Source organism: Miscanthus floridulus, chromosome 13, assembly GCF_019320115.1.
Source record: "Miscanthus floridulus cultivar M001 chromosome 13, ASM1932011v1, whole genome shotgun sequence".
NCBI classification, from domain to species: Eukaryota; Viridiplantae; Streptophyta; class Magnoliopsida; order Poales; family Poaceae; genus Miscanthus; species Miscanthus floridulus.
In genome coordinates, this window is record NC_089592.1 from 77,035,717 (window position 1) to 77,107,641 (window position 71,925).

At 47.3% G+C, this 71,925-nt stretch overlaps 4 protein-coding genes and 2 pseudogenes across 4 annotated transcripts; 3 read left to right on the forward strand and 3 right to left on the reverse strand.

Annotated features, from left to right (window-relative positions):
• Window positions 1-18,744: 18,744 nt before the first annotated feature.
• Window positions 18,745-21,532, reverse strand: LOC136501065 (uncharacterized). Its single transcript, XM_066496558.1, has 6 exons — window positions 20,975-21,532; window positions 20,800-20,859; window positions 20,649-20,706; window positions 20,369-20,512; window positions 19,680-19,847; window positions 18,745-19,008 (listed from the first exon to the last, which is right to left on the reverse strand). The coding sequence occupies exons 1-6, from the start codon at window positions 21,031-21,033 to the stop codon at window positions 18,961-18,963; spliced, it is 537 nt and encodes a 178-aa protein (XP_066352655.1). The 5' UTR covers window positions 21,034-21,532; the 3' UTR covers window positions 18,745-18,960.
• A 1,895-nt stretch (window positions 21,533-23,427) lies between these two features.
• On the forward strand, window positions 23,428-24,952 carry LOC136499231 (transcription factor PCF2-like). Its single transcript, XM_066494941.1, has one exon. It carries the CDS (start codon window positions 23,573-23,575, stop codon window positions 24,668-24,670), a length of 1,098 nt encoding a protein of 365 aa, XP_066351038.1. The 5' UTR covers window positions 23,428-23,572; the 3' UTR covers window positions 24,671-24,952.
• An 8,438-nt stretch (window positions 24,953-33,390) lies between these two features.
• Window positions 33,391-34,812, reverse strand: LOC136500080 (leucine-rich repeat extensin-like protein 2; annotated as a pseudogene).
• Window positions 34,813-39,913: 5,101 nt separating this feature from the next.
• On the reverse strand, window positions 39,914-41,218 carry LOC136500081 (ABC transporter G family member 45-like; annotated as a pseudogene).
• Window positions 41,219-68,898: 27,680 nt separating this feature from the next.
• Window positions 68,899-69,402, forward strand: LOC136500082 (uncharacterized). The gene has a single exon (XM_066495500.1). It carries the CDS (start codon window positions 68,899-68,901, stop codon window positions 69,400-69,402), a length of 504 nt encoding a protein of 167 aa, XP_066351597.1.
• A 1,424-nt stretch (window positions 69,403-70,826) lies between these two features.
• On the forward strand, window positions 70,827-71,792 carry LOC136500083 (uncharacterized mitochondrial protein AtMg00810-like). The gene has a single exon (XM_066495501.1). It carries the CDS (start codon window positions 70,827-70,829, stop codon window positions 71,790-71,792), a length of 966 nt encoding a protein of 321 aa, XP_066351598.1.
• Window positions 71,793-71,925: the final 133 nt, after the last annotated feature.

The following is a 71,925-nucleotide window of genomic DNA, read 5'->3' on the forward strand; positions in this document are numbered from 1 at the left end:
CCGCCGCACCGTCAGCGACTTCATCCACTCCTATGCCACTTGTCAGCGGAACAAAACATTGGTGCTGCACCCAGCCGGCCTTCTCTAGCCACTGCCGGTACCGTCCTGTGTCTAGGTGGACATTGCGATGGACTTCGTGGAGGCACTGCCCAAGGTACACGGCAAGAGCGTCATTCTAACCGTGGCTAATAGGTTCTCGAAGTATGCCCATTTCATCTCGCTCGGCCAGCCCTACACGACATCATCGATCGCACGCACATTCTTCCATGACATTGTGCGTCTGCACGGGTTCCCCGAGTCCATTGTCAGCGACCGGGATCCGGTGTTCACCGATCATGTTTGGCGTGATCTCTTCAGGCGGGCCGGCATCCAGTTACGGATGAGCTCCTGCCTTCCACCCTGAAAGGATCAAGATGCCCAAGAGGGGGGGGGGGTGAATTGGGCTAATTCTAAATTTTCTTGCAATAATCAAATCCTACGGATAGCCCAATTAACCCCTTGTGCCTAGAAAAATGTTTCTATCAAACTAACAGCACAATAGACTTGCAACCTATGTTCTAAACTTACTCTAGCATGGCAATTCTATGAATGTAAAGACAAGTATTGAATTGCTCAAAGTAAATACTCAAAGTAAATGCTCAAAGTAAATGGAGAGAGAGAAATGTGGCGATGTTTTGCCGAGGTATCGGAGAGTCACCACTCCCCACTAGTCCTCGTTGGAGCACCCGCGCAAGGGTGTACCTCCCCCTTGATCCACGTAAGGATCAAGTGCTCTCTACGGGTTGATTCTTCGACACTCCATCATGGCGAATCACCCAAAACCGCTCACAACTTGAGTTGGGTCACCCACAAGCTCCGCTGGGTGATCACCAAGCTCCCAACCACCACCAAGCCATCTAGGTGATAGCGATCACCAAGAGTAACAAGCACGAACTCTCACTTGACCACTCGAAGCCTAATGAGAAGATGGATGCACACTTTGCTACTCTTGATTCACTAATGAGGCTACTCTCTTGGATTCTCAAATCTCAATCACCTCACTAGGACCTTGCTCTTCTTGGCACTCACAAACATGTTTCTCAGCTATTGGAATGAGCAAAAGTGACTACACACACGAGTGGACCTTCTATTTATTAGGCAGCCTAAAAAATAAACCATTATGAGCTTCTACGGGGTGATCGGACGCTCCGATCGTACTGACCAGGACTGCTCCAGTCAGTTCAACCCACGAACCAGTGAAAATGTGTTGACCGAACGCTGGCAGGGTCCGGTCACCACTGACCGGACACGTCCGGTCACATTAAACCCTTACTAGAACCATACTGTACTCGACCGGACGCTGAACCCCCATGGTCCAGTCAGTACTGACCGGACAGCGTCCGATCGTAGGTTCCCTTCTCTAGAACCTTACTGGAGTCAATCGGACTGCTGCCTCTCAGCGTCCGGTCACTTGACCTCTCCAGCGTCCGGTCGCACCGAACACAGACAGTTGATCAAATAAACTGATCGGACCCTACGGCTAGCGTCCGGTCAGCACCGGAGCCAGCGTCCGGTCAGCATTTGACCCTCCATTCACTTCCAACTCTCAATCATATGTGAATGAAGTTTGCTCCAAAGGATCTTAGACATTCGTAGGAGCTACCTAGAGCTAGTTTTAACAAGTGTGCACCACACCTAACTCATTAGACTCACCTAGGTCAAGCTACCCATCCATACCCCCCTTAATAGTATGGCCAAAGGAAAAATAAAGTCCTAAACTACTCTAAGTGTCTCTCCAACTCCAATCGACACTTAGAACTAGTCATCCTTAACCTTGTCGTCCATCCTTTGAAAATCGAAATGATTTCCATCGTAGGGGCATGACCACCTCGATTGCCCAATCGATCTCCATTACCATGACCTAACTTAATTGCTTCTGCAAAACACATGTTAGTCATAGTAATCTTGCATTGTCATTAATCACCGAAACCCAACTAGTTGCCTAGATGCTTTCAGTCTCCCCCTTTTTGGTGATTGATGATAATACCACCTCAAGTATGTGAAAGAGTGAGGTTTTTGACGGGCTTGGTTCATATAAGCTTTTGTCGATAAGAACAAAAGTGTTAGTCAAGCTTATATGACCCAAGCCAACACAATGCACTCAAAGGATATGAATTAAGCATGAGTATGAGTAACAAAGCTCATTTGCAATGGAGTATAAACGCGGAAGCAAAGGCAAATGAGCATAACACAAGTAATATGACATGTAAATAATGTAAAGTAGAGAGCACACATGTCATATATCACAATCACGTAGATATCACTATCACATAGATATAATAGTATGCATGAAAGTAACACACGAATGCATAATAGTAATAGTATATCACACAAATAAAACTCCAAATGTATATAATAAGCTAATACTAGATAACTAGCTCCCCCTAAATGTCGCTCCCCCTGAGTCTACATACTCGAACCTTCTCCCCCTTTGGCGTCAAACACCAAAACCTAAGGGTCGGTCAGCGGGGCTGCAGCGGACGAGCCGGGCGCTGAAGTACGTGGAGCAAGATGAAACTGAGTGCCATCATCATCTAACCCTGAGCTCTATACATACTAACCCTCTATAGCAGGAAGTGTCACTGAAGCGGTCTGGGTCTAAGCTGGGGCAGGTGCTGCCTGTGAAGCTGCTAGAATATCTGTCATAGGATCTGAAGAGACGACAGACGAAGGGAGCCTTTGAGTAGTCACGGCGACAGGGGCTGCTGTAGAAGGACCGGCGGTATGCATATGAGGCGGTGTAGGCATGCTGGTCAACTCATTGAAGGATGCTCTAAGACTCTTGGAGACTAACGTGTTAGGCACAAAAAGCGAGCAAGACTGATCCGGTGAGAAGCCCGTATGATATGGAGTGAACTGCGGGGCTACCACTGGTGAGGACAACCACTGGGACACCTGAACTGTGGGTGAAGCAAAAGGAGCTAGAGGCTATCCCTGACTCTAAAGCCCACTAAGCTATACTACTGGAGTCATTGTGGTGATGGCAGGCTGAGCAAGCTAGGGCCAAGGCTGTGGCTATGGGGCCCCAAGAGCTATTACTACATGCTGCATAAATCCCATGAGCTGCTACTGCATATGTATCTACTGCTGATGCATCTGCTGCTGCTACTGAAGGAGCTACTGCTGCTGCTAGAACTCGTCCTGACGAGCCTGAAACTGTGCAAAGTTGGCAGCAGGCTCCTGAGCCTATCGTGCCTGATCCTGCTGCATCAGCTCAAGAATAGCAATTAGAGCGGGGTCTATCTATAGTGCAGGTGGAGCTGAGCTAGAACTGTCGGCCTCTGCATCATGTCTGCGTGGAGGCATATGAGGAATCGGCTGATAGTCATCATCTGAACTGTCACTAGACTTGGTCATCTCCTGCTGTGCCTCAAGCTCCTCCTCCTCAGTAGCGGCTATGCCTCTGATGATCTTGTCCTACTAAGCTGCTGACTCTGGAACATCTAGACGATGGCTAGGCTAAGCGGATGCCTATGGTGTGCTGTGTCTGATCCTCTGTGCCATGTTATAAGCTGGAAACTCAGGGGTGGCACCCTTATACTCTACAACCATCTCAGGGGTCCTGACCTGCATAGACTTGAGCATCAAGAATGTGATCCAATGTGCATAAGGAAGCTGCCTGCGACCCTTGAAGCCCTCAACAATAGTATCCTCCATCTCTGATAGAAGAAGGTCCCAAATGTCGAACACGGTCTGCTGCATCAGGGCATTAAGGAGCCAGAGCTGTAGGCGAGTCAGACCCTCTCTGTATCCCAACCTAGGAAGTAGTGTCCTCCTGATAATGGCCTCTAGCACACGAGCTATAGGAGTCAGGTCACTGGGGTTCCTCCTCGACCCCTCACCAAAGGGCTCCTTAAAGCAATATCGCACAAGATCAGTAGGGGGCACTAAACCTCCATGAGGACACCTGGGAGGCTCCTGCTGTCCATAACATACCTCATGCAACTTGACAGGCTGATCCTGTAGCCTCAGTATCTCCCAGGCCCTAAAACTCATCACCCTATAGTCTCTGTCATTGAATGCAAAGTGTATGAAGTTATGCTGCGGGTCAACATAGAGCGAAGCATAAAACTACTGAACCCAAGATGACACATACAGTCTAGTCTGGCCAATCAGATCTGACAACCCCGGCAAATATGACAAGTAGGGGTGGATATGCTCTCCGGCTGCTGCCACAATAGACTCTATATTGCATACCTGCTAAGATCTGAACACTGCCCCACTGTTGAGATAAGCGTTGTAGAAATCCTCCTACAGTGACGTGTAGAAACCCTCAACTGCTCTCTCATCCCTCCTCGGAGGGAACCACACCTCAAACTCAACAAACCTCAGCTGGCGAACCTGTCTGGCTATGGCGGCCCTCAAGTCAAGATGTACTACTAGAGGTAGACCCTATGGTCTAGGCGGTGGGCATGAACCCCTACGCTGTGTAGCTAGCCTCGGTGGACTGTAGCACTGGTATGACCAGAGCGGCGTAGCTGGGGTGCTGGCTCAGTCTCCTCGACCTACTGACCCTCCTGAGTCTCCTGAGCTAGCTGAGGCTCTGCTGGTGGGGGCTGCTGCTGTGGCTCCTGCTGAGACTCCCCTTAACGCTGAGGCTCCTCAATAGCTAGATGACGTCCTGCCATCATGATAGTCCTAGGTGGACTACCATAAAGTCACTCAATCTCCCTCAGTCTACCCTACGCGTCTGGTGCCAGCTGATCTGCTATGACAACTCCACTGCGGGCACCTCCTCTCTCGACACGCTCTACGACCTCAGCGACTGCGCTGCTCTTGCTGTCTCTGTGTCGGGGTACTTTTGCTTCTTGGATGCCACCTGCTTCGTTGCCTTGCCTTTTGATCCTATAGGCTGGCAAGGCGAGGGCCTCTGATCATTATCTCCTGGACCACCACCAACGTTCTTGGTGCGAGCCATCTGAACTAACAAGAAGATGAACTACCACTGACGAAGATCAACTGTCAAACTAACACTCCCGAGGCTTGGCCTCGATCCGTACTCACAAGCTTGGCTCCGAGTTGTCTGACAACTGCCACAAGAACCTCAACGGCACCGACTCACTGTACGATAGAATCGATGGATATACGAATAAATACAATATATCTAATAGATGCGAAAGACCTAGGAAGCAAGCAATGTAGGTGCGAAATTAAGACGACGGGCATGCTACCTGACGATCAGCGATCTGGGAAAAGAAGAGACATCGCGCGGGGAAACATAGAACCGGCTAGGGTTAGGATTCATGAAGCTCTACGAAGAATTGGCCAGGGATCAACAACAATGATGAAGTTAGGGTTACTGCACTGACACAAGGTAATCTGATGAGTCGGTAGAAGGGCCTTACCAGCATAGAGGTAGGGCTAGGGCACGGTAGATTGGCGCGGTGGAGTTGCTCGCTGGCTGGAGGCGCCGGACGCACTGGCTCGGCTCCGGCGACACTGGATCGCGAGAGGCGCGCGGGAGCAGAGGACGGCGATGGTGACTCGCGGTGGCTTGAGCATGCAAGGAGGCTCGGTGGCATGCGCGGCTAGCGAGGACATGGAGCAGGGGCGGACGGTGGTGGCACGCGGCTGTAGTGGATGGCAGCGCATGGAACTAGACAGCGACGTTGGCATGAGAGGCGCGTGGCGAGCTGGCGAGGCGTGCTGTGGCGGCGTCGGCAGCGCAGGCTAGGGCTCAGCAAAACTGCGGCGGCGTACGGGTTGGGTCAAAATCCACGCGACGGCTGCGGTTAAATGAGGACCCCAATGCGACAGAATAGGAAACAGAAGAAGAGTCCTGATGCCGCACGAGATCCACTGACCGAACGCTCCGATGGTAGCGACCAGACGCTACCACCTAGTGCCCGGTCGATTCCAGAGAGGTCCAATTCCTCTGGAATCATGACCGGACGCGTCCAGTGGTCCATGACTAGACGTAGGCAGGGCCCGGTCAGTACAGCCTGTTCCTTCTTCAAATGATCGGACGCTAGATCCCTTCCTGATCGGACGCACAAATGCAGTGTCCGGTCACTCCTTCAGCAGCAGTTCACCTCCTGTGAACTGATCGGACGCTGGACAACAGCGTCCGATGTAGCGTCCGGTGGTCCATTTCCAGCAAATCTTTAACGTTCCTTCGCGTTGTCTGTTCCCAATCAAGTTCCAACTTGAATAAGATCTAAATAAACACCAATTGGGACTGATGTGAGTGACTTCTCTCAAACCCTCATATTTTTCAAAATATTTTACCTTAGGCTATAATTCTTTTTAAGAAAATAGGCAATAAGAAGGCAAATGGAACAAAACGACAAAACAACATTCATACATATGAAATACTTGTAAGTAAATCTAGTTGCTTGTCAAGTTTGATCCAAGGTTAAGCTTCTTCACATGCTTTTCGGTGGTTATCTTAACCATGTTAGACAAGCCCTATATGCATTGCCAAAAATTAAACATGTTGTATATTACAATGAATGCAAAGGACAACACAAGCTCAATTTTTAGTGAAGTTGCTAAAGTCAAGTACATTGAGCTCATTCCGTAATCTACAAAATGTGGCCTCATCTAGCGGTTTAGTGAAGATATCCTCTAATTGATCTTTGGTTCTTACACCTTCTAGTGATATTTCATTTTTAGCAACATGATCTCTTAGAAAGTGATGGCGGATATTTATATGCTTGGTGCGAGAGTGTTGAACCAGATTATTTGCAAGTTTTACCGCACTTTCATTGTCGCACAAAAGATGTACCTTTTCTAGAACTACACCATAGTCTAGCAACGTTTGTTTCATGTATAAAATTTGTGCACAACAAGCACCCACGACAATGTATTACGCTTCGGCGGTGGACAAAGCCACACTATTTTGTTTCTTGGAGGACCAAGACACAAGTGATCTACCAAGCAAATAGCACCCTCCGAATGTGCTCTTTCTATCAACTTTGCAACCGGCATAATCTGAATCGGAATAGCCAACTAATTCAAATATAGCTCCTTTGGGATACCAAAGGCTAATGCTTGGTGTGTGCTTGAGATACCTAAGGATTCTTTTTATGGCAATTAAATATGTTTCCTTAGGATTAGCTTGAAATCTAGCACACATACACACACTAAACATGATGTTGGGCCTAGATACGGTTAAATATAACAAGCTATCAATCATAGAACGGTAGAGAGTTTGATCAACCGGGTTACCTCCCTCATCTAGGTCGAGATGTCCATTGGTAGGCATTGGTGTCTTGATTGGCTTACATTCATTCATCTTAAATCTCTTGAGAAGATCTTTTGTGTATTTCTCTTGAGAGATGAAGATGCCTTCTTTCATTTGCTTGACTTGAAAACCAAGAAAGAATATAAGCTCACCAATCATGGACATCTCGAACTCCTTCGACATCAATTCACCAAATTCTTTGCATGAGTCTTCATTTGATGATCCAAAGATGATATCATCAATATATACTTGACAAATGAAGATGTGCCCATCAAGCTTCTTGGTGAATAGTGTGGTATCGACCTTCCCAATGGTGAAGCCCTTCTTAATGAGGAAGTCCCGAAGGCGCTCATACCAAACTCTCGGGGCTTGCTTAAGCCCATATAACGCCTTGGACAACTTATAAACATGATTAGGATATCTAGGGTCTTCAAACCTGGGAGGTTGATCAACATAGACTAGTTTATTAATAAAGCCATTTAAAAATGCACTTTTCACATTCATTTGATATAGTTTTATTTCATGATGTGATGCATATGCAAGTAGGATACGGATGGCTTCTAATCTTGCAACCAGTGTAAAGGTCTTCCCAAAATCCAAACCTTCAACTTGGGAGAATCCCTTTGCAACTAGTCTTGCCTTGTTCCTCACAACAACACCTTGATCATCTTGCTTATTATGGAACACCCACTTTGTTCCAATGACTCTTGCACCTTTTGGTCGCTCTTTAAGAGTCCAAACTTTATTGCAAGTGAAGTTGTTCAACTCTTCATGCATGGCATTGATCCAATCTGGATCTTTGAGAGCTTCTTCTACCTTGGTAGGCTCATAGCAAGAGACAAAAGAGTGATAAGCAATAAATGAAGCAAGTTTTTGAGATCGAGTCATTACACCCTTTGATGGACTCCCTATGATGAGATCTTGTGGATGATTTTGTAGGAGAGGTGTATTTCTTCTATTGACCACTTGAGGAGGAGGTTGTGGAGCATCAACATCTTGTGCTTGTACCACCATTTGCTCATGAGAGATATGAGTATCTTCATTTTCTACTCTCCCATCTTTTTCACCATCTTGTGGCACACTTGATGAAGAAGGTTGATCAATGACTTGTACATCATCTTCATCATCTTTTGGTTTGATGTCTCCAACCAGAATGTTCTTTATAGCCTCCCTCAATGGTTCATCACCTACATCATCAAGATTCTCATGTGCTCCTTGGGAGCCGTTAGATTCATTAAATTCCACATCATATGTTTCTTTAACTAAACCGGTGGCATAATTAAATACTCTATATGCTTTGGACTTTGATGAGTAACCAATAAGAAAACCAATATCACAACATCTTTGAAACTCTCCTAGGTGTTGCCGCTTCTTGTAGATGTAGCATTTGCAACCAAACACCCTAAAGAAGGAGACGTCCGACTTCTTCCCATTGAGCAACTCATAAGGAGTCTTGCCAAGGAACTTTTGAAGGAATAGGCGGTTTGATGCATAACATGCGGTGTTGATTGCTTCCACCCATAGAGCTTCGTGGGTGTTGTACTCATCTAGCATTGTCCTTACAAGAGTGATCAAAGTCCGGTTCTTCCTCTCAACTACACCATTTTGTTGAGGAGTATAAGTTGTAGAGACTTCATGCTTGATCCCAACTTCATCACAATAAGCTTCAATGTTTATGTTGTCAAATTCTTTTTCGTTGTCACTTCTTATCTTCTTGAGCTTCACTTCAAATTTATTTTGAGCTCTCTTGGCAAACTTCTTGAAGCAAGATGCAACTTCGGATTTGTCATGAAGGAAGAATACCCATATATACCTTGAATAGTCATCAACAATCACAAGACAATAGAGATTCCCTCCCAAACTCTTATAAGTTGTTGGTCCAAATAAATCCATGTGTAGGAGTTCTAGCACTCTTGTGGTTGATATGAAAGCTTTGGTTGTATGAGTATTTGCAACTTGCTTGCCGGCTTGACATGCACTACAAAGCTTGTCCTTTTCAAACTTCACATCCTTCAACCCTCTCACCAAATCATTCTTCATAAGCTTCTTGAGTGAGCTCATCCCAACATGAGCAAGTCTTCTATGCCATAGCCACCCAAGTGTTGTTTTACTGAATAGACAAGTCTTCAAGTTTGCATCTTCGGAGGTGAAGTCCACTAGATATAGGTTGTTGTATCTAAAACCATTGAATATCACTTGATTATCATCTACCTTGGATACAACAACCTCCTTCTCGGTGAACAAGCATTGGAAGCCAAGATCACACAATTGCCCAACGGATAGCAAGTTGAAGCTCAATGAAGCAACATAGAGCACATTGGAGATGGAATGATCATTTGATATTGCCACTTTGCCCAATCCTTTAACCTTGCCCTTTGAGTTATCTCTAAATGTTATTTTCTCTTATCCATCTACCTCTTCATCTAGTGAGGTGAACATACAAGGATCACCGGTCATATGTTGAGTGCAACCACTATCAATAACCTAATGACTTCCACCGGTCTTGTAGTTCACCTACACACAAGAGATTCAAGCTTTAGGAATCCAAACTTGTTGAGGGCCCTTCACCTTCTCAACAAGTGACTTAGCCACCCAAATCTTCTTAGGCCTATTCTTGTTAGGGGGACCTAAGAACATGACTTTCATCTTTCCACTAGAGTCCTTTCTAAGCATGTAGTGAGCATTGAAGGCAAAGGGTCTAGCATGTTTGGGCAAGGGTTGTGGCGGTGGAGTTTGACACTCATGAGCAAAGTGGCCTTCTTGTCCACACTCAAAACATCTCTTTGGCTTTGGCTTTGGCTTTGATTGTTGTTATTGAACTTAAGCCTTCTTCTTCTCTATACTTGCCACATATCCAATGCCATTTCTATCCATCTTCATGATGGTGTTCATGAGTAGCTTACTTTGGAGATGCTTGCCTCTATCAAACTTGCTCAATCCAATCTTGAGATGCTCTCTCTCCAACTTGAGCTTCTTATTTTCTTCCTTTAGAGCATCATCTTTCTTCTCTTCCTTGAGCTTCTTGTTTTCTTCTTTGAGCTTCTCATTGTCAAGAATCAACTCTTTGTCATGATCAAGAGTTTCTACCACAATAGTGTTGTGGCTTTTCATTTCTTCAAGATCTTTCATGAGCTTCTCATTTGTGTTCTTGAGCTTGGCATATTCATCATAGTCATTGCACTCAACCACTTGCTTGCCTTTGCCACTAGATCCTTGCTCAATGCTCTCATTAATCAAATTATCACATGATGTAGCTATATCAATCTTAACAACATGGTTAGTAGCATCATGTGGCTCATTTGGTAGGAATTCTTGAGCAATGATAAGAGTATCATGATTGATCTTAAGAGTTGTATACTCATCTTTTAGCTTGTTGTGACTAGTGATGAGCTCATTGTGCACCCACTCAAGTTTATCATGTTTATCTTTAAGCTCTTTCTTAGAAGATTTAAGCTCCTTGAGTTTGGATGATATAGCATCATTAGTTTCTCTAAGCTCATCATTAGCCTTTTCTAATATATCGCACTTAGCTAAGAGTGAATCATTTTTAGCATCAAGCTTTTCATTTGTAGCTCTACTCTTTCTAATGATCTTAGTGTATTTTCTTAGTATTTTGACAAGATCATCATATGTAGGTGAATCATCATCATCACTATCGCTATCATCATCACTAGCTTGCTCATCATCACTACTATCATCATTTTTAGTTACCTTGCGTTCACCCTTGGCCATAAGGCATATGTGTGTAGAGGATGATGGTGATGGTGGCAGTGAAGATGCAAGATCAATAGCAATGGCGGCCACCTTCTCATTGTCACTATCATCATTAGATGATCCACTTGATGAATCAATGTCCGTGAGCCAATCACTGACAATGTAGGCCTTTCCACTCTTCTTCTTCTTGTAGAAGTCCCTCTTTTTGCCATCTCTTTTCTTGTATGGCTTGTTCTTTTTCTTCTCATCTTCATCCTCATTGCTTGAGTCATCTTTCTTGCCCTTGTTCTTGTTCTTGAACTTATCTTTCTTGGGCTTTGTGCATTGATGAGCTAGATGGCCAAGTTCGCCACAATTGTAGCAATCCATCTCGAAGATTGGCTTTCTTCTTGAGCTAGTGAAGAACTTTTTCTTCTTGCCATCAAACTTGATGCCACTCTTGTTTAGCTTCTTTAGCATCTTGGCAGTCTTCTTCACCATGAGAGCAAGACTTTCTTCATCATCTTCTTCATCACTTGAGCTCTCATACTCAAGTCTTGCTTTGCCCTTATCTTGGCTAGCTTTGAATGCTAAGTCCTTCTCTTTCTTCTTTGTAGAGGATGAGCCATCTTGTGGTGTGATGTGCATGTACATATCATGAGCATTGATCTTTCCCAAGATTTGTGTCGGTGTAGCGGCGGAAAGATCACCTTGATGTAGCATGGTCACAATGTGCCCATATTTGTCAATGGGGAGGACACTCAAGATCTTTCTCACAACGTCGGATGGTGACATTTGAGTAAGTCCAAGCCCATTGACTTCCTCTACAAGAACATTTAAATGAGAATACATCTCATTAGCACTTTCTTTGGGAAGCATTTCAAATGAATTTAGCTTTTTAATCACAAGATGATAGTGTTCCTCATGCTCACTCTTGGTTCCCTCACAGAGCGCACAAACGTCCGACCATAGTGCATGGGCGTCTTTGTGGTTCCTTATACGATTGAACACATCTTTGCAAAGGCCTCTAAAGATGGTGTTGCGAGCCTTTGCATTCCATTTTTTCATAATTAACCTCATCACCTTGTAGGTTAGTAGCATCCCGAGGTTTTGGGAAGCCTTATGAGGCAGCTCTAAGAATACCAACATCTAGAGCTTCTAAGTACGCCTCCATTCAAATTTTTCAATATGGAAAGTCATCTCCCTCAAAGATAGGAGGAGGTCCATCCCTGTGAGACATCTTGCTCTAAGCGGTTAAGCTTAAAAACGTGAGCACGAGACTCTGATACCAATTGAAAGGATCAAGATGCCCAAGAGGGGGGGTGAATTGGGCTAATTCTAAATTTTCTTGCAATAATCAAATCCTACGGATAGACCAATTAACCCATTGTGCCTAGAAAACTATTTCTATCAAACTAACGCACAATGGACTTGCAACCTATATTCCAAACTTACTCTAGCATGGCAATTCTATGAATGTAAAGATAAGTATTGAATTGCTCAAAGTAAATACTCAAAGTAAATGCTCAAAGTAAATGGAGAGAGAGGAACGCGGTGATGTTTTGCCGAGGTATCGGAGAGTCGCCACTCCCCACTAGTCCTCGTTGGAGCACCCGCGCAAGGGTGTAGCTCCCCCTTGATCCGCGCAAGGATCAAGTGCTCTCTACGGGTTGATTCTTCGACACTTCGTCACGGCGAATCACCCAAAGCCGCTCACAACTTGAGTTGGGTCACCCATAAGCTCCGCCAGGTGATCACCAAGCTCCTAATCACCACCAAGCCATCTAGGTGATGGCGATCACCAAGAGTAACAAGCATGAACTCTCACTTGACCACTCGAAGCCTAATAAGAAGATGGATGCACACTTTGCTACTCTTGATTCACTAATGAGGCTACTCTCTTGGATTCTCAAATCTCAATCACCTCACTAGGACCTTGCTCTTCTTGGCACTCACAAATGTGTTTCTCAGCTGTTGGAATGAGCAAAAGTGACTCGACATACGAGTGGAGTATCTATTTATAAGGCAGCCTAAAAAATGAACCGTTATGAGCTTCTACGAGGTGACCAGATGCTCCGGTCGTACTGACCGAATGCTCCGGTCAGTTCAACCCGCAAACCAGTGAAAATGTGTTGACCAAACGCTGGCAGGGTCTGGTCACCACTGACCGGACGTGTCCGGTCGCATTAAACCCTTACTAGAACCTTACTGTACTCGACCGGACGCTGAACCCCTAGGGTCCGGTCAGTACTGACCAGACGCGTCCGGTCATAGATTCCCTTCTCTGGAACCTTACTAAAGTCGACCGGATGCTGCCTCTCAGTGTCTGGTCACTTGACCTCTCTAGCGTCTGGTCACATCGAACGTAGACAGTTGATCAAATGAACTGACCGGACCCTACGGCCAGCGTTTGGTCGCACCGGAGCCAGCGTTCGGTCAGCATTTGACCCTCCATTCACTTCCAACTCTCGATCATATGTGAATGAAGTTTGCTCCAAAGGATCTTATGCATTCGTAGGAGCTACCTAGAGCTAGTTTTAACAAGTGTGCACCACACCTAACTCACTAGACTCACCTAGGTCAAGCTACCCATCCATACCCCCCCTTAATAGTATAGCCAAAGGAAAAACAGAGTCCTAAACTACTCTAAGTGTCTCTCCAACTCTAATCGACACTTAGAACTAGTCATCATTAACCTTGTCGTCCATCCTTTGAAAACCGAAATGATTTCCATCGTAGGGGCATGACCACCTCGATTGCCCAATTGATCTCCATTACCATGACCTAACTTAATTGCCTCTGTAAAACACACGTTAGTCATAATAATCTTGCATTGTCATTAATCACCGAAACCCAACTAGGGGCCTAGATGCTTTCACACCCGCAGACAGACGGCTAGTCCGAGGCCATGAACAAAACCATCGCCATGTACCTTCGCTGCATCATCGGGGACCGGCCTCGGGACTGGCTCGACTGGCTTCCGTGGGTGGAGTACTGCTACAACATGGCGTTCCACTCAGGCACTCCACACAACGCTGTTCACGATGGTCTATGGTCGGCCTCCTCCGACGCTGCTGCCCTATGCGCTGGGCTCTGCGCGCACGGACACCGTCGATGCCCTCTTGTCCAGCCGCGACGAATTCCTTCAGGAGGTACGCGCTCGCTTGCTCCAGGCACAGGAGTACGCCCGCCATCACTACGACGCTCACCATCGGCCACTAGAGTTCACCGTGGGTGACTGGGTGTGGCTTCGGATGCTGCATCGCCATACCCAGTCACTTGTTCCTGGCAGCCGCAGCAAGCTTGGGCCCAAGTATGCTGGGCCCTATCGAGTGTTGGAGCGCATCGGCGCAGGTGGCATATCGGCTCCAGTTGCCGGAGGCTGCCCGTATACATGATGTGTTCCATGTGGGCGTCCTGAAGCCGTTCCGTGGAGATCCTCCGACGTCCACACCACCTCTGCCACCTCTTCAGCACGGTCGCCTTTTGCAGCAGCCAGAACACGTCTTGCGCTCCAGCCTCCGACGTGGGGCTTGGCACATTCTAGTCCAGTGGGCGAACCTGCCGGCCTCCAAAGCTACTTGGGAATTAGTGGACGATTTCCACACCGCGCACCCCTCCTTCCAGCTCGAGGACGAGCGGTTTCCCGAGGGGGGAGAGATGTTATGGTAGGCAACGTCTATACAAGGAAGAAGAGGGATAGTGGCTGAGCTGGGGACCAGGCCAAGGGCGGGCCAAGGCATCGAGCCAGGCCAGGGCACGGTCACCAGCCCGGTCAGTTGCTAGATCCTAAAGATTAGGAGATTTTTTTGGCTTTGAGTCATTTAGTTGTTTTCCCTTTGTATTAGCTGAAAGTTGTTAGGATTGGAGTATAAGTATGGAACTATTGTGTGCTTAATAAAGTTAGCCAGAGAATTGAGATTACCTCTCTCTCGCTCTTTGGCATTGCCCTATTCGGAGCACTGTTCATCGTCCGGCAATCCAGGCGCCGAGCACGGCGCCACCGATCCGTCGCCGGGACTCTAGGCCTCAGCTTCCCCCTTCGCACCCCTATGCCCTGAGGTCCCGAGGCTGTAACATATGGTCTGTCAGGTAATATATTGTCAGGAATTTCTGCAAGTACATCTTCTGTCAGTTCAACCATTTGTTTTTGAAAGTTATCTGAAAGCACCCTTTTTTCCTATATCACATGACACATGAGAGTTCATGATTAGTGTTGACTGCAGCCATGCTACTTTATCTGCACATAGATAGGTCTTTTTTGGCTACCTAACTTCAGTTGTATAATAACTTAAGTGCATGATAAATCTGTAGCTGCCATCGTCAACTAGAGACTGCATGGATTAATAGGCTGTGTGGAAATATCGGTGCAAACACTAGCGGTCCTCAAATTTGTATGTGCCACTGCATAACTCCTTTACTTGATTAGTAAGCATACGACTAGTATTATTTTCTGTGTTATACTGAATTCGTTATTCAGTGTTTTTTTTGGTACGGTAGTCCATAGACTCATTGATGCCTTTTAAAATGTTCAGCATGCTTGTTCTCTAGATTCCAAAATAGCAACCTATTTATTCAGTTTTATTACTTTGATGCTAAGTATTAAATAAGATAGATATTTTGTTTTTTTCTTAGGTTTACCTTAGTGTGCTTCCTCAAATAACTCAAGGTTTCTTATCAATCTGGATCCAAAATTTGGATTCTCGCTTGATACTTACTATGCCGTTATATAAGTTGTAGTAGCGGTGCAGTGCTTCATGGTGTCACTTTTCGCTGTTGAAGATCCACGGTGGCACTTCTTGCTGTTGACGCGGGTGATCAGTGCAGTTATCTAAATTTCTGCTCATTCTCTCAGTTTCTACAGGCCATCAGGTTGGTCTTTCCCAGGTCCTTCTCTTGACTGTTGCACGTATTCATGTTTTTGTACTCCAACTCTTTGCAGTTCTTGTCGTTTTAGTGGGTCTTGGATTGACGAGGGGACTCTAATTCGGATGCTCCACATTCTGGATTGCTCGGTGTGACATCTTACTCTTGGTGCACCAATTTCTCCATGTTTGCTTATTGGGAAAAGCACCTATTGTCTGGCTAATAATAATATGAGGATGCCGGTTACTGTCTCAGTACTACACTACATCTTAAATTAATCCACTCTGGGTCATAATGGATATGGATATGTATTAGTTGCTGCTGTGGCAATTCCTTGTCCTAATAGTTTGGAAAAAAAAGAAGTGCACAGATCTATGCTTCTATAGCAGCAAACTAAAGCATTATCTACTCCATGATGGCATAAGAGTATGATTCAATCTCCTTCGATTAAAAAAGAACTAAATCAAGAGTTCCTAATTCCTACCTCCTTATGCCCTTGTGGTGTGGCTGTCGTGCTTCGCTGTTGTCGTGCTACTTGAGTTCATGGGCATCTGAAGTGTGCTCATGCCAGAGATCATAATATGCTGAAACTCTATTTTCGACTTCCCATGCCATGTTGGATAGTTTTATACATGGTACGAGTTTGATTAAAAAATTAACAGCACATGTAATTCTGTAGTTCCTGCTACTTTAGAGCCTACTATCTGTTTCTGATATTGAAGTAATCTCAGCCTGTCAAGCTGTAATTATCCTACCGAAGTAGGTGGCTTATAATTCATAAGCCATAACTTACACAATATAGTTTATATCCATTTACCAGCATGATCAATATACTTTTTTGCATGGTTTGGTGAACTTTGTTTTCTGTGTGTGCTTCAGTTGTAGGTAAACCCAGATTTGGAGATGGACCTAAAACTGCAAACACGGTCTATTGTCTACATAGTTTTTTTATGCTTCTTCCAAGGGATGGGGAATGTGCCCAGGCTAAGCTCCGCGACCACCACTGCAGTGCCCTCTGCATCCATGCATAGTCAAGTTCGGATTTGTTAGCAATATGAAAAAAAAAAGATTCACAGATATATGCTTTGTAAATAGGTTCATACTATCTTTCTAAACCCACGTGCTGCTGCAGATACTTATGCCACTTGCTAAGTTCTAATAAAAAAATGGCCTATAACTGATGATCAATCCCATGAATTTTTTTCCTATGCCCGTAGACGCGCGCGAGGGCGCGCGCCTTGTACCTAGTACCTATACCACAATTGATCCCGTTCGGCTTGCTGAATCTTGGCTGAAACTGGCTGAAAACACTACTCTGGCTGAATTGTTGTGAGAGAAAAACTATTGTTCCAGCTGAAAAAACAAGCCGAACAGGACGAAAATGGAGCAAGCCGAACGGGGCCAATAAGTCAAGATGTAATTTTTCATGATTGCCCTAAATTAAAACCATATACATATAAAGTGTGCATATTTCCATTGTTCTTTTTAAATGACGTAGTATAGGCCATGTAAACGTTACAAGTGTGTGGCTATGTTCATCCAAACAACTAAACAATGCTTTTGTACAGTAATTAATTTGTCACAGTAATTTGCAAAAACGATGGGTGGTCTAATGTCAAGCATCCAGTGTGGGGTCAAGACCGCATATGTTATGGAATAAACCGGGATAAGACGACTAACCATCTATGAGTAATAATTTACCTTATTTTAAGGGTGATAATTACATGAAGATTGCCTTTTTGTAAGGTTGTCCTTTTATTGTTATGCAAGCGACGGTCAGGAGTTCGACCCCGGCCTCGCATGAGCAAGAACTGCGCATCGTAAAAAAAAATCCCCTCAAATATCCCGAGTAAAAGTATAGGTCCAAGGATTGGCCTAGGTCTCACATGAAGTCTCACGTGAACAACGGTATTGTTGCATAGCTTTTCGGGGCTGTCATATCCCCGCGCATCGAGTTTTTTTTATTGCTCGCAACGCTACTTTTGTATGACTTATTTCACTAATACTAAGGCAAATGTTTTAATTGTCGAGGGACTTATGCGTAGACCTCACAAAGGAATCATCGTATTTGTGTATTACAGGCTCCATGTACTGTGTCTCTTTCCTACATTAAAATTTCAATTCATACTTCCAGCAATTAGATGTTGCCATACTGGTAGCTTGTACCGCGCCAATGCCTTTCCTAAAACATTAAGAGCATGTCGATGACACCGTTTTTAAAAACTAAGGTAGTATCTCAAAACTGTGGTTTTAAAAACCGAACAAACATAAAGCTGTGGTTTTAAAAAAGATCACGAGAGAAGTTTTTAAAACTGAGAAGACTACAATTTTGACAAAAACATGTTTTTAGAAACTACAATGTCTATCCAAACATCCAACAACTTTTGAAAACCATACTTGTATCCAAATAGGGTCTAAGTGACACTATACCAGGAGCATTAGCAATTGTTGCTTGTTTTATATAGGAATAATGTTGCACAGAAGAAATATATTAATATTTTGGGCTCTTGCGTTTGTACCCTTGTTTTGTATCGATATTGTGATTTTGCCCCTGTTTTTTTGACTTTGTGAATTTACCCCTACTGTGCCATTCACGAAGCACCAGTTTACCCCTGCTCCGTCATCCATCTCTAACGGTGTTAAACTTTGTACAAAAGGACATGAATGCCCATACGATTTTGCCCCTGTTTGTTATGCCTAATTGTGATTTTACCCTGATTTAGAATTATACTTTTTTATTGTATGCTAACAATTGATTAAATTTGATCAAACATATTTGGCACAACTTGCAATTATTTGAACTCAGATTTAATATTGATAAATATTCAAAATTTTGGGACCAAAAGGTTCATAATGATGACAGATGTAACGCCATAAGAAATATTTCGATATAATCTTTTGTGTGACCAAAAATCTTCAATGTATAAGAATGCATGTAGAACATCGGTTAACAAACTGTATAAGTAGATGCATGCACTGATAACCTTAGTGCCTTACCACATAGGAATGTCATACAGTACATGTTTTTTCAGCAAAAGTAACCGCCATACAAGTTGGTTCATGTAACACTACAAACCATAAAACTACACCATATATTTACTAACCAAATTGGAAAAGAGAATGACATGAATAAAAAGACAGTTGTGAATCATCATGATCGACCATAGCAGCATTTACTACAGAAACGCGACGGCTCCGGGTTGTAGGCAGCACCAGCACGACCGCTGAAAAATATACAGTATCTATTAGTGTAAGTGAAACCCTAGGACTAGAGATATCCAGGTAATGAACTAGAGCAATAATCTGACGGAAGCGTTGCAAATTTCTGGACACTTGCCAAGGAAAATTCAGAGAGTCAAGCTCATCAACTACTTCATATCAGAATGCTATCTTCCTGAGTCATCCACAACATATCATTGTGCTAAACTAATCAACAATCACGTGCCATGATTTACCTTCAAAAAGAATCATCATGCCATGACAACATCACTAATCTGAAGAGCAAGACAAGAGTCTGAATATACTGTAAATGAGTTAGCATATAGAATCACACTAGTTCAGATCCCTTGCGCTTCCACCTCAATGCTATCCTGTATTGATATAAGGAACACATAGCAGTAGAAAACGCATGTTCAAACCGGATTGAACAAACAAGCAAATCGAATTCCATGCCAGTCTACAGTCTGTTATCAATTTAGTCATACTAAACTGCTTAAACGACAACCATTGTTTGCTCTGCATTTCGTAAAAAAACAAAGACAACACAGCAGACAGAAATCAGAGAACACAGCAGACTGAATCGAATACAAGCTAAGCTGTCGAGTCACGAGAGCAAGAAGATACTTTCTAGACAGAAAAGTTTATCAGAATCCATGAGAAAAGAAAGCAAGTTCACCTTTACTCCAATGGCAAGCGCTGTTCTGACATTCACCACATGACCTAACCTTAGTGAGCCTCCCTTCTTGTCCTTCACGCACAACACTGGTACCTGCCTTGTAGATGCTAGTGTTGGTATGTGTTTTGTTAACCATTTGGGGTTGCAGTCAGCAGCTACAAGGACAGCCTGCAATGTTGCATTAATAAGATAAGAAATATTTGTCAGGTTCAGTGTTCGTCACAAAAACTGTGGTCATCGATGTATGTGACACTTGAAATCGCCCTTCTTCTTTGCTCTTGGTTGAACATGATCAACATGTATCCTTAATTGGCTCATTTTATTGTTGCATATGGAGCTGATAGAGAATAAGCTATACATGGTAAAATAAAACAGTTTAAATGACTTCGTTTGAACTTTGGAGAAGGCGGCATATATTTGATGCAAGAATTGATTATTAAGGCTTTATATCACAGTATGTAACAAAAGATAAGTTGGAGGTGGCCAAAGTTCAAGAAAAAATTACTTGATGTCTTTCTCTTTGATAAAATCAAAATGGTACAATATTGTGCAGTTAATCCAGTACATGCAGCGACTAAGAAGCCACTTCCTTCCACCTCATATATACACACAATGGAAATGGAAATACAATTCCATTGTAGACTGCCTATAGAGGTACACCAGCAGCAAACTAGGAAAGAAAAATTAACCTGCAATGGCACCAAAGGAGCTTGACGTCGGCCTGAGACAGTTGGTGCTTCACTAGACCTTTGAGTAGAATGAGAAGCAGTAACAGAATGCGGCATTCGCTCGAGAACCCGTGTGACATCATTGACCCCGATAGCAAATTGTTGCTGCAAGTTGAAACAGTCGTAAAATGCGAGGAAGAGAGAGAGAAGCTGCATTCTACTGAGCTTGCTCAGGAGAACAGAACAGACTGCCAACAATGACGGTAAAAAGCTGGTGAAACCAAGGTAAGGATAATGATACCTTCATCCATATCTTTTCTGTTAAGCCTCCCCTTGAAGCCTTGGCACTCTCCACACTCCTACAGAAGAATGAAAAATACATTTTACGCCCTTGTCAACATGAGAATGAAGCAACACAGAAAAACAAAAGGCGAGAGAATAGCAGGTGCTACCTGACAAGCTTCGATAATAGGTCATCAAGATCGTCTCCTCTGATGAAATCTGAGGCTAATCTGCTCAAGGACAGAACAGTAAATGAATTAGCAACAGAACAATAAGCAGCAGCTGCGTGCATCACAAATCGTAACTGGAAAGACTAGTAAAATGACAATTGGGCAACACGCTTACACTTGTTCGCTGTCTTTCAATGAGTTGGCTGGATTCAGAGACTTCCTCTTCTTGCTCATCGGCAGGCGGGGGCTCAGAATTTTAAGGATGGGTATTCAAAATACAGAGGGCTGCCAAAAAAGAAATTAACAGCATAAAATCTAATAGCCGCCCGAGCCAGATGCGGCCGCCGCCCCAGCGCACGCCGTTGCAGCCGCCACGCGCCGTCGCCGGAGTCCCGCCGCCGCTAGCCGCTAGGGTTTGGGGAAAAGTAGCGGGCAATGTCGCGACGGCGCGTGCGGCGTCCGTGTTCTGCTGTGCGGCGTGCGTGACAGGGACCTTGCGGAGTGGCGGGGGAGAAGTTGGGCCACCGCACGTCCGCGCCCGAGCGACCGAGCCGCGGCCGCTTCCGAGCGCCGCACGCCCGAAGCCCCCGCACCGCGCGTCGCGTGCCAAGCCCCATGGCCCTCCCGCGCCCCCACACCGCGCGCCACGTGCCGAGCCCCACCGCCGCCCCGCGCGCGACGAGCCCCGCTGCCGGGAGCCGTTGCCGCACCGCGCGCCGTGCGCTGTCCAACGCCGCCGTCCGCCCCGGTCGATGCAGCCGGCCCGTGAGGCACAGTTTCCTTAGGGAGTGGAGTGTGAATATAAGGATAAGGGGCAATTTGGTCTTTTTCGCCTTTGTTTTTTTAGATTTTAAATTTTTTTAATTCATTTATTCCATGACCATCTGCCGGCATCCAAACCAGGGGCAAATGGACGATTCAATTCAAAATAGCAAGGGCAAAATCACAAAGTTGAGAAAATAAGGGCAAAATCACAATTAGACTCCTACATAAGGGTAAGAACACCATTTTCCCTAATATTTTAATGTTTGCTTCTACTGCAATTATTTGTCTTCTCAATCAAAAACCTAAGGGCAGTCCCAATAAAAGAAATTAGTAGTTTCTATAACATAGGATACCGTACCAAAAAAGTACTGCTTTTCAACCTATGGTTTCTATAAGTAATAATTATTTTCTCTTTCTCTTTTCCAACTCTATCTTCTTCCTCCAATGGGAGTACGACACGAGCTTCCTAGAAACTGGATGGTTTCTCCCCAATGGACGATTTCATGGTTTCTTGGTGCATTGGGTCAAGAGTAGACCTGATTTCTTCATGAAGAAACCATTTCTATGATTTTTGCTCTCTTTCTTCATTAATTATGTTACCATGTCAACGTTTTGCCTACGTGGTAAGTCATTTAATGAGGATAGAAACCATCATCAATGCATCATTGGGACTGCCCTAATATGGCTACCATCATTTAGGGTCTGTTTGGTTCCATGGACTAAACTAAAATGTGGACTAAAATGCTCACTTTTAGTCCCTAAAATATCAAACACATGGACTAAAATTTGGACTAAAGGGTTTAGTCCTCTAGTCCATGAGGGGGTGACTAAACTGGACTAAAGTGTTCTGGAGACAATCCTGTCCCTCGTTACTCCCCATCCCACCCGTAGCCAGCAGCTGTAATATCTTCATCTCAACAAAGATAATATTATCTTTATACAATTACATTAATGGACTTTAGTCCCTTAAACCAAACAGAATCCGAACTAAACTTTAGTTCAGGTACTAAACTTTAGTCCACGGACTAAAGGAACGAAACATGCCCTTAATCAAAACTTCGCTACATTTAGGAGCCAATCCTTAACTACGACGAGGCTTGTTTTATAAACATGCAAATATAATATAATATTCTCCGAAAGGTCATCACTCATCAAACCACGCGATTACCACTGCACAGTGGATCTCGCGCGATATCTCTGGACGGATGGGCCCAGATCTTGCTTACAGGCAGGTGGTCCCCAGTTATCGCGTTGGATCCAGCTGGGCCAATCCGGGGCCCAGCGACCACTCCGGGTCCCGCTCCGGATCCCTTGCTCCCGGGACGCAGAGTCCCGTACACGCTACACGAGCCGTAACCTCCGCTCACCCCACGACGCGTGTCCCGAAATAGCCGGTCCCTCCTCCGTGGGCCCCGTCTCCACCACCACAGCCCCACTTACACCGCGCCGGGGCCACCTGTCATCTACTACATTCTTTTCGTTATTGTAGCACTGGTCCAACCTGTCAGAAAAGCTTGGGTGGCTGGGAGGTCACGAGTCACGCACGGATGCGAATCTTAAGGCCATGCGCATGCTAATGCTTGCCCTAATCCGAATGGCCGCTCCCATAATACAGCTTAATTAATCATGAATGCGCTGCAAATTTGACCATCATGCGTGGGGGCCACGCCGCGGGCCCGCGCGTCAGGTAGCTGGGCAAACGACAACGCGCCCTGGGCCGTTGGATGCGCGCCCGGCGCGCAGATTAATGCGGCGGGCCCCGGTACAGGTCAGCCGGGTCCCCCGGCGTGACCCGGTTGGGCGGTGGCCCCGGGCGTCATGGTCCCACCGCCAAGTGACACCGCCTGATAAATCTAGCTCTCTCGCCCGAGGCGGCGAGCCAAGTAAACCGTCCGAGGCGAGCCCCACACGCGGAAGGAGAGGGACGAGCGAGCCACCGAGCGCCCGGAGCGAGAGCGGTTACAAGAAAATCCAATCTCTCCCCGCCCCGCTCGTTTCGATTCGCGCCATGGAGGCGCAGGCGCAGGACAACAGGGCGGAGGACGGGGACGGCGCGCGGCAACACCACGTAGCCGGCGGCGTCGCGACGGCGACGGCGGCGGCGGCCGGGATGGCGATGGGCGCGATCCCCATGCACGGGTTCATGGTCCCGAAGCCGGAGCCGGTGGAGTTCTTCGGCGGGATGGCCATGGTGCGGAGCAAACCGCCGCCGCGGAACCGAGACCGGCACACCAAGGTGGAAGGCCGGGGGCGGCGGATCCGCATGCCCGCGGCGTGCGCGGCCAGGATCTTCCAGCTCACGCGGGAGCTAGGGCACAAGTCGGACGGCGAGACCATCCGGTGGCTGCTGCAGCAGTCGGAGCCCGCCATCATCGCCGCCACGGGCTCCGGCACGGTCCCGGCGATCGCGACCACGGTCGACGGTGTGCTCCGCATCCCCACGCAGTCGTCCTCGTCTTCCAGCCCCTCGTCGCTCACCACCGTGGTCGACGGCGACGAGGCGTCCGCCGCCAAGCGCCGCCGGAAGCTGCAGCCCACGCGTGCGGCCGCCGGCGCGTTCCCGCTCGCCACCGCGGCGCCCGCGGCGGCGTACTACCCGGTCATCGCCGACCCGCTCCTGCAGGGCACCGGCGGAGCGGCCATCTCGGTGCCGAGCGGCCTCGCCCCCATCACCGCGTCGGGCGCCCCGCAAGGCCTCGTCCCGGTCTTCGCGGTCCCTGCGGCCGGCAGCCCCGGCGGCGGCGGCGGCGGCAACCGCATGATCCCGCAGGCCACCGCCGTGTGGATGGTGCCCCAGCCTGGCGCCGCGGCTGGTGGCGGCGTGGCCACCCAGCCCACGCAGTTCTGGGCCATCCAGTCCGCGCCGCAGTTCATCAACCTCGGCAGCGCGCAGACCGCCGTGTTCCCCGCGGCGGTGAACGTCGCCGACTTCCAGCAGCAGCATCAGCCCATCTCCAGCATGTCTCACAACAGCAACTCGGAGCAGCTGCACCTGCAGCAGTCCCACGAGCAGCAGCGCGGCGGGCGCGGCGACGTCGACCATCCGGAGGAGGAGGAGGACGACGACGACGAGGAGCCGGTGTCCGACTCCAGCCCAGAAGAGTAAACACGCCACACCGTACGCCCAGAAAGTCCAACCTCCCAAAGCTTAGTTTCTTTTGCTGTCTCTAATTTAATCTCTCCCCTCTTTTCATCCCCTTTTGCAATCCTCCTTATGATGAACTACATGATGCTTTCTGTCGTAGCAGCTCACGTTCAGTGACCCCAGTGTTAGTGGTAGGGAGAAGAAGAAGATGAAAGAGGTAGTACCGTAGTAGAAGCAGCGTGTAATGCAAATGAAATTTAGCAGCTGATTTGTTATTGAGTTAAATTAACGACCTTTTGCTAATATATTTCTTTTTTTTTACTGTATCGCCATTTTTGTTTGCTGAGCCTGAGGAGGGATGGGTTTTAGGACTCGACTCTGCTACAAGTGCTACTGCTAGTTGCTAGGGATGGAGGCGAGGCGGAGCGGGAAGCACGTGCGTACGTGGTGGCAAAATTTAACGCACACGGCCGGACGTGGGGGCCGGCGGGGGTGGGTTGCTTTTCTTCGGCTCCGGCGTGTGGGGCCGGGAGCCGGTGGTTCCGGGTGCGGTGGGGGCGCGGGCCCCGGGCGCAAAGCGATGTGGTGGTGGGTCCAAGCGCGCCCTCGCGGACCGTGCGGGGGCTCTCTGAGAGAGAGCGAGCGCACCAGCGGCAGCGCCGGCTGGGGCGGGTGGGGGACTGGGGACAGCCAGCCAGCCACGAGCTGCCGGTCACGTGACCGGTGGCGCGGGCCCCGCCTCGGTGCCGCCGCGCCGCGTGGTGGGGGCCTCGGCGGGCGCCGCGGTAGGTGTGGGGTCCTGCCTGCGACCTGGCCCCGCTCGGCTCGCGAGCGGCTGGTGGGCAGCGGCTCCGACACGTATTGGGAGGCTGGTGGTGGGGCCGCGCGGGCCTCCCGGTGCCGTGCTCCGTCCGCTGTGCAGTGCTCCTCTCTCTCTCCCCGCCGTGGGGACCCGGTCCCGGTGGGGCCCAGGTTGTGGGTGGGTGCGGGTGACGTGGGACCCTGCGAATATCCGCACGCTGGATCCCAAATCCAGTCACAGTTAACATAACATGAGGACTGTATTCGCCGTGCCGGCAGCAGGCAGTAGCCGACATTCCCGTGGCGGCTCCCGAGTAGAAAGGAAAAATTGGGTGCGTAGCATAAAAAGATGTTAAGTTTAGCTATCTATCATTAAAATATTTTTTCTTTGCTGTATAGCACCGAAAGGTCACAACCGTTGTTGGTTTCTACCACTTTTGTTAACTTCGCTAACGTCCTATTGTATCTTTGTTCTTGAGTCGTCTTCTTTGAAGCCTTTCCACGAAGAACATGGGCACGCAACTGGCAAGGATGGCGTCGGGTTGGCCTAGCACTCGCCACTGCCAGCCCGGGAGGTGAAGGCCGGCGGGGCAGCAGGACCGGTCTCGGGGAGGAACATGAACGAGGTGAGAAGGATCCAGCGGTCTCCCTGTTGACGACGACCTTGGCAGCAAGCGGCGCTTCGCCGTGGGGGGGCTTCCTTTGCCTGTCCATGCTCGCGCTGCATGCCCGCCTAGCGTCTTCCGCGTCTGCGTCCGCACACTCGCGCCGCCAAGGACCCCGCCCCGCGCGTGGAGACGGGTGGCTTCGGCTCTGGCTCCAACCACCCGCGGCCACGACAGGGGCAGCCGTCCCATGACTCCTGTCCCCATCCCACACGGTCGGGAAGCCGCTGCCGAACGCGAAGGGAAGCAAGATGCTAGCCATGATGATGGCGAGCGCGCTGCGTCCTGTGCGGCGGGGCGCGGCTGGGTTCAGCTCGGGGCTCACGAGGAAGAAGAACAAAAAAGCAGGCTGATGTTGGCAAGCGTGTGGAGCACGAGTGCACGACGAGGCTCTTCCTCGGCGTGCTGGGTGGATGTGGAGCGGGGCTCTCCCTCGGCGGGGTAGGCGGACGCGGAGCGGGGCGAGGAAGACGCACGAGCTCCCCGGCGGCCGCGCGACACGCGAGCTCTGTAGGCGGCTGCGCGGGCGATGGCGTGCGAGCCGCGCAGGTGGCTGCGTAGGCGGTGGCGCGCGAGCCGCCCCCAGAACTTTGTCGTCACGACCAAGGCCACGGGTGTCGGGACCTCGCTGGTGCGCACGGGGAGCTGCTTTGCTGCGCTCGTATCTTTTGCCCGCGCGGCCCGCCACTTCCTCCGCGGTGACGGCGAGGCTCCGGGCGCTCCGGACCCAATGCTGCTTCTACGCCTTTGTGCGGCCGCACCGGAATGGTTGCTTGACCGAAGTGGAAAGAGAAAGAGATATAGAACAGATGGCGTTAGCAAAGTTAACAGAAATGCTACCGATCTATACTGTTGTGATCTTTTCATGATATATATCAAAGAACCAATCTTTTAATGGTAAATTGCTAAACATGTAATCTTTTGATGGTACAATGCCAATTTTCCCGAATAGAAAAGTGGGGGATGCTTATATAAGCCGGATTACTGTAACTGCACCTGTGCCCTTTGTCTTTTACCACAACTGACAGAACGAGCGCACGTACTTACTGCTACTAGTCGTGTACTAGCAAGCAGAAGCAGTACGGCGATAAGCCGGAGAGAAAGCGGCCGCGCGGCTTTTCCTGCCGGCGAGTGGCGCACGCATGCTCGCGCTGCGCGCTTTCCGTTCAAAGCCTACATCTACCGGCTCAAGTTCAGCCACGAGGCCGACACTAGCGAGGCGAGCGGGGCCCGCCTGCCTGTTGGATTAGCATTTTGCTCGTGCACGGAGCACGGTGCGCCTCGATGCCATCCCGCTCGGATGCTTCCTCCCTCGTCCGGTCCGGCCGGTCGGCCCAGGCCGCGTCGTTCTTTCCTTCCCCATCGTCCCATCCATCCACCCACTGCCGCACTTTTTGGTTTTGCGCACGCTTGCGAAACGACGAGGCGCTTTTGCCAAATCATTTCAAGGTTTCGCCCGCGCCCGTCGGGCGTCCGCTCCCCGTTGGCGGCGGCGGATGGTTGGTCATGATAATCTCGTGATGGGCTCGTGTACGGGGTTCCTGGGCGGCGGCGGCTGCGGCAGCCGAGCACCATGCTGCAGTGCAAGACAACTCCTCCCCGCGCCGAGGAGAGAAATCCTCTGCATGTCACCGTGTCCAACAAATAACCTTTTGCTTCAGATACCACAAACGTGCAGATCCCCGCAGAGAATAATGGCATCGGCTGGCGCCTCCGTTGCCGAGAAAGGCTCGTTCGGCTTACTTTATATCTGGCTTATTTAGCTTTTTTTTTAATCGAAATAGTATTTTTCTCTTAAAATATTTCAGTCAGAATAGTATTTTTAGCAGTTTCAGTAAGCCGAACCAGGCCAAAGAAGCCCATCACTCGCCACTCGCTCCCCATGCCGACTGCCGAGAAGAAAGTAAACGCGAGGGCCGCCTGTAACGGGTGATGAAGCCGTGCGCGTGCAGAGATGCACTTGCAGGACTGCAGATGTCTACAGTCTACACTACCCTGAAAACTGAATTTGTCATCTTCATCTACTAGCCCAGTTCAGAACTTGAGAGTTGAGACCGATCCTCAGCCGTTTGGCGCATGGAAGGAGTCGATCGATGGCATGGCAAAAGGGAATGGCGTCGAGAGGGCCGGATACCGCGCGCGGCCACGTCTGGTCGCCAGTTTGCTAAAAAAAAAACTACTCGTGGTCCTAAGTAGTCCTTCCTCCGTTCCTTAATATATGCCATACATGTTTCTAAAAAAAATTCTAAAATATAGGTACATATCAGTTTCCATGTTGATTAGTTTGGAAACCTTCCCATCGTACATAGCACATATCCCAACTGAAAGCAATCTGATTGGAAGAGAGAAGATGGCCTGATTTTTCTTTTTTTTTCCACGGTGTCACATCCTTCCCCAAGCCGTGCATTAATATTGGTGCTAAAAACTATATGGCTTATATTAAGCAACGGAGGAAATATTAGGTAGCGTGCCCTTGCGTTGCTACAGGACAACTAAATCTTTTGTACTAAAAAACACACGGATCGCACGATAAGATAACAATACTGTTAAATTAAATACCGACGTTAAAATGATATTTAATTTAAAAAACAAAGTTCGTGAAATTAACACAGTCACGGAGAGCACGGCGTCGCAGACTCACAAACTCTACTGTATAGACTTTTTCGTGATATGGCTAAGATAATATTTTATATCGGCAGAAAGAATTCTCCGATATCAATTTCTTTCGTGCGCCAATAAACCCATGAATAAGTTCCGCTGCATCTCCATATAATCCTGTACACACATGTTTGAGTATATATGTAAATATTAGTACCTGTCACATGGATAATACTGCGTGTCTTAAAAAATCTCTCATAAAATTTTAAAATAAAGTATGTTATACTCACCGTATAAATATGTGTGGCTTTAGGACTATTCCACACAGACATATATTATAGAATAAGATATCCACTTGAGTGTCTGTTCCAAGATGTTGAATTAGGTGTTGTAATTCTTAATTTTGACATATTTTTCAGGTCAAGGCAACCAATGGTGACACTTTTCTTAGTGGTGCATAATTATGGTGCACCTCTTGACTATCTGAGTAAGGACAAGTTAGCACGGCAAAAGGCTCAGAAAAGCTGCTGAGAAGGCCAAGATTGAGTTTTCCTCTACTATGCATACTAAAACATATGTCCCCGTTTATTATTGCCGATGCTTTTGATGCAAAGCAATTCAACATTATCATGATCAGATATACGTTTGAGTCTTTTATGAGCAATCTCATAGAGAGACTCTCATTTTTTATGTGATCTGTCTCAAGGATATTGGCAGAACAATGGATCCATATTGAAATATCGCACCAAAAAGTGTCCACGTTTTGTCCACGATTTATTTCCTATGAATACATACGGGTACTATGATAACACTAACTACACCAAATGAAAGATTAGAGAGAATTTGCATTGCCTCCAGAAGGATTTATTTATTAAGTTCTTTGGACTCTACAGGTAGTTTTGAAATATCTGTTTACATGTCTTATCTCGTATCCTAATTCAAAATTTTGTAGTTTAATTAGAATATTTAGGTGATTGTATATATAATATTCAATACAAGAATAATCTATGCATGATCTTCTTTGAAAGATTTCTACAGTGTAAAGACATCTTCGTTTTTCATGCATGCCCGTGCTAACGCTACGGTAAAAACAAAAGGACAATATATCAATTAAAAAATAAAAATAAAACTCATGCTCAAAGTCAAAGAGATAAATTATGGATGCTTGAATTTTATCATCCATTATCTACCGGCGTGCCTATAAAATAGACTGAATAAACAATTAAACATAGATAGAAAACTAAATTAATGAAAGGATGAAAGCTCTAGTTTGGTTTTGGTAAATTGATAAAACCCTAAGTGCTAACCTAGTTTCTCAAGTGATCATGAGATAGGTAGCACATTCCAAGTGGTAAAACAAATGAAGATCATGACATGATGATGGTGATGCCATGGTGCTGATCAAGTGCTTGGAATTGAAAAGAAGAAAGAGAAGAACAAAAAGCTCAAGGCAAATGTATAAATGGTAGGTGCCATTTTGTTTTGGTGATCAAGATATTTAGCAAGTGTCGACGAAATATGGTCGGCAGTCCACCGAAGGGGTGCCCGTGGTGGTAGATTATCGGTAGACGGTGCGTGTAATCAGGAACCAGATGGTTACAGAAGCACAAAACACAAGATTTATACAGGTTCGGCCGCCGTGTTGGCGTAATACCTACGTCCTATGTCTCATTATTCTGTATTGATTGAGGTAAGATCTGTTATGATCTGTATAATCTAGATGATCTGTCCTCTAGGGGGGCCCTTGCCCCTCCTTATATACTCTGAAGGGACAAGGTTATAAGTAAAGTATCCAATTTGGTACAATTACAATATAGCGTACTCCGCATGCTTCATCTTGCGGACTGAGCCACCTCCGGTGGTGCGGCCCATGTATACCCATAAGGTTATAGGGGGTCTATTCCCCTACAGCGAGTGTGATCATATTTAGGTTCGATAGCCATACTATTAAGAGGGGTGAAACTCGTATCGAAATACGGTTATCAAAGTGCCACTAGATGCTCTAACTCATTGCATATGCATTTAGGATCTAGTGGGGTGCTAACACCCTTGAAAATATTTATGAAAATATGCTAACACATGTGCACATGGTGATACACTTGGTGGTTGGCACATTTGAGCAAGGGTGAAGAAGATAGATGTGAAAATGAGTTAGTCACTGGTCACTCAGTGACCGGACGCTGGAAGGCTGCGTTCGGTCCAGCTGATGTGGCAGCACAGTGATCAAGGTGACTGACCGGACGTTGGCTGTGTCCGGTCAATTGTGACCGGATGCATCCGGTCGAAGAAAATCGTCTCTGGATGCTTACTAGAAATGACCGGACGCTGGGGGTTCAACGTCCGATCACTTTGAGCTGCTTCGTCCGGTCGTCACTTGACCGTTGAGATCGGACGATCAATATTTGAAGAGAGGGGACACGTGGCACGCATCGTGTGACCGGACGCTGAGATCCAGTGTTCGGTCAATATGACCGGAGCGTCCGGTCACCCCGTGTTGTGTCCAGTGAAGAGGTACAATGGATCTATTTCGTGGGGCTTCTATTTGAGCCCCATAGCTGGCTCAAGCTCACTCTCTTAGCCATTTGTATTGACATAGCAACCTTATGAGCTTAGCCAAAGCCCTCTCACTCATCTCCATCATTGATTTATCATCTTTGTAAGATTGAGAGAGAATCCAAGTGCATTGCTTGAGTGTTTGCATCTAGAGGCACTTGGTGTTCGTGTTTTGCTGCGGGATTCGCTTGTTACTCTTAATGGTTGTCGTCACCTAGACGGCTTGGAGCAGCAAGGATCGTCGAGCGGAGGGTGGTGATTGTCTTCGGCTCCGAGCGTGGTGATTGTGAGGGGTTCTTGACCTTTCCTCGGTAGAGAGCCAAAAGGTACTCTAGTGGATTGCTCGTGGCTTGTGTGATCCTCATCTTGTGTTGGTTGTGAAGCACCCTATTGAGAGTTTGACGTGTGATGCCAATTAGCTCGTGAACCTCTAAGTGAGTGAATCGCACAACGAGGAGTAGCTTGCCGGCAAGCAAGTGAACCTCGATAAAAAACATTGTGTTCATCATTTGATTCTGAGGTAATTGGTTTTCATTGGTATTCGTCCTTGTGATTGATTGATTCACTCATCGACAAGATAGTATAACTATCTTGCTCACTCTCTATATTACCGCAAACTAGTTGTCAAGCTCTTTATTGTAGCTAGTTGTGAGAGTTTATTAGTTTGGTTAGTGTAACTCTTTAGTTAGCCTTTTGAGAGCACACTAACTTAGTGTAGTGACATAGTTATTGTGTGGATAGAAACTACATAAACTAGAATTATGGTAGGTGGCTTGCTTTTTTAGTAGGCTAGCGCAACACTCGTTTCGTCTCATAATTGTCTAACCGGTTTGTTAAGTGTTGTTGTAGAAATTTTTAATATGCTATTCACCCCTCTAGCCATTAGGACCTTTCAAAGGATCATTGCAAGACATCAACCATCTCATAGCTTCGGACAATATCATAAAGCTACTAAAAACTATAACCGTGCCCTCATCTCAAACATTGTCCAGATAAATGGATTACAATGAAAGAAATGGATATAAGAGATTTCTTCATGCCAATATAAAACATTATCTTAGCCGCATCATGGAAATATCTATAAAGTAGAGTTTGTGAGCCTGCAACGCCGCGCACTCCGTGACTGTGTTAAATTCATAAACTTTGCTTTTTGGATTAAATGTCACTTTAATGTTGGTATTTAATTTTTACAATATTATTATCTTATCGTGCAATCCGTGTATTTTTAGTATAAATTGTTAGTTATTCCGTAGTAACGTACGGGCACACTACCTAGTATAAATATAAAGAATAAAAAAGACGACAAGAAAGATTAGCATTAGGCCAACTCCTTTTGATTTTTTACAAACACATCTGAAAGTTAACATATGGGCTGTGGGCTGTGGACATCAAATCAAAACAACAAAAAGAACATGGATTCGACCATAAGTAGCATTTGCCCTCCTTTTTTTTGAAAAAAAGAAAGTACTGCAGAGTTACAGGATTATCAATCTTATCAGCACCATCAATTTTTGGCAATTGTAGAACTCAACCAAGGCACCCATTGAAGTACTACATCCTTAGCTCGCAACCCAATTAAAAGTAAGTTCTCGCAAGCCTAGCTCCACAACCATTATTAAACTATATGAAGGGCGCTGAAATGAAGATCACTATTTAAAAAGAGAGTAAATGATGATTGTTTCCTTCCATGCATGATTATTCTTTTCTATGCATGATTATTGTTTCCTTTCATGCATGATTATTGTTTCCTTCCATGCATGTGGCCCCAGGTGATCGATTTGTTTCCTTCAAAGCAGGCGGGGATCGCAGGGATGACAATTTCTTTTTCTATCGCGCAGGGTATCGCACGGGCTGGGCAGACGGACGAACCAAAACAAATGTCGCACCAAAAAGATATCCACGCTTTCTTCTTTTTAGTTGTAGGATTTGCAAAACACAAAACTAGTTTTGGGTTCATGATTTAGTTTAGTATTTGGCTATGCTCTTGCTTGAGTCCGAAGATCCAAACATACCTCTTCTTTTTTTTCTTGAGAAAATTCCTTCATTGCCATCGAAAACTATAACAATCTCTTCGTTGCCATTCAAAATTACATGTTCCCTTCGTTACCATCGGATTCAGATTTTTCATTCCCTCGTTGCCACTGCTGTTAAAGAGGAGTCACGGCGTGACTTCGCTCCCGCGGGAGTGGGAGTAGCAGACGATGGCGGCGGGTTCCCTGCAATTCTGCCTCTAGGAGTCGATGACACCGGCGTGGGCGGCTGGTTGCCGCTCCCGCGGCCGCGGTCGCCGCGTGCGTGTCCACCGCCCGACGTCGGGGTGTAGCCCGGGGCTTCCTGGCATTGCGCCTTGCTGCAGTCGAATGGGTGTGCCGCGGCGACCGCGCACTACGACGGCGGGAGCTGGGCCGGTGCGCCGGGGATGTAGTTCCAAGCGCCGTCGGCGGTGGCCTTGACGCAGGACGGGCGCGAAGTGAAGAAGTTGTCGGTGTAGGTGAAGTTCCTGAGGCTGGCGAGCGCGCAGACTCCCGCCGGCATGGCGTCCTCGAGACGGTTGCGGGCGACGTTGAGCTCCTCGACAGCAGCCATGTTAGCGATGTTGGCGGGGAGCTATCCCTGCAGGTGGTTGACGCTGACGTCAAAGACGGTGAGCCTCTAGAGCAGGCCGACCTACGGCGGGACGCATCCCGTGAGCTCGTCGGCGATGAGCACGATCTCGTTGAGCGTGTCGGCCATCCATCCGATGTTGGGCGGGATGCACCCGCCGAGGTCGTTGTGCGCGAGCACGACGACGAAGGCTGGGGAGTTCCCGAGGTTCGCTGGGATTGGGTTGTGGAGGCGGTTGGAGTTCAGGAAGATGGCGTCGAGCGGGCGGTCGAAAAGCGCCGGCGGGATGCTGCCCTCGAAGTCGTTGAAGCGGAGGTCCAGGTACCGCAGCGCCGGTAGCGACAGCACCACCTTCGGGAACCCGCCCACGAAGCGGTTGTTGCTGAGGTCGAGCTCGTGGAGGAGGTGGAGGTGCGCGAACGTGCGCGGGACGACACCGTAGAAGCGGTTGGAGTTGATGTGGAACAGCGCCAGGTCCGGGACGCCCAGCAGCAGCGACGCGGGAAGGTACCCCGCGATGTCGACGTGGTTGAGGTCGATCCCGGCGACCATGATGTCATGGGAGGTGCTGCCGGGAAGGGGCGCACAGAAGACGCCATTGTAGGCGCAGACGTTGGGCCCCACCCAGTTGGCGGTGAAGTTGGAAGGGTCAAAGAAGATGGCGGTGCGCTTCCACGCTTGCAGCGCGGCGTAGGACGCCCGGAGGCGAGGGTTCGGGAACGCCCATGATGGCGGCGCGTCGAAGCGGGACGAGAGCGAGGACGCGTACGACTCAGACACGACCCCCTCCTGCTGCGCCGCCGAGGGGCAGGTGAGCAGCAGCAGCGCGAAGGCGTGGTGCGATCCGACCGGAGGAGAGGCAGGGAATGCGAGCCGGACAGCGGGTCGGTCTTGTGATCTAGAGAGAGAGAGGAGAGGGAAACGTGGAGCGGGCAGTGGCATTCAGAGCGGGCACATGGGGCTGGGAGGGGCGTGTGTGTGTGTGTGATTGATGAAGGCAAGCGCAGCGCAGGCTTGTCACACAGAGTCACATGGGGGCCAGCTGCACAACAAGCTCAGTTCAGCTCATCTCGCTGATTAGTCATCACTCATCAGTGTGTGTGTGCGCTGGGTGTGTGACGGTGGTGTCTCTTTGCGCCTGCGCCTACGAGCGCGCTTTGTCACGGTCACGGAGGAAGGAAGAGAAGTCATGCCATGACTCCTCTGTAACAGCAGTGGCAACGAGGGAACGAAAAATCTAAATCCGATGGCAACGAAGGAAACATGTAATTTTGAATGGCAACAAAGGGATTGTTATAGTTTTCAATGGCAACGAAATAATTTTCTCTTTTTTCTTTGAGAGAACGGACTTGGTAAGTTCGTCTAACTCTATCTAAACCTGATATGTTTTTTTCTCCCCTACAAAAGGGAAGGGGGAGGGGGGTACTGTTATAATGCCGTGTGAAAATTCGATTGTTTTCCAGGCAACGTTCTCAACCATTGAATAAGATCCAACGTCTCAGCCTACCTATAGCCGTTGTTCATCTTCTTCCTCCGCAACTCTTTGAACCCGCGTCATGCGTCCCGCCCGCTCCCCCGCCCCAGCCGCGGCGTGGCTGGGTCTCGGACGTGGAGCTCCGGCGAGACCTTACCGCGTCCGCGGCGCCCTCCCTCTCCCACCATCTCTTTCTTCTCCAACTCCAGCGAGAACCCGACCTGGCCCGGCTGCCTCCACCACCGCCAGGATCCAAAGCTGCTTGCCCCCGTCCCCTCTGTCTGGCCAGCCTGCCTCTCCCAGAACCCCTTCTATGCCCGTCAGATTTGTAGAAGAAAGAAGGGGAGAGGCTGGAGAGGGAGGCCGTCGCCGCTCCTTCGACTCCGGTGGCGGGTGCGGGCGTTGCAGGCGTGGGCGTCACCTGAAATCGTCGATTTCGATTTCAGGCACCTGACATATAGGAAGTGTGCTAGAAAAGAGTATAAAGTTTGTTTCATTTTATTCTCTCTCACATAATACTATTGAAATCATCCGACATCAGCCGAAAGTGGATCAGCCGAACAGCTTGCAGTTGGAGAAGCAGCGGCGACGGCCTCCCTCTCCTATTTCGTTAGGAGGAGCATAAACAACACATTTCCATTTCCCCAATCGTAATTTTAATCTGCGTGTTCCTTCACACAATAAGCACAGTTAATTACTCACTACTAATCCATTTCTCTGTACTACGTATTCTATGCACACTTTTGCAGAGGGACACGTCGCGCCCCTTTCTTCCCAGTTCCTAGCCTTTTCTACAATCTTGCTTGGGAGCGGTTACCTTACCGTGTGATCCGAGTCGTGTATTACTTGCAGCCATCGCACGGCAAATCGCCCGGCGCCGGCGGCGGGCGTTGCTGCGACCCTGCGAGGATTCCTATCCTACCCTGCGCTTGAAGTTGAGGTGCTTGATGCGAGGAAGAAGAGGAAGGCGAAGAGGCCGATATTGGCGAGGTGGAAGCAGGTCACCGATGCGAGCCTTTGCCTCCGTCTCCCTGCCGCCGCGGCCCCGTCGATTTGCCGCCGCCACCGTTAACTTCACCCGCGGCGAGCTAGCCACAGTCTTCCGTAAGGTACCGATATGCACGCTAGCTATTCGTCGAAATTCCCCTATAGAATGATAGGGCACATGGACAACACTACACTACAAGCAAGTAGTATCGAGAAGAAGCAGATAAGAAACAGCCATTAAACCATCATATGTATGAGTTATTTTCAGGATGATTTGATGTTAACGGTCATCTTTGACGTCACTAGCATTTCTCCCCAAAATTCTGCTCATATATCGAAGTCTGGATATTTGTTGTGATGTTGGTATTTTTTTTTTACTTCTGAAATGTTCTGAACATCAGGTTTTAATACATCTTCAGGTTCAGAGATAAGGTTGAGGTTGCCTCTGAACCACTTATGTTTGTATGTTTTTTTCCCCAAAAGTGTTGTTATATTAGTTAAAGCATTAAAATAACTCCAGCGAAGGGCGGGCCTGGTGCAAGCGGTAGAGTCTTACCGCCTGTGACCGGAAGGTCCTGGGTTCGAGTCGCGGTCTCCTCTCATTACACAGGCGAGGGTAAGGCTTGCCACTGACACCCTTCCCCAGACCCCGCACAGAGTGGGAGCTCTCTGCACTGGGTACGCCCTTTTTTTTATTAAAAAAACTCCAGCCTCTAGGTTATTAGTTCAAGAATTATATTCGAATTCTTGTTGGATGAAATAAGTTAAGGTTACATTACATAGCAGCTACTGAGTTGCTTTCGCGTAACTGGATGTTGAAAGTTATTCAGGTAACTTTGAGTCAATCATATGCAGTTGCAATATTGATTAACAAAAGGCAAAGTGTTGGTGTCTGGATGCCTTTTCCCTCCCAAATCATTTTGTCAATGTTCAGGAAACAATTTTTTTTGGGAGTATATTATTTTGGCTTTTGTTGGAGATGCTTGCAAACTTAAGTTCTTTTTGAGTGAACAGACTTGCTGAATTTCGCCTGAATCTAAACCAGATGTGTTTTTCTTTTTCTTTTCTCTACAAAGAGCGCTGTCGCTGAGGTCCCACTACCATGATCACTGCCAATCACAAAATACAACCAGGGAGCATCAGTATGGTGTCTCTTGCTCATATAAACATCACACAAAGCTGAAAATTGCAGCAGTTTCATTCTATCTAGCTCTCAAGAGTCAAGATTCAAAAACTGAAATGATGACAAACAACACATTTCCATTTTCTGAATCTTAATCATTACACTATTTGCACTCCCCTTGAATCTACTTTTATTCCTTCACATGATAAACACAGTTAATTACTCATGACCAATTCATTTCTCTGTACAAGTAATTTTTTTGAAACAAATTTCTCTGTACTAGTAATATATGTACACTTTTGCTGTTTTGCAACCGGACAGGTTGCCCCTTCCTTCCCAGCCTTTTCTACAGTTTTGTTAGGAAGTGGTTACTGTCTGACCTGAGTCAGGTATTACTTGCTGCCATCGCACGCCACATTGGCCGGCAGTGGCAGCAGGTGGTGGTGCGAGCCTGCGAGGCTTCCTACCTGCGCTGGAAGTTGAGGTGCTTGATGGCAAAGAAGAAGAGGAAGGCGAAGAGGCCGATGATGGCGAGATGGAGACAGGCCACCAGCTCGAAGTAGCGGTCCTGCAGGCCCAGGTATTCCTCTAGGAACTCGCGCACCGTGTGCTCCCCGAGGCCCGGCACCAGGATCTGCTCCGTCCGGTCTCCGAGCTGCGAGAACATCAGCCTGTACACCGTCCATGCCACCGGGTTGGCCCAGTACACCCACCGCCACCACACAGGCATCAGCTGCAGCAATTTTACTCCACTCTTCAGGTATACCGTTTGGTTTGGTTTGATTTGGTTAGGTTTGGTGATTTCATCACCTCGCTAATGGATTCGATCCATTTCTCAATCGATTCAGATGGTAGTGTGTACCTCTCTCGCGATGATTAAGCCGGAGAAGATGTTCCAGAACATGAAGATGAGGAAAGACAGCCCCATGGCAATCTCGATATTGGGAGTCAGGGCCACCGTCACCATCCCAAATAGCGTGTAGTACATGAAGCTCATCACCAGGTACGCGAAGAACGAGAAGAACTTGACCATCGTCAGCTGGAACCCGATCATTGGGTACATGATAGACGAGAAGATCAGCAGCTGCACCAACATGTAAGGTAATTCCACCGACACCTGCAACATGTAAACCTCGGTTCATCATCCGTGCCAAGCCTGTTGCATTGAGAACAACAGGGATTATTCCTAGAATAGATCGATCGTTCAAGTGCGTTGTTACCTGAGCAATGGTGTAGGCCATGGTGGAGTACATGCCTGCCGCCTTTTCACGGTAGAGCACGACTCTCTCCATTCCCACCACTGGCTGTAGGATGCTGCAATTCATGAAACCCAGGAACAGTGCTGATCCATATACGATTCCTAGTATGTTTAGTAAATCTTGCTCATCCTTGCTGTTGCACACGAAACCCAAGTTAGATCTTAATTGCTTGGAGCATAATAGTCAAAGCGTTCCTGAAAGATAACCGTAGAACCCCACTTACACGCTTGAGCCAATTTTCCAGAATACAATTTCAAACATGATTGAAACAACAAAAGTGTTTATGAACCGGACAACATTGTGCTCTGAGTTTTTCCAGTATGCACAACTTTGCTTCCATAGGCATGCCACACATTGTGTCGTAAAGTTTTGCCAGTAACCATGAGGAAAATGTAGATCCTCTGTTTGGTTCTGGTTGCTCCAATTCATCAATTAGAAGCCTGTTCTCCCTGTAGGTGTGACCAAGAATTCCCTTAGATTCACCTCCAGCTTATTGTTTGTAGCAGCTAAAATAAAGTCATTTGCAGCTTTATGGCTGTACTACTGGGTGTACCTGTACAGGGAGGAGTTGCGATAAATTTCTGCATAGTCCACTCTGATTTCATATTCTGTTGTGTGTGAACTGATGTCTAACATCCATGCTGCTGGGTTTTGACCCTTGTCTATTATAAGGATGCCTGGTATGCCCTGTTAAAAAGTAAATTGCAATATTTTCTTCTCACTGCATCTTACAAATAAACATCCATCTCAGGCAATCTTACCTCGAAATACTTTATCATGTTGCTAGAGAGTGGACCTAGCGAACCACTGTATATGAGCTGACCGCCTCTTTTCATAAGCAGAAGCTGCAATTGGCCAAATTGAATTTGAAATTCAGAAGGGTAATTTCGTTGTAGTACCTATGCCTACTTGTACAAATGACCAGTTTACCATGTACAGTAGTTCTTTGATTGTTTTCTACTTTAGGTCAGGACTGCATTTTACTACTCTATGCTTGTCCAATTTGTTTTGCTGTTTAAGTTTGTCAAGAATCATGTTTGTTTTAGTTGTGTAATTACCTTGACACCACTCCAGCACTGGATTATCATGTTTCTCTGTTCCTTGCTGTAGTTATATTTTTGTGTACCTATTTATACCATTTGAAATCACTCATACCTCATCAAAAGATTCAAATATCTCGATGCTTGGTTGATGAATTGTGCAGACAACAGTTCGTCCAGTGTCAACTGTCTTTAGTACTGTTCTCATGACAATAGCTGCAGCACGAGCATCCAAGCCGATGGTTGGCTCATCCATGAATATGATTGAGGGACTGACCACCAGCTCCACAGCTATTGTTAGTCTTTTCCGCTGCTCGGCTGACAGGCCAGTTGCTCCTGGGATGCCTACCATGGCATTCTTCAAGTCAGTGAGCTCAACAAGGCTTATGACTTCTTCGATGAACATCTGAAATGCGTTTGAAGAGAAATCTTGTGTCAGAAACTAGTTTCCAGGCCCCAGCCGGGATAAAGACGGGGCGAGGTTGAAACACAATACACATACGTCTCTTTGATGAGGTTTAACATTTGAAGGCAGACGAAGCCATGCAGAAAATTTCAGTGACTCATAAACAGTGAGATTAGGGGAGTGAATGTCAGTCTGTTCACAGTAACCTGAGATCCTTGAGAATGTCTTCTGCTTCTTAGGGTAGCCTGCTATCTTAATAGTCCCTTCGATATATCCCCCAGTTTTCCTTCCAGCTAATACATCGAGCAATGTTGTCTTGCCAGCGCCAGTTATCCCCATCAGAGCTGTTAGTACTCCTGGCCTAAAAGCACCACTGACATCTTGCAGCAGCTGAAGCTTTTTCTCTGTTACTCCATTTTTTTGTCATCTCCTGGTGGGATATTTGCATTCTCTTCTTCAATACGTGATGGAATCATTGAAGCTACCGGGTAAGATTTTAATACATGATCAAGATATTACCTTAGGCATGTCAACAAAATAGTTGATATGATCAAAGACAAGGGAGAGGGGTCGAAACGGGAGGATAACTTGATCATTTGACGACTTGCCATTTCCAGGCATCTTCCTGTGGTACACGAAATTCACTTCAGTGGTCTTGATGTTAACTTGATGTTTGTGTGGAGCTGCAAGTTGTAAACATGGCTGATTTTTTTCTTTCATATTTAATATTGAAAAGGTCTGTGAAAGCTTGGTATACATACAGTTCATGAACTCCAATGCAAATATGCTGAAGATGTTGAAGACCAGCGAGTATCCAAATAAAATAGTGACACAAATCCAGTACCAGTGCCACTCCGTGAGCAGCCCTCTGATCTTGAGGATAGCTTCACCGACGGTGTTTGCATTGCTATAATAAAATTCCTATCAGTAACAAAAGATCAAGAACCTTAGTGTAATTAATTTGAAAAAGGATATACTACCATATAGCTAACACTTACAAGTGTTGAAATTAGTGCTTACTGTAGCCCATCTTTTGTCATGGAACTCATTGAGGGCGATTGCATTCTGTGCGTAGGTGAATGGGGACGTCCAATATCCCCAGCGCAACCATGGTTGGAGATCATGTGTTTCAGTGTACAGAATTTGTTAGCAACTTATGCCACGAAACCTTTATTATGGAGTATGTCTCGCACCCATGCTTCTGGAGTATGGAGCTAAAATTATCTAACCTTTTGATATGACAAAGCCTCCAAGTATGTTGATTGCTACAAGTGCTGCATTCGCTAGCATGTTGGCCACCACTTGCGTCCTTCCTATGGCCGCTATGAAGCGACACAGGCCTATTGACGTTTGATGCATGGCAAACAGTACCAGAAAGTGCTGGATGAACCTGATAGGGGAAGGTGCATATCCATTCACGTAGTAGGTTAAGCCTGTCCAAAGGCCTGTCTCAACAAGTGATATTGGGATGCTAAGAAGAAAAACTGAACAAAGGAGTCCCCATCCTGGCAGTGCTAGTAACTCTCTTTGTTTGTAGAAGGTGGGAAGCCGCTTTACTGTCATTGCAATTTCAGTTATGCCATTGTAGTTTACTATGACGAGCGCAATATAAAGTGCTCCCATGTACTTGTTGGCATCACCTACAGAATCATCACTCATTTTTGTTCTCAGGAAAAGTGTGGAGATCACCAAAGCCATAACAGTTATCTGTATGATCTTGAATATATGGAACGGAGAGCTTCTTTTTACCAGCAGTACATCCCTTGAAAAGCACCAGCAGTACTTCCCTTGAAAAGCATGCCTTGAAAATATTCCATCTGGATGTCCCACGACTTGCATTCACCTTTACCTCCTTGTTCTTTCCAGTATTGTTTGATCTGCACAGTTTGCCTTCTACTAGAAGAGGGAGAAAAGACGTGTGGAAGGACTCTGCGAACTTTTCAACTGAATGGTATTGATACTTATTTTGATCACCAGCCCAGTATTGCTTTTGGTCCATCTTAGAGGTTACCTGGTTAGTGATCAATTGGAGAAAACTTATTACATTATTTTGGACAAGTACGTGTATTTCAGAATACTGATATTTTGCGCTACTGTATGGAATTGTCTGGGGGTACGATCCTGGATACCCACGGCAGACTATATGGTTTGCCCTTCCAGAGGCGGTCTAGCCCACAAGACGAAGCCTTGCGGAGCATGGCGCACCCCGCAAGACATCGGAAAGATATCATGAAGATACTACAAGATCTGTTAGTATACGTCTGATCCTATGATTCCTGTAATCTGTTATTACTTTTCGGTTATCTCCTAGATCTAACCGACTTGTAACCTTGCCCCCAGACTATATAAGGCGGGCAGGGACCCCCTTAAAACACAGGCAATATTATACGATCACCGATACAAACCAACAGACCACAGGAGTAGGGTATTACGTCATGCTGACGGCCCGAACCCGTCTAACTCTTGTGTCTCTGTTGCCTTCTTGTTCTCGATTACACGCATCTTTGCCGATCAATCTACCTTCGTGGGATAACCCTCGGAAGACTGCCGACGATATTTTATCGACAGTGGCGCGCCAGGTAGGGGTGTGCGTGCTGTCTCCATGTCGAACAAGATGGTACGTTTTGCAGGCTCTTCGTCCCTCCCACAGCCCGGCCAGATCTTCACGGTCGGATCGATCTCCTGGGTCATCAACGCTGACGGAGATGGAGAGCTCATCGAGCCGGTGTAGATCGATTCTGCACCGATCACCCCAACACCTACGACTGTAGATCCGATCTCGGAACCGCCTCCGATGTTGTCTTCATCGACAATTCGTCGCCCGCTCCCCCGCTATCCGAGGAGGCAGATCAACAACGATGATCTGATCGCGTCCATCGATCAGGTTGGCCAGAACCTTGCCGATTGCCTCTCCATCGCAGAATTGACTCTGACCACTCTGGTTCAGCGCGACCGCCCTCCGATTCAGATCTGTCGGAGGCTGATTAGGAAACTCCAGGGGTTATGGCCCTACCCTTTAGGCTCACCAGCGTTGCCGCCACCTATCAAGGCGCCCTAAGGGGCAAATTCGCCGACCAGGTAGGAGATATCTATCCCCTCGCCGACCAACTCCCGCTGACTGTCAACATGATACACATCGGCCGACGCCCCGAAGCATCCCTCCAAACCATATTGGAGGAAAATCCAGACTCCGAGTCCCAGGGCTCTACAGAGACTATCGCCGAAACCACTGCCATACAACCTCCTCTTCCACCCTTCCGAGTAGGAGAGATTTTCAACGTCAGCGTCGATAGCCCTCCATGGGATAGAGAAACCAACGAAGATCGCGTCGCGCATGTCAACAGGAACACCAACCGTGCGCAACGCCGAGCAAATGAGGCCGCCATTGTGCTGGCCGAAGCTCCTCGCAACGAACAGCTCGACTCACAAGGGAGGCCACGCCCACTCCAACGCAACCTTGATGACAAATTTGTCTGTGTTGATGGCCACGACGTATACAAGACCCCAAGCGCCAACTTGGCCATGGCTGCCAATGAGCTCGCCCGGCTTCCACAAACGCCAGAAGTCGCCAAGGTCACCGCCATGCTTAAAGCGGCGCACTGCCAGGTCAACGAGATCCGATAGGATCAGAGACCTTCCTACTTGATGAGCTCGATTCACCGATCCGTCGCGCCAAGATCTAATCGCCGCCCTAGCCGAAGTTGTTTTGTCGACTAGCACCGCGACGACGGACAACCTCTCTAGGGGAGAGTTAGGGGCAACCGCATCGACTACCCTCGCCAACACGACCAGGAAGTCAACCAAGACGTCCGAGCGCACATCAACAATCTCTGAGACGCGTGACGTCATATCGACGGGCACCGTTTCTCTCGCCATGAAGAAGTACGCCACCGTCAGGAATACGAGCAAGAGTTTGGTAATCTAGACTCAGCTCTCCATCCACTCAACGTTGGTGACATCGTAGATCTCAACGACGATGATCCCAAAGGGCCCCGAGCATTCACGAGGGCACTCCGAACACTCCAGTGGCCCCGTGGTTTCAAAATCACTGGGGTGGAGCCCTACGAGGGACGGATGAACCCCACACAGTGGCTACAAGCTTATGCCACTGCTGTGGGTGCCGTCGAGGGAGATACCAACGTCATGGCGAACTATCTTCCCATCATGCTCACGCCAACTGCGATGAACTGGTTCACAAGCCTCACCCCGGACTCCATCGGATCTTGGGAAGAGCTAAAGAAGGTCTTCACCGACAACTATATTGCTACGTGTACTCGGCCGAACACCAAACATGATCTGAATCGCATCTACCAGAAATCGTCCGAGCTCCTCCGTAGCTACATCAGGCGTTTTTTTCGAGATGAGGAATTCTATTCCGAACATCACGAAAGCAGAGGTCATCGCCGCCTTTGTCCGAGGACTCCACCGCGACCTTCGCTCCAAGTTCAATTGCAAGCCACCTAAGGGGATTAACATGATGATTATGACCACCGATCAGTACACCGACGCCGAAGAGGCCAAACTATGCTTCAACGAGGATACGAGCACTCATCGCCCAACTTGCCGCAGTGACGAGCAACCCGACGACCGATGCGACAGCGACCGCTGCTACGACGACCGCAGTCACCATCAGGATAGTGGCCGTGATCGGTCAGAAGGGTCCAAATCTGGTCAATATCATCGCCACCAACCAGACCACATCGTCGCCGCCGTTGACGAACCTCGCGCCAAGCACAACTATGACGAGCAGTACAAGAAGATCCTTGAAGACCCATGCCCCCTCCACAAGAACAACAAGCATAAGATGAAGGACTGCCTCGGCTTGGCTAAGGAGTTCTAGGCTAAAAAGTCGGACAACGACGACAACAACGGAGCTAGAGGCCGCTGACCACCTAGGGACAACAACGCCTTCTAGGATCATGACAAAGTGGTCGCCACTATCTTCGGGGGCCTTGTCGCCGCCGAGAGCAGAAGAGATCGGAAGCTCACCGCCCGCCGGGTGCTCACCGTCAATGCAGAAGACGCCATCGCCAACCCTAGCTATCGCCCTTGGTTCGAGGTCCCCATCACCTTCAGTAGGGCCGACCAGTGGGCTGACATCCCTTATATAGGGTGTTTCCCCATCATTCTTGATGCAACTGTTAGGAAAGTGCTTTTTAGGAAAGTACTCATCGACGGCGGAAGTGCTCTGAACCTCCTCTTCATCGGAGCCCTAATGGAGTTGGGGCTTGGGATAGGAGACCTCACACCCTCTGACTCCTCCTTTTGGGGTGTGGTACCTGGTAGGGCACCCAAATCGCTTGGAGAGATCACCCTCCCAGTACAATTCAGCATGACTAGCAACTACCGTGTCGAGCACATCAATTTCTACATCGCCGACTTCAACACTGCCTACCACACCATACTTGGTCGGCCAGCTCTGGCCAAGTTCATGGCCGTACCACACTACGCCTATCTAGTGCTGAAGATGCCTTCGCTTGTAGGAGTTCTGGCCCTACGGGCCAACCTTTCCATCGCCTACGCCTACAAGACAGAGAGTCTCGCCCTTGCCAAAGCCACAGCCTCTCCATCGAGATGGCTAGCGTGGTCACCGACGCCAAGACGGTGCCCACCGATGACCTAGAGATCCTAGCGCTGGAGCCTCCACATGCCTTCGCTAAGTCCAAGGAAATAAAGGAGGTCGGCCTCGGCCTCGACGACCCCTCCATGACCATCAAGATTGGGGTCACCTTGACCCCAAATAGGAAAGCGCGCTCATCTCCTTCCTATGTGCCAACGATGACGTGTTTGCTTGGAAACCTATAGACATGCTGGGGGTACCACGGGAGAAGATCGAGCACTCCTTAAATGTCTCACCGACCGCCAAACCGATCAAGCAGAAACTCCAATGATTCACGCTAGATAAGAAGGAGGCTATTAGGGTAGAAATAAAACAACTCCTAGCTGCTGGATTTATTAAAGAAGTGTATCATCCTGAGTGGTTAGCAAACCCTGTTCTTGTTCAAAAAAGAATAAAGAATGGAGAATGTGAGTTGATTACACCAATCTCAACAAACACTGCTCTAAAGACCCCTTCGGCCTGCCTCGGATAGACAAGGTTGTAGACTCTACCACCGACTGCGAACTGCTCTCCTTTCTTGACTGTTACTCCGGCTATCACTAGATATCCCTCAAGGAGGATGACCAGATCAAGACGTCGTTCATCACGCCTTTTGGTGCGTATTGCTATACCACCATGTTCTTCGGACTCAACAACGCTGGGGTGACCTACCAAAGGGTCATCTAGATGTGTCTAGATCAACAAATCAGCCACAACATCGAAGTATACATCGACGATGTGGTCATCAAGTCCAAGACCACCGATAATCTCATCGTCGACCTCGAAGAAATGTTCACCAACCTGAAAAGATACAGATGGAAGTTGAACCCTTCAAAGTGCATCTTTGGAGTTCCATCTGTCATACTCCTGGGCTACATTGTCAGCGCCCGTGGCATCGAGCCCAACCCCGACAAGGTCACCGCCATCACCAACATGAAACGACCAACCTGCGTAAAGGACATATAGAAGCTTACAGGCTGCATGGATGCTCTCAGCTGCTTTATATCGCACCTTGGCAAAAAGGGACTACCATTCTTCAAACTCCTCAAGGCCTCCGAGTGCTTCTCCTGGTCGGAGGAGGTAGATACAGCTTTTGAGTAGCTCAAGTTGTTTCTAATGAAGCCTCCGATCATGATGGTGCCTTGACCAAATGAAACCCTACTGATCTACATCACCACCACTTCTCGCGTCGTTAGCATAGCTATCGTCATCGAGCGCGAGGAAGCTGGACACGACTATAAGGTACAACGTCCGGTCTACTTCATTAGCGAGGTCCTTAATGAGTCCAAAACTCATTATCCTCAAGTTTAGAAACTGCTATACGCCATTCTGGTCATGTCGCGCAAGCTTCGCCATTACTTTGAGTATTACAAGATTGTCGTGGTCACCGAGTTCCCTCTAGGGGACATCCTCTGTAACAAAGAGGCCAATGGCCGCATCATCAAGTGGGTTGTCGAGCTCAGCACTTACTCCATCGAATTTAGAAGCAGGCCTACCATCAAGTCACAGGCGCTTGCTGACTTTGTTGCTAAGTGGACTGAGATCCAAGAGCCCATCCCCGCTACTTGCCCTAAGCACTAGGTGATGTACTTCGACGACACCCTCAATATCAATGGTGCTGGTGCTAGCATTTTATTCATTACGCCGACCGTGGACAAGCTCGGATATGTTCTTCGAATTCATTTTCCAGCCTCCAACAACGAAGCCGAATATGAAGCATGTCTCCACAGACTCTGTATAGCCACCGAGCTCGACGTCAAATGCCTTATGGTATACGAAGACTCCGTGCTGGTCATCAACCAGCTTAACAAAGACTGGTCCTGTTCTAGTGAGAAGATGGGCGTATATTACATCGAAATTAGGAAACTCAAAGGGAAATTCTATGGTATCGAGTACCACCACGTGGTACGAGATCAAAATCAGCTCACCGATCACCTATCCAAGTTAGGCTCTTCTCGCACCACGATTCCGCCTAGGGTTTTCATTCAAGACCTCTTTACGCCGTCCATTAAGCAAGAGAAGGAAGTTCAAGAAATCCCCCCACCGAGCAGCTGGTACTTGTAGTACCTTCGTTGGCCGCTGATTGGAGGGAACAGTTCATCAAGTACCTCACCAGCGTCGATGTACCCGTCGACAAGACCGAAACTGAACACCTAATCCATCGCAACAAGCATTATGTGCTAGTAGACGAGAACTTGATGAGGAAAAGTGCCAAGGAAGGGATACTATATAAATGCATCACCCAAGAAGAGGGAGTGAAACTACTTCTCAAAATTCACTCTGGTTCCTGTGGCAATCACGCGGCCTCGAGAAACCTGGTCGGCAAAGCTTTCTGAGCTGATTTTTATTGGCCCATGGCCATCGCCGACGTAGAAGACCTCGTCCAACGTTGTGAAGGATGTCAATTTTTTGCCAAGCAGATACACGTGCCAGCGCAGGAATTGCAGACCATCCCAGCTTCTTGGCCTTTCGTATACTGGGGATTGGACATGATCAGGCCTTTTAAGCCAGCGCCAGGTGGTTTCTAGTACGTGTATGTCACCATTGATAAGTTCTCTAAGTGGATCAAATACAAACCACTTATTTCGGCTACTGCTAAGAAGGCAGTGGAGCTCTTCGAAGATATCATCCATAGATTCGGTCTCCCCAACATCATTATCATTAACCTCGGAACTACATTCACTAGTCATCATTTTAGGGACTTCTACGAAGACCGATGCATCTCCATCAAATATGTCTCCATTGCCCATCCTAGAGCCAACGACCAGGTCGAACAACGAACGACATGATCCTTGATGCCCTCAAAAAGAGGCTATATCAGAAAGAGGAAAAGCATCTGGGCAGATGGCTCAAAGAGCTCCCAGTTGTGGTCTGGGGACTGCACACTCAAGCTAGTTGCAGCACTAGTGTGTCTCCGTACTTTTTGGTCTATGGCTCAGAAGCCATACTTCCAGCAGACATTGCCTTCTGAGCACCTAGGGTGAAACATTATAATGAAGAGCAAGCCACAGCTGTTCGGATAGAGGACATCGACATGGCCGAAGAAGAACGCTTGATCACTTGCATCTACATGGCCAAATACCTAGAAGGCTTGCGAAGATACTACAATCGCAACATCAAAGGTCGTTGTCGACACGGAAATTTGGTCCCATGCCGAGGGCACATGAGCAAGCCAAAAGGGTCCGCTCGATGGAGCTAGAGATCTGCCTAGCTTCAACGCAGGGGTGGTCGATCCTGTGCACTCCTCCCGAGATGTGCCAGTCAATTTGACCCTACAATTGATAAGGAGAGAAAGTTTATCAGTAATTTAGGGCAGAACATGCCGGTGTTGCCAGATAGTTCCGAATGTGCGGCTCTGAGAGCCGATAATGAAAGGAGATCGACTAAATAGTTGATTCCAGCATATTTATAAGAATAAATCAGTTAAAGCTCATGGGGTTGTGTAATAAGAATCGGTTATCATTCATAATGAATATCATTATTTCGACAAATATCAGTCAATGGCAAAAAGATGTCAACAATGATTAAACTATGCGAAGCTAATGACTGCGAGTAACCGAACCCCTTCTATAAAAGAAACATCTCATCATCATTGAACCATTTAATAAAGATAAATGTAATGAACATATTAGATATCATCTATCGCTATGACCAGTGGGGCATGAGGCAGAATCATGCAGACCATAGAAACAACAATAGACTCGACGACCCTAACTTATTACTAATATCAGTGGGGCATGAGGCAGAATCATGTAGGCCATAATACAATAATAAGATTATGGGGCTATTACATCTTTCAACCTATCCCTACTACAACGATCTTATAATGTGAATTGTTTGTGAAAGCGCTCGATATCGGCTAAAACAGTCGATTTAGACATAGCGCACAGTTAAGATCATGTCCTATCAGGAATAAATCTACCGAATAACGATCCCCACTCCACGGTGCTAACAGTGGGGTGTGAGGTAGAATCACATAGGCCGTGATAATGGGCCATGGAATAGTTTTTGCTGGCCAATAGATCTACTCAAGACCAAACATGCCTTAACCGCACACTATGCGCAATCAAGATTGACATAAAACGGCCGATAAAACATAACTCATCATTTAAGATGCAAATTAGATCAAATTCAGATTAACAAACGATGGGTTAAAAAGGATATAATGCTGATCTAGATCAATCACAATCGAGCAAAGTGATATTGCTGTAATTAAATAAACAATGGAAGCAATAAGCAATATCGATAACTTAATGAATCTATCCAAAGGAACGCCACCCTTAGATAGAGCCAATAACTTGACCTTAATCTAGTTCAAGCAGTGGAGGTCGACCGGATCGATGCAACCATACTTGAACTAGACAAGAGTCGATAACTAGCTTATCCAGAGTCACAGTGGAGGTTGACCGGATCGATGTAGCCGTACAAACAGAAGTATAAGCCATGACGGTACTTATAGACAAGCAGTGGAGGTTGACTAGATCGATGCAGCTGTACTTGCTGAAGAACTCACCGAGATCTACTCTACTCCTACTCCTAAGGGGTGGCCGGAGCCAAAAAAAGTAAGTAACTTGTATTTGATTGATTGTGTGTGTTTTACAATAGCCGGGGGTTTGATATTTATACCCGAAGCCTAAAAACAAATCCTACTCGAGTACGACTTAGTACAATCTTTGGTACGAAGAAAACATTCCTATTTTAAGATAACTTGGACTCTAATCTTTCTTCTTTTGTAGAGTCCGATATGTATCTTCTCGATGCCAATCATATCTCATCATCGTTATCTGCTGACGTCATTTAGAGAGAACCGATCCCAGTGTCGCATCTGAACCGGCAGATATCAATACTTACGCAATTGACTCTTTGATTGGCATAATCTTGGAAGCCTACGAGTTCCCATGCTCTTCTCCCAAATTTTATTGTAAACACATGCCCCCCCCCAATTTTGGGATAAAATGATTTTATCCTAAAATTCCAGTTCATTGGTTTACCATGCCACAACTGTTCTATCCCGAGATATACGCATGACTCCTGACTTCCCAGCCCAAGCTTTATATAAGATCCCAACAGTATCTTTTGCAACCCACTCGGCCTGTTCGCTTTCTCGTTCTTTCTCAAGCCAACTTTAACAGCCGACGCCATCATCGCCAAGGCCCCAAACCCTAGCAGACCATCTGTTCTAACAAGTCATCATCCAAGTGATCCTCGCTAGATTCAAACTAATTTTTGGCCGTGATGGCGACCATCGACCACGTCCCTAAGGTATGTCTCCAAGTTTTCATTCTCCCATTATCGGTCGCTACCTTGTATTTCTTTTCTTCTCAAACTTATTTCGTCCGATTTCTTAGGAAATGAGGGATGAAATCTTGATTCCATCAGGTGTTGCCCCCAATATCTATTTTCTTGGGCCTATGGGCGATCCCGATCTATCTAATTTCATCCGCCAAGAAACCAACCAAATCCCCTTCAAACAATCTGCAGTGGATTTGTCCTCTTAGAATACCAAAACTCTTTTCAGAAATTGGCCAAAGATGCCTAAGAGATGAAGAAATCAGTTTTGTAGGGTGTCTGAGAAAAAGGGTGGAGATTGGGAGCTTTATGATCTGAATCAATGCCTGACCCTCTCGTTGTCCAGGATGGAGAGGAATGATTCACTCCTGATTTCTGCATCTTACTTCTGGTCCAATGCCCTGAATGCCTTTGTATTCGGTCATGGTCCAATGACCATCACTCTGGCCGACGTTTACATGTTGACCGACCTTAGAATCACTAGATCAATGCAGCCTTACGAGTACTTGAGTGCTGGCTCCAAGAAATTAGCCAAAATAGTAGACTGTATAGGATGGGTTAGTTACATTCTGAACCACATTGAAGATGGATCAGCTGTCAGCGAAAGGGAATACGTGGTCTTTCTGAACATGTGGCTGGAAAGATTCCTTTTCTGCGAGTCATCTTGTGGTCCAACCTACAATCACAAACTCATGGCAGAGCACCTAGCATTTGGCAAGGATATCCCTCTTGGAAAGTATCTGCTAGGAGCTACTTATCATCTGATGTACCAGGTGGCTGCCTAGTTACTGAAGAATGAACCAGTGCATACTGTCAGTGGCCCTTGGTGGTTAATACAACTGTGGCTTAACATGTATATGCATAAGTTTGTGAGGCCTGATCTTAAAAGCCTGAGTTTCCCTTCTTCCAACTTTGATGAGGAATATAGAGGTGAAGAAGGAAGAACTCGACAGTGCATGAGCTATGGTGAGGCTGCATCGGTCATAACAATTGATTTTGATGTTGACCATCTCTTCAAGAAGTTCTACAGAGGGTTTGATGTAGACATCCTGACTTGGCTACCATATGATGATGAGAATGATGAGCTAACCTTCCCATTCAAGTTTTGATTTGAGTTAGGTTGTTCAGACGATGTGGCGGCTGCAATCTTTAATTCTTTCATCAAGCCCTGTGTTCTTCCAGCCGAGTTTCATCATGGTCGTGGCAAAATGGCTATATGCTCTTTCATTCCAGGCAACCTCCCAATGCATGAGTTTTACAACCCATCCTTTGTAGCTCGTCAGTTTGGTTTCAGCCAATTGCCTCCTCAACTATTCTTCAAGAACATACTGAAGCCACGAGAAGATATCAGTGAAGTATTGGAAGCCGGAAGAGTTTTTCAACTAGGATTAGATCTTCCTTCCCTCTGTTTGCATGATTGGATTAGAGTCAACCTCTCTTCTACTCTTTTCAACTCCTGGTGGCAAGATTGGCGCTCCCATCTTTTCTGTGCATCGGTCCACCCTTTATGTATAGCCCTGGATGGAGAATTTGCTTCTGATGGAGAGGTAATTTGCTATTTCTTTTCAAGAAAAATGATTGTCAAATTTCTCTACCAACCATCCTAATCGACCTTTTTAGGATGTTGAATTTGATCCTCCGAACTTGGATAGGAAGGGGCGTCCTATAGATTACCAGCCACCGTGCTCGGTTTCAAAAAGGGTTACCCTTTCAAGAATGGGATCGACTGTACCTTCACTGAAAAAATTGATGAAAACTCATGCTGCCTCTACTATCGTGACGTATGAATCTTCAAAGCACAAGGCAGCTCAAGGGACAACCCAGAAAACCACTACTGGGAAGAGACTCCGCAGAACGAGGCCATCAACTGCTCAGGTAAGCAATTCACCTTCCTCTCAAAAATGATATCTCATTGCTGATTTCGTTCCTTCACAGTTATCGAGCATGGTGTCCCAACCTACCCTGGGTGCGGAGCTGCTATCACAAGCGTTTGACTCAGCATCAACTGAACCTCCATTGGCTGATCCACGAAAGGAGCCGATTTCGGTTGAAGTAACCGATACTTCCACGATAGTAGAAAATGTGAGTTTTATCCTTGGTGCTTATTGGGGTATTTTCTTTAACTTCTTTTATTTCGTCTTTTACCCTTCATCTGACTTCTTATTGCGCTAGATACTTCCTGAGGAAACACCTGTGCAAGATCGAGAGCCTGACAGTCCGCTTAACGATCCCATCAACGTTGAAGGTGGTCTTGCTGCCGTCGACACTCAGATTGTTGATTCCCTAGTCCGGCAAACAACTGATGGTAAGGGAGTTATTTTCTCAATTTATCTCTCTACAACAAACATGAACTAAAAATCTTCTGATGTTTGCAGATGCTGATGCTGAGATTTTTGAGCCAATTCAACTAGATTTTACTGGTGTATCGTCAGCTATTCCTCTCCCTCATATAGAAGCTACCACAGAAAAGGTACTATATCTCATTTTACTTGTTCATTCTAGTATAAACTGATCTGATCCTCCTAATCAAGATTTCCTCGCATATGTAGGCACCCAACCTTCTAGCTCTGAGCTATTCTTTCAACCTTGGGAATATATTGATGAGGATGAGGTTAGCTCGTCAGCCACTTCTTCTAAGGAAGCTTTGTCAGAAGAGATCAGAAATCAGCTAAGGGATATACTACCAATGTTTGAGAAGAATATAGCCGATTTGGTCCAAGATACTGACTTAACGTAGAGAATCTTCCTGGCCATTAAGGGTAATCCATCCCTAGTTCTCTCTAGAGTCTTGTCATCTTTGTCTATTTTTGAGGATCAAGCCCTGAAGGTGAAGAAGACTCAGAGGAACTTATCCAATCGTGAAACCTTGTTGGCCAAGGGGAATTCCAACATGCAAGAGGCTAAAGAGCTGACACAACTGATTGATAACTTTAAGAACTCCTCCCTCAGGCTTGATTCAGAGTTGTCTCAACTAGAAATCAAGCGTGTAGAGCTTGAGGAGCTGGAAAACGTGAAGGCTGCCATTGGTCATCGCAAGTCCACTCTGGCCCAAATACCTGATGCCATCAAACAGAAGAAATAGGAATTGCAGGCCAAAGTCAGAGAGGGCAGAGCCATCCGAAGTAGCCTTGAGAATATCCCTGAAACAACCAAAGAAGATAAGCAATAGATTGCAGAGGCTGATACTTCCCAGCTAGAAGTACTAAAAACCATCCAGAATGTTCTAGACTTGTAATCTATATGTTGACATGTATCTTGTTTCGGCTAAAGAGCTGATTTGAAAGCAGCCGATTCCATCCTCCCAATCTTAATCCAATTGAGTCTGAAAACACGACTTTTATTAAGAGAACCCTTCGATTTTTTGCCTTCAGTTTCCCAACACCGTATTCTCATCGGCATTAGTGAAGTGGCGCTTCACCTTCTATTAATTGTGGTTACCTTTTGCGCTTCCCAAAGCGTCCGCCTCTTTGCTTCATGTCTTCAAATACCAGCCGAGGACTTCGACCTCGAACACATCTCCATTCGCAACTATTCCTTTGCTCTCCTTCGCCTATCGAAACCCTGTAGCGGTTTTCTTTCTCCCTTCCGTAGATCCAATCATCCATCATGGCTGGCAAGAATAACTGCGGCAAGCGCACAGCGGAGAAGATCCTAGAGGAGAACAAGCCGGCGAGCCAGTGCCTCTGACGCATGAGGTGGGATTGATGACTTCTGCTCATGGCGACGATCTATAATCTTCTGCTCGTAGTGATGAACTCTTCTATTTTGTTTCTAGGATTGTTGTGAATGACAACCTTCGTCCTCTTCCTAAGGCCGGCGAGCCCTTTGATGCTGTGTCTTTCGCGCTGGCTTCATCGTTGGATTCCTTCGATTCGTACAACGGTGACGATGCCCGATGCTTCCTCCAGGAGTGGAGGGCGCCTCAAAACCGCTTTTCCGAGGTGACTCGAGAGAATGGCTAACTCGAGATCCACCTCAAGGTCTCTCAGGCTGCTCTTCATGCGGCCAAATAGGAGGCCAGTGTCGTCCAAGCGCGGCTGGCCGAGTCTGACGCCATGGTGGCGGGTAAGATGAAATCCAGGAATGCCTCATTTTGATTTCCATTGTCTTTATCTTGATAGTCTTTTTGTTCCTATGATTGCTAGCCCTGACAGTATAGTTGGAATCTCTCCAATTAGCGATGAACGCGACCGCGGACACCGTCAATGCTTAGGGTACCCCCATCGACGCTCGTCTCCAAGACATCCCGACCCATGTTTAGGAGATCGCCCTCCACGATGTTTGTCATGGTGCGGCAGTGGCGCTGACCGCGGTGCAAGTCCAAACTAGGTACAAGCTCCATGCCATGGAGACTGGTTTCCCAATGGGCAACGGCCCTAAGGAACATGAGGACCTGCTCGAAGAATTCGTTATTGCAGCGGAGGCCATAGTAGACATCACATCCACTCAGGATGTGGTGAACAAGGTCTTTGATTAGATTGTATTTAGGGTAAACCGATGAACAAAGACTCATGTTCTTTCATGAATGTGTCTCAGTGCAATGCCCTTGTGTATGACTATTTTTGTTTTTATTTCTTGCTCTGGAGGTGATACGTATCGTATCGGCTTTTATGTCTTTGAAGATTTTCATTTTTTGAACTAGAGGTGATACCTTTCTGGTACAGGCTATTAGAGCCGATGACTGAACGAGTCGGCTATCAAATGTTGATAAAATGCTAGGATAACACCCCTTTAAATATTTTGCCGCAGAACTTTTCATACCAAAGGTTAAACGATTTGATCAACCCAGGTTAAGCATCCCTTCAAGCAAAACAGAACTCCTTCAAGAAATCTATCAATTCTGAATCGCACTTACGATTTGGCTTAGCATTCACATACATCGGCCTAAACCCATCTCTAGGACTAATGCTTATTTTTTTCTTAATCCAATGGTCGACATGAAGCCGTGGCTTTTTGCTAAAACAAACTCTTAGAGACGATTGCTTGCATCGGCTATTGGCTTTCATTGCTGATTTTAATGAAGCCTCCTTCCCATAATTTGCTAGAAAATCATTCAAAGTCTACTAGTTCCTAGAAGACTGGATCGGCTGTTGCGATGCTCACAGACTCATCAGCATGAACCAGTTCGACATCATCTCCATGCCATTGAATCAAACACTGATGCATGGTCGATGGTACACAACAGTTTGCATGAATCCAAGCACGACCAAGGAGTAAACTGTACGACTATTTTCCATCAATGACGAAGAATGTGGTGAGCAGAGTCTTATTTCCGATTGTTAATTCGACATTTATTGCCACCCGGTTCTTAGATGCATTACCTTCAAAATTCTTAAGCATCATGTTAGTCTCCATCAGATCTCATGGTCCCTTATCGAGTTTACAAAAAGTGGTGTAAGGCATAAGATTGACAGAAGCACCTCTGTCCACCAACATCTTGTTCATCGGCTTCCCATCAACAAAACCGTTCATATATAAAGCCTTTAAGTGCCGATGTTTGACTGGTTTATCAAATATTACATGTTGTACAACCATCAACTTGGCAACTATCTCCTCATACCCCAATTCATCGAAATCCGAATAAACTTCTTGATCTGCCGGAGCTCTAAATTCTGATGGCAACAGAAAAGCCATTCGGATATTAGCCGATGGTTGCTTTCTATCGGCTGTTTGCTTAGTATGCCATACTTGAGGTTTACCAGATGCCTCAGCCTATTCCAACTCTTTATTCCTTAAGTGTTGCACCCTTCTCTTCTGGCTTCTTATCAAACCTCCTGGGCACCATTGGCCTTCCTGCTAGACATATTCTCTCTCATTGTCTTCTTCATAATAAGTCCATTCTTGGTCTACAACTCGTTTTCCAAGCCGATTATGAACACTATCATTTTTTAAGCGCCGATCCATGTTATTATGATGATATGCATCTTGAGCATGGATAGACCGGCGGTTGGTTTGAGATTGCCTAAACTCCCAATATTGATTGCTGCATTCTGGACAGTCATGTCTGGTAGGCAACTGCAAACCTTTGTTCCATCAATGTCTGAAGAAAGGATAATTCTAATGTGATTCAACTTGTTTCCTTTCATACCTCTCTTTTTCCAACTGATGCTGATATTCTTGATTCTTTAACCAACGCTGATAATCCTTTTACTTTTGCCGCTGCCACTTATTCAACAGGATCCGAAATATAACTCGTGGCTTTGTCGCCCCATCCTTTGACATTTCCCTCTGCTCATATCGGCTCTTTTGCTTAGCGCGACGTCTTCTAATCTCTCTATACTCGTCAGCCGATATTTGCATCTTGGGATCGACTGTTCTAGCTTCTCTTGACTTAGTTGATGTCAGGACCTTAGTCTTTCCTTTGAGTAGCCCAGCATCAACCATGTTTTGATCTCCTAGGAAAGGATTATCATCAACTTTTATTTTCTGAGGCGTATCAAATTTGAGCCTTTCTTGCTGAATAGCCCTCTGTATATGCCGCCTAAAAATTCTGCATTCATTAGTGGAATGAGAAGTAGTATTATGGAACTTGCAGAACTTCTTATTCTTCAACTGATCAGGGGGCAACATAACATAATTATTGGACAACTTTATCTGCCCCTTCTCAAGCAAGAAATCAAAGAGCTTGTCTGATTTTGTGACATCAAAGTCATAGCTCTCCTCGACTCCTCTTCTCCATGGATTTGGCACCATCACTGTCTTTTTGCCCCAATTCCATTCAGCCACAGCAACCTCTTTTTCTTCATCTTCATAGCCATCATCAACTGAGTATGGATTATAAGCTTTGGCCAATGTGGTACTCTTCTAGAATCGAGTGTCCCTACGCATGCTCTGGAATTGGCTGTTGAGCGCTGCCATTCGTTGAGCCAATTGACCCAAGTTGTCAAATTCTTATCCCATTAGCTTTTCTTTTCACATTGGCAGCATTTCTTGAATGGCTAAAGCAGCTAGCTGATCATCAGGCAAGTTTAATGAGAAGCACAAGTTCCTAGTCTCTCAGAACCTCTAAAGAAACTCGGTGCTCGATTCATTGGTCTTCTGCCTTATAGTTGTCAGATCGGTAATCTTCTTTTCTCCAGTCCTAGTGTAAAAATATGTATGAAACTTCTTCTCTAGGTTAGCCCAATTGGCAATGGAATTGATTGGCAGTGATGAAAACCAAGTGAAGGTTGGCCCTGACAGGGACAAAGAGAAGAAACATACTTGATGAGCATCCTCAACTGATGCCTCACCCAATTGCTTAAGATACCGACTAACATGTTCTATAGTGCTTGTACTGTCTTGGCTAGTGAACTTAGCGAACTCTGGGAGTCTATAATTTGTGGAAAGAGCAACCAAATCATACCATTCTAGATATGGGCATTTATACGAAAAGGTCAGCCCTTTTGGCTTTAGTCCAAACTGATTCTTCATCATCTCGGTCACCTTCAGCAGCAACTCATCAGCATTCGAATTTAGATTTCTATGCACCTACTGATCCATCTGTGGATTGAAATCCCGTATGCCTTGATACCCTAGATTTAGAATCATGTGAAGGGTATTATATTCTGTACCATAATGATACCCTTGTGGAATCTCTATCTATTGGGCCCTTTACTGGTTTGCTGCTTGAAGTCTTTGATTATAGACATAAGGATCTATATCTCTACGGATCCTTTGAATTGAGGGTGCTATTTTTTGAGCCAATGGCAGTATGTGGCCTGATGTGCCAAAATTTATCACCTAGTTCTGACCTTGTCCCATCGGCTGTTGCACATGATGTACTGATGGTCCAAGATTATACTGTATTTGATTCGTAGTAGTACCTTAAGCTTGTTCAATTGAACCCTGAACTGCCTGGACATCGCCATTATCAGCTGGTGCTGCTTCTTGATGGCTGGTACCGACTTGATTAGTCCCTTGGGTCGATGGATCTAGAATGTTGTAATAAACTAGCCCAACTTGACCAACTGGAAACCCATGAATCGCTTCTTTCATGACGTCGTGGAATGTGTCTAAGAAAGCTTCATTATGGCTTGATATGGCGTTACAAACAGATTTGTCTACAACTTCCGTAAAGAAATGCTTGTCTTCAGCTTCAGTTGTATCTGTCTGCCCGTGTAATAGAACTCTTGGTAGTGGAAATTTCTGAACAACTGTGTTATCACATGTTTTGGTGTAGGACAACAAACATTTGCTCTAAAATTCTTCTATAGCTTTGCCGATGACATCTTTATCTCCATCAGGTAGATCTTCATAATGTATCATAAGGATGTAGTTGTTGTTGTAAACCGCCATGACGATTGTGGGGTCCCACCGGGCGTGCCAAAAACATGTGTCGACACAGAAATTTCATCCTGTGCCGAGGGCACACGAGCAAGCCAGAAGGGTCCGCTCGATGGAGCTAGAGATCCACCTAGCTTCAGCGCAGGGGTGGTCGATCCTATGCACTCCTCTCGAGACATGCCAGTCAATTTGACCCTGCAATTGACAAGGAGAGAAAGTTTATCAGTAATTTAGGGTGGAACGTGCTGATGTTGCTAGACAGTCCCGAATGTGTGGCTCTGAGAGCCGATAATGAAAGAAGATCAACTAAATAGTCGATTCTAGTATATTTATAAGAATAAATCAGTTAAAGCTCATGGGGTTGTGTAAGAAGAATCGGTTATCATTCAGAATGAATATCATTATTTGGACAAATATCGGTCAATGATAAAAAGATGTCAACAATGATTAAACTATGCTAAGCCATTGACTGCGAGTAACCAAACCCCTTTTATAAAAGAAACATCTCATCATCATTCAACCATTTAATAAAGATAAATCTAATGAACATATTAGATCTCATCTATCGCTATGACCAGTGGGACATGAGGCAGAATCATGCAGACCGTAGAAACAACAATAGACTCGATGACCCTAACTTATTACTAATATCAGTGGGGCCTGAGGCAGAATCATGTAGGCCGTAATACAATAATAAAATCATGGGGCTAACACATCTTTCAACCTATCCCTACTACAACAATCTCATGATGAGAACTGTTCGTGAAAGCGCTCGATATTGGCTAAAACAACTGATTCAGGCATAGCGCACATTTAAGATCATGTCCTATCAAGAATAAATCTACCGAATAACGATCCCCACTCCACGGTGCTAACAGTGGGGTGTGAGGCAAAATCACACAGGCCATGATAACGGGCCATGGAATAATTTTTGCTAGCTATTAGATCTACTCAAGACCAAATATGCCTTAACCACACACTATGCACGATCAAGATTGACATCAAACGGCCGATAAAACATAACTCATCGTTTAAGATGCAGATTAGATCAAATTCGGATTCACAAACAATGGGTTAAAAAGGATATAAGGCTGATCTAGATCAATCCCAATCGGACGAAGTGATATTACTATAATTAAATAAACAATGGAAGCAATAAGCAATATCGGTAACTTAATGAATCTATCCGAAGGAATGCCACCCTTAGATAGAGCTGATAACTTGAGCTTAATCTAGTTCAAGCAGTGGAGGTCGACTGGATCGATGCAGCCGTACTTGAACTAGACAAGAGTTAATAACTAGCTTATACTAGAGTCACGGTGGAGGTCGACCGGATTGATGCAGCCGTACGAATAGAAGTATAAGCCATGACAGTACTTACAAACAAGCAGTGGAGGTCGACCGGATCGATGTAGATGTACTTGCTGAAGTACTCACCGAGATCTACACTACTCCTACTCTTAAGGGGTGGCTGGAGCTGAAAAAAGTAAGTAACTTGTATTTGATTGATTGTGTGTGTTTTACAATAGCTGAGGTTTGATATTTATACCCGGAGCCTAAAAATGAATCCTACTCGAGTACGACTCAGTACAATCTTTGGTACGAAGAAAACATTCCTATTTTAAGATAACATGGACTCTAATGTTTCCCCTTTTATAGAGTCCGATATGTATCTTCTCGATGCCAATCATATCTCATCATCGTTATCTGCTGATGTCATTTAGAGAGAACCGATCCCAGTGTCGCATCCGAACCGGTAGATATCAATCCTTACGCAATCGACTCCTTGATTGGCACAATCTTGGAAGCCTATGAGTTCTGTGCTCTTCTCTCAAATTTTGGTGTAAACAGTTGTTCATTTGCTGTCGACGACCTCGTTCTCCGCAGAAAACTAAAAACTGAAGGGATGCATAAGTTCTCCTCCCCCTAGGAAGGGCCTTATATGGTCAAAGAGGTTACACGACCAGGGTCTTACCGGCTATGTGACTTGGACGGAATCGATATCCCTAATTCATGGCACATCGAGCACCTTATACGTTTCTATCCTTGAAACGCTCCAGATTTGTACTCTCAACTCCATAATGAATGAAGTTTTTGTCACCATGATTTGTCTCCATTATTTCTCCACTACGGTTTAATCTCCATTTGTTTTCGCCAGCTCTAAGCTACTCCTTAACAAACTCCAATACGTGATCTCCATAAACGCTCCATCATGGTTCTCCATACTAAAATATCTCTAAGATATTTCGCCAACCATCGAGCAGCACACGTTCTGCTCTATGTTCTTTGGAGAAAACCCAGTCTCCGATCTCTCCCTACACGTGCTACGGGCTCCGCGCTCTGCATTATGGGTGGTCAGCTGCGGTTCCTTGGTCACGTTTGTTCCTCCTACATGTGCATGAGCTCCGAGCTCGATGTTATGGAATACAGGCTAGCCAAGGCCAAGAGCTCAGTAACGAACTAACTGCTCGGACGCTACTTATACCACATATAGTCACGTTAGGGTTAACACTATAATGATTTTTCACTGAAATATGGGCAAACTGCATAAACATGCACATGTCACTTTACAACATTTATACACATACATAAATGTTTGTCCGTGCCCTCGCGCATTTAACTCTCCTCTCCAGCTGTTGCATATAGGTTACTCTTCGAGCAGGTCATTGCGTTTGGGCCTCTCCGTCCACTTCGCCGAACAGATCGACGTCGCCGACCAGCTTCTTTGCCGTGTCCTCCACCTCATCTTCCAGCTACTGCTGCTTTGTCGCACCCATCCCTTTGGCGAATCTAGCCCCTATCGCTTGAAGATCGATGGCAATGTAGTGGGACCGGACCACCGCTAGGGCGTGTGTCACGACGGAGACAGTGGTGTCTCGGTTGAAACTCTTGAAGTTCTCCCACGTCGCCTTGCATCTGTCGATGATGGTGTTCGGATGTGGCGGCCTATCATCGGGCTGAGGAGCTACCTCCATGTTGACGCATTTGAGCACAGGCTTGATCCCGGCAACCATGACCTCAAGTTTCCCCCTCTGGGTTCTAGCCTCTAGCTCCAGCACATCAAACTACGCCTTGGTCCTCTGACGGTATTCTGCAAGCACTGAAAAGATCTGTAAGGTGAAGAAGTCACTTCAGCAACAACTCCGACCATGAACTACTCACCTTTCAGCTCCTCGGCCAGGTTCTCCGCTTGCCCAGACGCCTTTGAAAGCTCTAGTTTGGTTTTGGTAAATTGATGAAACCCTAAGTGTTAACCTAGTTTATCAAAGTGATTATGAGATAGGTGGCACTACTCCAAGTGATGAAGCAATTGTGAAGATCATGATGATGGTGATGCCATGGTGATGATCAAGCGCTTGGACTTGAAAAGAAGAAAGAGAAAAACAAAAGGCTCAAGGCAAAGGTATAAATTGTAGGAGCCATTTTGTTTTGGTGATCGAGACACTTAGTGAGCGTGATCACATTTAGGATCGATAGTCGTACTATTAAGAGGGGTGAAACTCATATTGAAATATGGTTATCAAAGTGCCACTAGATGCTCTAACTCATTGCATATGCATTTAGGATCTAGCGGAGTGCTAACACCCTTGAAAATGCTTATGAAAATATGCTAACACATGTGCACAAGGTGATACACTTAGTGGTTGGCACATTTGAGCAAGGGTTAGGAACTTCACCGGTGGAGTGTCCGCTCGTAGAGTGCAGATAGTCCAACGGTGCCATCGGCGCCATATACAGAAAAGACGGAAGTCACTATAAGTGACCGGACGCTGGTCTCGGAAGGGCCGACGCATCCGGTCAGTAGAAGCAGCGAAAACACTAGCGTCGGTCTTTGACCGGATGCTGGGTCACTTAGTGATCGGACGCTGGAGGGCTACGTCTAATCCCACTGACGTGGCAGTGCACAGAGGAGACGCCGAGTGAGCGGACGCTGGGTGGGTCCGGTCGAGAATGACTAGACGCGTTTGGTCATAAAAAATCATTTCTAGATGCTTACTAGAAATGACCGGACGCTAAGGTCCAGCTTCTGGTCACTTTGCAGCAGTGCGTCCGGTCATCACTTAACCGTTGAGATCAGCGATCAACATTTGAAGAGAGGGGACACGTGGCATGCATCGCGTGACCGGACGCTGAGGTCTAGCATCCGGTCGATATGACCAGAGCGTCCAATCACCCTGTGTTGTGCCTAGTGAAGGGGTACAACGGCTCTATTTCGTGGGGGCTTCTATTTAAGCCCCATGACCGGCTCAAGCTCACTCTCTTAGCCATTTGCATTGACATAGCAACCTATTGAGCTTAGCCAAAGCCCTCCCACTCATCTCCATCATTGATTCATCATCTTTGTGAGATTGGGAGTGAATCCAAGTGCATTGCTTGAGTGTTTGCATCTAGAGTCACTTGGTGTTCGTGTTTCGCTATGGGATTTGCTTGTTACTCTTGGTGGTTGCCACCACCTAGACGGCTTGGAGCAGCGAGGATCATCGAGCGGAGGTTGGTGATTGTCTCCGGCTCCGATTGTGGTGATTGTGAGGGGTTCTTGACCTTTCCCCGGCGGAGAGCCAAAATGTACTCTAGTGGATTGTTCATGGCTTGTGTGATCCTCATCTTATGTTGGTTGTGCGGCACCCTATTGAGGGTTTGGCATGTGATGCCAATTAGCGCGTGAACCTCCAAGTGAGTGAATCGCCACAACGAGGAGTAGCTTGCCGACAAGCAAGTGAACTTCGGTAAAAAATCATTGTGTTCATCATTTGATTCCAAGGTGATTGGTCTTCATTTATATTGATCCTTGTGATTGATTGGTTCACTCCTCGACACGGCGGTATAACTATCTTGCTCTCTCTCTCTCTCTTTACATTACCGCAAACTAGTTATCAAGCTCTTTAGTGTACCTAGTTGTGAGAGCTTGTTAGTTTGGTGGCTCTTTAGTTAGTCTTTGAGAGCACACTAACTTAGTGTAGTGCCATAGCTATTGTGTGGTTAGAGACAATAGAAACTAAAATTATGGTAGGTGGCTTACATTTTTAGTAGGCTAGCGCAACACTTGCTTTGTCTCATAATTGTCTAACCGGTTTGTTAAGTGTTGTTGTAGAAATTTTTATTAGGCTATTCACCCCCCTCTAGCCATTAGGACCTTTCAGCCTTCTTCTCCTCCTCTTGAAGTTGACCGACGACTTGACGCAACTGGCCGAGCTCCGCGTCTTGCTCTACAAGCATAATGGTCGTCAGCAACAATAAGACTGTTCAGCAATGCAAAGCAAATTTGTTGATCCATCATACCTTTTCTCTGCTCAGAGACGTTTCTTAGCAGCTGCTCAGATTTGCGCTCTAGCTGCTTGAAAAGACTTGTCAGCTGCTCAGAGACGGTGGCCAGCTGCTCGGATAGGATGCCCTTCTGGTACTCCAGGTCCTTGGCGTTGGACTCAGCAAGACCCCGCTCGTGCTGGGCCCTCTGGATGTTCTTCTCCATCAGCTTCACCGCCTCCTTCAGCTTCACGTTCTCCTCGGCAAGGGGCTCCATCCTCTTGATCAGCTACTGCCGGTGTATGGCAGTTCGTGCTATGCCCTACAAAAGAACCAAGATTTTGAAGAACTCCAATCTCCAACGTCAAAGACGGACATTGCCGACACAATACTAACCTTGATCTGCTTCATGGCTGTGGAAAGGGTAAACTCTAGCCTCCTGACCTCCCTGGTGGTGTCCTCCTCTTCAACGACTACCACTTCATCCCCCCACTTGTGGAGGATCCGGACGGCTTGAGGTCGCGATTCCTCATGCTCACTCTCCTCCACCTCGTCCTCTTCCTCCGCAGTTGGTGGTGCCACCTGGGGGCTCGGTGACCGAATAGCATGTCCGACCACGCCCTCCGACGTCTCCGAGATGCCGCCTGCTCTTCCAACACCACCGGCCTCACCGCCCCAGACTCCGGTGCGATGTTGGCAGCTCCAGCTCCTGCCTCCGAAGATTCGGCGGCTCCCGTCGTAGCTCCTAGACTCTCTGTCACATCGGCTGCCGTCGTTGTCAACCGTTCTCTGCCGCCAACTCCATCAGCAGCGGCGGTCGACTCCTCCGTAGGTCGCTGAGCGCCCAGGGACTCCGGGACAGGGTCTGCCGGCATTGCCTCTGCGCTGGGACCAGCCCTCGGCTGCTCGCTAGTCTGGACGGACGGATTCAGATCCTCCGTACGCCTCGCTCTACATCAGATTAGCTCGTCAATTGCCACAACTATAAGGATCCGATAGCAAACTGAATCCAAGGCAAGGATACTTACACGTCGGGCTCCCGATACACGGTTCTGAACCGGTGTTGCCTCCCCGAGCCCCCAGGCACGGCTTTGGGGTCAACCCGCGTGCCTTGGGCTAAAGGTCTCATGGCCCCTGCCGTCGGACTCTCCTCCGCCTGTCGCTCGAGGACTCCCTTTGCCTGCTGCTCGGAGACTCCCCTCGCCTGTTGTTCGGGGACTTCCTCCCCTCCTTTCGACTACACCTCCACGCGCGTGTTGCGCGGAGGCGCCTCAGTGCTCGGAGGAGGAGCTACTAGAGCCCTGTCGTCGTCTGACCACTCGGACATCGCCGCACTCTGCGTTCGAGTGGTCTGGTCGCCGCCAAGCGAGATGCCGCCCGGCTTGCAAGGAGCTACACCCGCCATCTTTGTCTTCTTGCGGGCCGGCTCATCTGTCGCCGCCCTTTCTCCCGGACTTTCTCCGACACCGGGGGGGACTCTCCGCCCGACCAGCGCTTGCACCTCCAGACTCCAACAAGGCGCTGACGGCACTTTCTGGCTGAGTGGTTGGCCGGGCATCCACTGTCTTCGGCCAATCGCTCCTAGGCACGCCCGAGAAGTACGCCCCTCGTTCCTACGAATGGATCTTTCCACAAGTGAATCAGTTTACTGCTCGGCACCGGTACGAGATAAAAAAACATCAGGAACAACGGTTAAGATTTTTACCTGAGGAGGTGGGTTCGTGCAGTTGAAGGCTCTCGTTTACCCTGGCATGCTGAACGGTGCGTTTGGAGCGAACAGATCGGCCGCTCGGCGTACCACAGCCTCCCTCGACAACCTCTCCGTCCTCTCCTAGGTGCCGTCAGTGTCCCCCTTGAGTCATCTATTGTCTGCTTAATTTTTTGGATATAATCTAATGGTTATCTCAAAGTTATTTTATACAGTAATGCCAAGGTATAATCATTTTTTATCAGTTAGCATTACTGTTGTATTTAGCTATTCGTCATATGTGGATTTGATGATTGAGTACCTCTTGAAGGAAATCTGCTACATTCTTTCTGTTGGGGCATTTGAATCCCATAGTTTCAAAGAAGTCCGTAGCATTTTCTCGGGGACCATGATACACAATTTGCCCCTCACATAAAAGTATAATGTCATCAAATAATTCAAATGTCTCGGGAGGTGGTTGCAGCAAGGAAATAACCATTGTGAGGTCCATCAAATGAGCCATCTGTTGGAGAAACTTCATGATCTCAAATGTCGTGGAGCTATCTAGACCTGTTGATATATCATCCATAAAGAAGCATCTTGCCAGACCAACTAGCATTTCCCCTGCATTAAACAAAATCACTTTAATGTATACCAACATCAGCTAGGTGCCAGTTAAGTATCTCCTTGCTCTGTTCCCCATTCTAATATTCTGGTACTTACCATCTTACTTAATAATTATAAGCATTCTGTTTGAACTATATTCATTCTTTGTTATCATGATGCTAGACCAGTTGGTCAAGCACTCCGGTTGGCACCCTCGTGGCCTGAGTTCGATCCCCCACGGAGGTGAATTTATAGTGCCGGAGGTGAAAAAAATCCCCTCGTTTGCCCCGCGTCCCAAAGCACAGGTTTATAGGCACCGACCCATTCACAGGGTTACGGGCCCCTATGTGCGGGCGGGGTACGGGGTTCGGAGGTTTTCTTGACCTGCGTGAGAGGTCTCTACCTTAAGCCGAAAATCCTGGCGGTTGTCTAGCCACTGCGGGGCGAGTTTTTTTATTGAAGATTCCTGCCCTCCTAAGAACCTTTTGCATTCTTGAGGTTGCTTCCAGTGGCAACTATACAAATCCTCTAGCTATATATGTATTTTACCCTAAGTTCTGATAAGAAAGTGCAATGCTTACCGACTGTGGCTCTTTTCTTTTCCCCTCCTGATATTCCTCTTCTCATCTCATCTCCTACTAGGGTATCAGCACATTCAGACAAGCCAAGTATCTGCATACAATCAACTGTTACTATTGTATCATCAAGATATATAGCAAATCGAACAAGTAACCAAGTTACCTTGATAATATAATTTGTTGTGAGGTTGCTTCCTTCTCCAGAAGTGGTGGCCTGCAGAGAAGAGCTATTTGAGTAACCAAACGAGACATAATCCAGTCTTACGAAAACAATGTAGTACATAATAAGCTACCTTAATGAATGAATCAAGATCTTGGTCCACTTTATTGGTGACACCCTTTTTACTTCTTATTGCTGCTCCTAGCATCTCTGAGGTTGTCATTCCAAACAAACATCAACTTTGTGTCAGTATATATGCCATGAAAAAATTAACAATATTTTAAATATTCTATATATACTTCTTTCTCGAGTTGAAGTGTTGCATTGTTATGAATTGCATCACATTCCAAAGATCTTCAAAATCAACAGGTCATTATATGCAAGTGGATGTCTTACCAAATTCGTTATTGGTTCCGAGCATCTTGGAACAGAAGTTGATCGTCTCTGTTACTGTCATCTCAGCATGGTGAAGATCATACTGGCTAACATACGCACACAGGTACTGCGGTGTTGATGAATTCATTTCTTCTCCATTGTACATGACCTTTCCTTTGAACTGTTAGGAATCATTGATCATTAAGAAAACACAATTTTGTTACTCAATGATGAACGTTAATTTGTATTTTCCTTTACTTGTTGAGAATAATACTTTTGAGAGAGACCTTGAGAAAATACCTTTTTTTTTTAAAAAAAAACTTGAAAAAAAATACTTTTGGTAGCATGTAGGTTTTGACGATGAACACAAGTGCAGGTGACTAATGTGTGTGTGTTTATAGAGGTTCAATCACATTTGAGTTAGTCTTATTGCGGCCACATGAAGTTCTTGGCCATGAAGTTTATTGAAAGTATGGACGAGGCAAGAATATTTGCAGATCAAAGATAGTACAGGATTCAAGTGCAAGCTTGGTGTTCGGATGTACTTGACATAGGGTGTAGGTCTTTGATTTTTATCTTTGTCCGTACAATTAAGGGTGTCAGCGGAAGCAGCTCTGCAACGGCTAAAGCCAGACCGGGTCGTTCAGATCACAACGCCCAGCGCGCACTCGTCACGTCTCCGCGCGCACTCACCGCGCCCACAACTGGATCACCGCGTCCACGCGGGCCCGGTCTCCAAGGCGCCCACGCTCCCGCTCTGTGCGCTCGCCCGCTCTCGCATGTATAGGCTTGGCCAAAGGCCACGGTTGTAATCTATATATGTACACGCCATATGATCAATAGAAGCTGTCCAGTTGATCAATACAACTCTACATGGTATCGGAGTCCACGGTTCTATCAGAGCATCCCTTCGCCACATCTTCTTCCGCTGTTCCAATGGCGCCCTCGTCCCACCACTTCGACTCCTCTTTGGATGACGACCTCTCCATCGCCCCCGCCGCCGCCTCTGCGATCCAGGGCATCTCCATCCGCCACCACGTCCCTGCCATCCTCGACATGGACGAGGGGAACTACGGGCAGTGGCGCCACTTCTTCAATTCCACCCTCGGCAAATTTGGGCTCAAGGGCCACGTTCGTTCCCCCACCCTGTCCCAGGAACGCGATGGTGAGTGGCGTAGGGTTGATTCCTGCGTCGTCAACTGGATCCTCGCCACCGTCTCCAAGGGCGTCTTCAACATCGTTCGCCACGATCGCCACAGCGCTTTCTCCTTGTGGCACGCCGTCGAAGGGTTGTTGCAGGACAACGAGCTGGAGTGCGCCGTGTACTTGGAGACCCAGCTACGCACCCTGCAGCAAGGCGACATGTCCATGAATGACTATTGCACCAAGTCGAGTCAGGTGCTCAACCTCCTCTGTGGCCTCAATCCCCAGTACCGCTAAGTCAAGCCGGTGATCACGTCCAAGTACCCACCGCACTCCTTCCAGAGCGCCTGCTCCTTCCTCATCCTCGAGGAGTTCAGCGCTCAGCATGACACCAACGCCAAAGCTGGCCAGGCCCTCGCCGTGACTCATGGCGACAACTCCAGCGGCTCTCCTATGTCCACACTCAATTCCGTCTGCCCATCATCGCCTTCCAGACAGACAATGGTCGGGAGTATGACTCTACCGCCATGCGTCTACGCCTCTCCTCTCTCGGCACGGACTGCGTCTATCCTGCCCCTATACTTCACAGCAGAACGGGAAGGCCGAGAGAATTCTATGAACTGTTAACGATTGTATTCGCACTATGTTAATTCATAGTGCAGCACCACTGGTGTTCTGGGCCGAAGTGCTAGCCACGGCGACCTACCTGATCAACCGTCGTCCATGCCGCATCATGGGCGCCACGACACCGTAGGCCATGCTCTTCGGCATGGCGCCCTCGTACGACGAGCTACGCGTTTTCGGATGCCTCTGCTTCCCCAACATGATCACCACATCGCCTCACAAGCTCGCCGCACGATCCACCACCTATGTCTTCATCAGGTACCCGGCTGACCACCGTGGCTATCGTTGCTATGAGCTAGCGATAGGTCAGGTCATCACATCGCGCCACGTGGTCTTCGATGAGTCCACCTACCCCTTCCGTGACTCCACCACGATCGCCGCTGCCGCATCGTCACCAGTGGCAGATGATCCGCAGCTCATGCAGATGGGGCCATGCCATGACTGCCGCGCACCGTCACCTGAGTCTGTCGCCATCACCGCCTCGCATCGACATTGATCTACCACAACATGCAAGGCGCGTGCCCACAGTGCGACACACCCATGCACCAATGCCAAATGGTGCAGACGGGGCATCATTTTCAACGCCAAGACCCACATCGGCACCAGCGCCCATGCCTAGATCACCCAATGTGCCGTCATCTGCCGCGATGTCACCCACTGCATCACCGTCCGTGACTCCATCGGCTACGGTGCCCGCGGTCGACACTGTAGTGCCGCCAGCACATGACGACGTACATCCTGGTCACCCGATGATTACTCATGCTCGGGCTGGGATCCACAAACCCAACCTGAAGTACACCATGGCGGCCTCAGCGACCATCTCTCCGATTCCCCAGAGTGTCCGCGGCGCAGTCAAGGACCCCAACTGGTATGCTGCCATGAAAAGCGAATTTGATGCGTTGCAGGCCAACAAGACCTAGACTCTCGTGCTACGACCACCCGATGCTCACGTCATCACCAGCAAATGGGTCTTCAAACACAAGATGAATCCCGACGGAACCCTAGAGCGATACAAGGCTCGATGGGTTGTTCGTGGGTTCAATCAGTGCCCCGGCATCGATTTCGGCGAGACATTCTCACTGGTAGTCAAGTCAGCCATGATCCGCACCGTTCTCACGCTCGTGGTGATGTACAACTGGCTGGCTCATCAACTCGACGTCTCCAATGCCTTCCTCCACGGCAACCTTCGTGAATGGGTGTACAGCCAACAACCAATCGGGTTCACCAATCCTCAGCGCCCGAACGATGTCTGCCTCTTGTCGCGGTCCCTCTACGGTCTTCGCCAAGCACCACGGGAGTGGTTCGAACGCTTCGTCGGGCACATCACCAGCTTGGGCTTCATCCAGTCGAAGGCAGACTCCTCCCTGTTCGTCTACCACCGCAACGGAGCCATGGCGTACCTGCTCCTATATGTCGACGACATGATCCCGTCGGCATCATCGGCGTCGCTCTTTCGCCATGTCATCGCTCGGCTACACGACACATTTGTCGTGAAGGACATGGGGCCAATTCGACATTTCCTCGGCATCAACGTTCGACGTACCAAAGATGGCTTCTTCCTCTCCCAGTCGACGTATGCCGAGGATCTCTTGGAGCGCGCCGGCATGGCCAACTGCAACCCCGTCGCCACACCTACGGACACCAAGCCAAAAGCATCTGCTGCTGACGGCAAGCTCATCGACAACGCCACCACTTACCGGAGCATCGCTGGCGCACTGCAATATCTGACGATCACATGTCCAGACATTGCGTATGTTGTGCAGCAGGTGTGCTTACACATGCACGCGCCGAGGGACGTGCACCAGACGATGATGAAACGCATCCTCTGGTATGTCAAAGGGATGACGAGCCTCGACATCCAACCACGCACCGCTCCTTCACCGATGATCACCGCCTACAACGACACCGACTGGGCTGGTTGTCCAGACACACGACATTTGACTTCAGGGTTTTGCGTCTTCCTCAACAATTCACTCATCTCGTGGTCATCCAAGCGACAAACCACAGTGTCAAGGTCGAGCGCTGAAGCTGAGTACCGTGCCATCGCCAACGCCATCTCCTAGTGCTCTTGGCTCCGACATCTTCTTGGCGAGCTCCTCTGCAAGGTTCCCTCAGTGACTGTGGCTTTCTGTGACAACATATCTTTAGTTTACATGTCTAGGAACCCTGTCCACCACCGGTGAACCAAGCACATTG

What these genes read in the sequence shown, in the direction of transcription:
- LOC136499231 (XM_066494941.1), top strand. Translation starts at nt 23,573, where the DNA reads ATGGAGGCGCAGGCGCAGGACAACAGGGCGGAGGACGGGGACGGCGCG.
- LOC136500082 (XM_066495500.1), top strand. Translation starts at nt 68,899, where the DNA reads ATGGCGCCCTCGTCCCACCACTTCGACTCCTCTTTGGATGACGACCTC.
- LOC136500083 (XM_066495501.1), top strand. Translation starts at nt 70,827, where the DNA reads ATGATCCGCACCGTTCTCACGCTCGTGGTGATGTACAACTGGCTGGCT.
- LOC136501065 (XM_066496558.1), bottom strand. Translation starts at nt 21,033, where the DNA reads ATGAGCAAGAAGAGGAAGTCTCTGAATCCAGCCAACTCATTGAAAGAC. An exon ending in CTCCTTTGGTGCCATTGCAG is followed by an intron (nt 19,848 to 20,368) that starts GTTAATTTTTCT and finishes GCAACATTGCAG; the next exon opens with GCTGTCCTTGTAGCTGCTGA. An exon ending in CGCTTGCCATTGGAGTAAAG is followed by an intron (nt 19,009 to 19,679) that starts GTGAACTTGCTT and finishes TATATTTTTCAG; the next exon opens with CGGTCGTGCTGGTGCTGCCT.